This window comes from Mastacembelus armatus, chromosome 16, assembly GCF_900324485.2.
Source record: "Mastacembelus armatus chromosome 16, fMasArm1.2, whole genome shotgun sequence".
NCBI classification, from domain to species: domain Eukaryota; kingdom Metazoa; phylum Chordata; class Actinopteri; order Synbranchiformes; family Mastacembelidae; genus Mastacembelus; species Mastacembelus armatus.
This window is the reverse complement of record NC_046648.1, coordinates 17,931,781-17,992,728: the sequence shown is the minus strand read 5'-3', so window position 1 is coordinate 17,992,728 and position 60,948 is coordinate 17,931,781. Positions and strand designations below refer to the sequence as shown.

At 42.0% G+C, this 60,948-nt stretch overlaps 3 protein-coding genes across 10 annotated transcripts; 1 reads left to right on the top strand and 2 right to left on the bottom strand.

The window, feature by feature from the left end:
- Positions 1-4,032: 4,032 nt before the first annotated feature.
- On the bottom strand, positions 4,033-17,571 carry gsk3ab (glycogen synthase kinase 3 alpha b). The gene is made up of 11 exons (XM_026317663.1): positions 17,460-17,571; positions 17,171-17,356; positions 11,985-12,172; positions 11,793-11,876; positions 11,009-11,119; positions 8,783-8,913; positions 8,311-8,515; positions 8,026-8,121; positions 6,696-6,882; positions 6,457-6,534; positions 4,033-6,045 (listed from the first exon to the last, which is right to left on the bottom strand). The coding sequence occupies exons 2-11, from the start codon at positions 17,343-17,345 to the stop codon at positions 5,978-5,980; spliced, it is 1,323 nt and encodes a 440-aa protein (XP_026173448.1). The 5' UTR covers positions 17,346-17,356; positions 17,460-17,571; the 3' UTR covers positions 4,033-5,977.
- A 708-nt stretch (positions 17,572-18,279) lies between these two features.
- On the top strand, positions 18,280-23,803 carry znf526 (zinc finger protein 526). 2 transcript variants are annotated; one of them, XM_026317441.2, is made up of 8 exons: positions 18,280-18,473; positions 18,934-19,372; positions 19,675-19,844; positions 20,102-20,197; positions 20,293-21,077; positions 21,204-21,339; positions 21,432-23,033; positions 23,192-23,803. In XM_026317441.2, exons 2-8 carry the CDS (start codon positions 19,060-19,062, stop codon positions 23,375-23,377), a joined length of 3,288 nt encoding a protein of 1,095 aa, XP_026173226.2. In that variant the 5' UTR covers positions 18,280-18,473; positions 18,934-19,059; the 3' UTR covers positions 23,378-23,803. The 2 variants fall into 2 exon arrangements, with proteins under 2 accessions (XP_026173226.2, XP_033181504.1); XM_033325613.1 differs by having other exon boundaries at positions 18,934-19,381.
- Positions 23,804-23,977: 174 nt separating this feature from the next.
- cicb (capicua transcriptional repressor b) lies at positions 23,978-59,359 on the bottom strand. Of its 7 annotated transcripts, none has more exons than XM_026317418.1 (21): positions 58,945-59,359; positions 49,029-53,022; positions 36,906-37,055; positions 36,586-36,760; positions 35,874-35,985; positions 35,567-35,749; positions 35,280-35,412; positions 34,984-35,162; positions 34,686-34,824; positions 33,903-34,000; positions 32,765-33,776; positions 32,522-32,661; positions 32,196-32,356; positions 30,041-30,231; positions 28,108-28,554; positions 27,657-28,003; positions 27,385-27,536; positions 27,149-27,288; positions 26,615-26,749; positions 26,181-26,339; positions 23,978-26,087 (listed from the first exon to the last, which is right to left on the bottom strand). In XM_026317418.1, the coding sequence occupies exons 2-21, from the start codon at positions 52,885-52,887 to the stop codon at positions 25,798-25,800; spliced, it is 8,202 nt and encodes a 2,733-aa protein (XP_026173203.1). In that variant the 5' UTR covers positions 52,888-53,022; positions 58,945-59,359; the 3' UTR covers positions 23,978-25,797. The 7 variants fall into 7 exon arrangements, with proteins under 7 accessions (XP_026173203.1, XP_026173202.1, XP_026173200.1 ...); XM_026317417.1 differs by having other exon boundaries at positions 27,128-27,279; positions 58,945-59,358; XM_026317415.1 differs by having other exon boundaries at positions 27,128-27,288; positions 33,903-33,997; positions 58,945-59,358.
- Positions 59,360-60,948: the final 1,589 nt, after the last annotated feature.

Here is a 60,948-nt window from a genome sequence, read left to right as displayed (position 1 = left end):
CAACACTGAACTGTGGCAAATGTTTTGTATATAAACATTTATGCAATATATATTCATCTGTCATCTCAACTAGATTTGGATGCTGAGTAGACATTTAAATACAAGTTTGACTCGGAGACTGTGATGAACAGCACAGCAGTATAGTGTATTTCATTCTCAGCCTCATCCAAATTCATAGATGACACTTTCTCTTCTCCTCCGTATGGCTGGATTAATCCCCATTGACTCCCACTGTAAGTCCCCTAGGCAGCCACAAATTCACTGGTGCCTGCTTCTCAGCTGTAAATATTTGCTATGATTTCGATGGAAGTAAACTCAATATCTTCAATTGGAATATTATTCCCTGCTCACATCTTTTCAGTGCTCCCTCATCATGTCTTTGGTTTGCAGGACTAAGATGCAATGAAGGAGACTGAGATGTGTCTGGTGTGTTACTGACAAAAAATGAAATGTACTCTAAAACATGACTTTGCAATAAATAAATAAATAAATAAAACCCAAATGGTTTTAACTTTAACACTTTAAATAATTCAGTTTCCTGGATATTTCATAACTACTGACCTTTTCACCTTTGAACTCATGTCACCATAACTGCACTTGAAACCCCACAGAGGTTTATTGAATCAACACTACACTACACTTATCAGATTTACCCTCTTCAGAGTGAGGACAGGCAGCTGACTGGTGTCTCTCGATTCTGCTGCGTCAAGTATTATATACAGAGGTCAGTGGAAGTATAGAGTAGCCCACTTCACTTATTTCCCAGAATTACACAGTGCCCCAATGTGCCCCAGTGGCTGATTGGGAAGATGAGCAGCTCCTCCAGACTGCTTAATCTCACTCTGAGTGGTATTAAAAAGCCAGCCGGGCATTTAGCCAGAGGGGCCAGAGCCACCCAGGCTTCACAGACACTCTACAATCTACTGAAAACACTGCAGAATAACATTACTGAACTTTGACATATCACATCACCATGATGAAGATTTAGTAGACATGTTTTTCAGTGATAGTGACAGTTCACAGATTACAGCTTCCTGGAGAGGAGGGCTGTGTTGCTTTCTTCTTTAAAACTTGCAGCTGCTGGTGTGCTCAGGTGGGAATAATAATAATATTAATAATAATAATAACATAATGATAGTTTTGAAAACAACCTCACCAGTTTGGCTGTTCTGGAGCTTTTTTGGTCACATTATCAGCAACAGATGTTTCCCCTGCTGTTATGGATATGAAAGACACCCTCAGCTGGCAGTTTATTTGGTACACCATGCTAAAACTAATGCAGATTATTGCTATTCATGGTTTTTATTAAGTAACTGAACTTAAGTACTTACCATGTCAGTTAAACAGTGACTGCTATTAAACTATACCAGTAGTGCTGGAACCAGCTACTGGGGCCATAAACTGTCACATTATTATAGTTCTGTCATAAATGATTAAGAATATGTGAACCATTACAGAAAGGTGGTGTAAGAAATTATTATATTTCTAATAGCATATATACTGTAAGTCACCAACTATCACAGGATTTCTTCTGGCTACACATTCACATTACCCTTTCTAACATGAAAAAGTGCATGATTATTTCATAAAGGAAATTCTTTCTTCAAAATTATGCTTATGTTTATGAGTAGACACCAAGGTCTGAGCTAAGTCATACAAGTATAAAGTATTCATTTAGGTAAGCAGACGTTTTGGTGTAGGCTTAAAGTTGACTAAGAAATTTTAGTTCTACATAAGACAGCAAAGGATCTTCAATAGTCTACATGTATTTTCTACTGAACACAGATAAAGACTAAACAGGAATGTTCAGGGACACTCAGAAACTACATTAAATCCTGTTCTTCCTTTACAGCGGTGAACAAAAAGATTGTTGCTCTGAGAGAGCTGAATGAAAGAGACGAAGGTATTCAGCTGTATTTTGAGAAATGAACCGAAGGTTATTGAAGCCATGGAGCCCAATGAGACCAAGGTGATGATCAGATATTTTTAAAACTACATTGTGTCACTGAAAAGCACCGCCAACACAAAACAGTGAATGTCAGCATGAATCAGCCCTGAACCCTGCCCACCTTTCACACATCTGACTGGAAAAGGGCAAGATTTCATCAGTCAAGGTCCAAAATATTTTCACTGACATTTGCAATCACATGGCTGCCATAGCAACCATTCTAATTTCATCATTCTCCAACTTGTCCCTCCCAGAGTTCACTAATCCACCCAACTACACAAGATCTTCATTTCAATAATCCCTTCACAAACTGCTTTTATACAAAGCTAAAGCAAATCCTGTGATTCATATCTGATTCAAAAATCAAAAGGTACATTAGTTGTGTGTTTCTTCTCTTTCAGTACATTTAGTAACATATTTGTTAAAAAGCAATAGGTAATGTGTACATCAATAAAAGAGGGCTGGAAATGAAAGCACAAGTACAACAAGAAACAGCATTAAAAAAAAAAAAACAAACCTGATGGCTCAATGTGTTCTCACCCTCATCACATGCTTCTTAATATGTGATTGAAAAACCAATTTTAATGCAGGTGAAAATACATACATCAATCATGTTCATATTCTCAAGGAAGAGACCTCCTTTAGTCATATCCTCAACTGGTGTATGGAGCACAGGCACAAATGAGAATGGAAATGTAGACACACATGCAGGCCAGTGCACTGAAGAAACTTTAATTAAGACAAAGATAACTCAGACTTACAGATAGGCAACACATAAAGGTGGCAGGACCTTAGAATGATGTATAAGTGGTCAGGGAAGGTCAGGCGACCAAGGGGAAAGTTTGAATGCATCTGCTGGCAGAACAGAGAATGGCAGAAGACAGAGGAAAATGACCATAAACACAAGGCTAAGATAGAGACTATGACATGTTTCATTAGTGATGCATTCTGTAGTGGTGGCAAAAGTGCTTGGATCCTTTGCTCAAATAAAGCACCAATACCACTGTGTTTAGCGGTGCATCATGTGCTGCACAGAAGACTAAGTAACATTTTTAAGATTAATTCCATGTTACTAACATCTTTGTACACACAGGACAGGTGAGCAATCAAACATGTTCAAATGTCATTACCACTTGTCTTGCAACTGTGATCATGTAAACATGACTTAAGATTTCAGGTATAATTCAATCATGAATGTGAGACAGGAACAGTTTCATCACTTTATTAATGAGTTTAATTATTTATACCAACAAACAAAAACTGTCTCTCTCCCGCCATCCCTCTGTCTTCATCATCTCCTTTATCCAACCGTTCTGTTCCCAACAACATTTTCACCTCAGACAAGGGTAATTAAAAACGAAATGTGACCAATCAGAAGGTGGAAAAAGAAAAGTTAAAATAGTACATTTAGTCAGCTCTTCATTTAGGAAAGAGTACAATGTCCATGGTACAGACACAGACATGACGCACACATACACACGCACACAGACACAAACTCCCTGCAGCTGTGCTCAAAAAAAAAAAAAAAAAATCCATGTATCTGTGAAACCTACATACTGTCAACAAGTCAAACAGATTACACTCATACAACACACAGAAACTGAAAACAGGAGACAGTCAGACACAGGAGATGATACATGTCAACCGACATTTTTCCCTTTTCCTCCAAAGACACACAAACGAACATCCATGCACGCACGCACACAGAGCTCCCTCCCAACATCACAACCCCATAGATCCAGAGCCTTATAACATTCCCTTCACATTGAAGTTAAAACTGGAGTTAGACCTGTTGGCTAGCATGTGCACCTGGATACACACTGATTGGAAAGCACAATACAGCGCCTGGATCTGAGTACAGTATCTTGGATGTGAAATCGTCTTGCATGTGACACTGCTGGACTAAAATGTAAAAAGAAAACAAAAACAAACAAAAAAAAAATCAATTTTGCCACCCCAGTAAAGAACCCCACCCCCCCAAAAAACAAACAAAAAAAAAAACACAATAAATAAAACAATTATGACAACATCTATGAATGAGGACTAAGGGAAAATCGTGAAGAGAGAAATGGAGGGAGAGAGAATAAAAATGAAACATTTTATTCTGTTTTTCCCCTTGTGAACCAGGGACTTAAATGAAATTGTATTTACAGACTGTGACTGAGGATAAACAGTCCGGCTGCTGCTGCACCGGTCTACTTAAGAAAAAAAAAAATTACAAGAACAACAATATAATAATAATAATAAAAATAACAAAATAAAATAAAAGGTACTTAATATTTACAGTTTAGCAGTGAAAAAAAAGGAGGAAAGAGGGAAGCAGAAGGCAAAGGGGTCAGGATAATAAGGAATGGAAGGGGAGGCTCCAAAAGCTGTTGGGCTTCAGGGATTTGAGCATAATTTCTGGGCAGATTACAGACATCAGTGGAAGTAATATAGTGTGGTCAACTTGGACCGAACATGCGTGGTGAAGGAAAAAAATTAAAATTAAAATTAAAAAAAGAGTGGACTGTTGGGCTGCATGAATCATTCAAGAGTAGTTCCTAGCACCGTTGCAGGACATGATGATGATGATATGAGCATCCCAGACAGGCTTTTTGGGATTGGGCACAAAGGGCTTCAACAAATCTCTCTCACAAAGCAAAATGAATTTACAGAATCATCCTCCTGCACAAACAGTAACTGTGTATACTAGTTGAAATGACAATGACAAACTAGGTGAGCAGTGAAAGTGGCCAGTAGTCTCTCTGCACGTGATTTCATGCGTCGACATAATCAGTCTGATATGAAAATTAATATAGTAAAAGTGACATAATTATAATGTGACTATTCACCCTACAGTGCTAGGCAGCTGGGTTATGACATTTTAAACACTGAGGCTCCTGTATTAGTTGCAAATGAAATCCAACACCAACAGTTCCCTCACTGTGAAGTTACATTAACAGCTGGACAGTACCCATAACTCTCCCCTTTGCTTCCCCTCTACTCCCTTTAGGGATGTGCAATACTCCTTTGAGATTCAACATGAAACGCTTGGTTTCCAGCTTAACCAATAATAACATGAGCTTATACTGAAGAAAATAAAACGTGCACTCTGCTCCCACCCATTCACATAAAAGTCAGTTGAGGAGCTAATTTTAAAAAAGAAACAGTAAATACAGGCAGTGGTGCCCTCTATTGTTATAAAGTTTAAAACAACCTCATATCTAAAATAACATGGAAAAGGAAAAAAAAAAAAAAATCTGCCAAACTGGGATCTACAGAAGAATAAAATATTTTTTGAGTTATGACACAAAGTCTGAAGTTTTAGAATTAAAAAAATAATGGCCCTAATCCTCTTCTGGAACAAACTGGGAGGTTTAAAAAAAATATATCTTCACATTTCTTTACCACTGGCCTTGGTGAACTGACAACACTTGAGTAGAGATCATGGTAGAAAGTGACAGAACAGCCACATATCAACCCTATGGGTTGTACAATCAAACACTATATACAGTACAAGTGTGCCATTTTTGACCCAACTAAGGATGATTGTCAGTATTAGTCAGGCCTCACACAAGACCCTCATTCTCAACTCCGTAGCCAATCAGGACCCCATTTGATGGCACCATAGCCACATGTAAAATTTCCTGATGAGAATAAAATGAACATAAAAGGGATAAAAGTCAACTGTGATTATAATACAGAAACTCCACATAACATGTATACCCTGGACTTAAAACTGCAGCTTACATTAAGCCTGAGCACGGCTACCTAAATGTCCTTTAAAACAACGCACTCCCTCCTGAAGCTAGCAGCCACAGAAATCGGTTTCTATTGGGAATTGTTAACATTCAGGATAAATAGCAATGTTCAGTGTTGATGTGGATGTGTACAGTTTAGTTTTTTTTTTTTTTTTTCTATTTTAGGGGTTGGAGCCAGGAGGAAGGTTGAGAGAGAGTGAGAGAGAGAGAGAGAGAGAGTAGAGCAGAGAAGAGGAAAAGGAAAACGGTAAAGACAAAAAAGAAAGGATGACAGAGGGATGGACACTCAGGTACTGTTGCTGATGGATCCAGGTGTCGAGCCGGACTGTGCGGTACTGTCTGACACACTACCCTCTGCACAGGGAGAGAGAGAAGGGACAGACAAGTTAGCAGAAGTGTATTGTTTTTGGTCATATTTTTAATGAGAAATTCAAACTGACATTTAGTATTGAAGCTAAGGCTAGCTGGATTTTTAAAAAAAATGGATGCAGTTTGGGATTATTCATGTCAGTAATGCAAAATATATTCTCTCTCTCTATATATATATATAAATATAAATATATATACACACACATACACACACATATATACACACACACACTAAATTTTAAATTCAAAGTAATTGTAATCAGGTTATTGTTTAAAAACAGAGCAAAACAAAAAAAAGTCTAATAAATGAATTAATTTATGCAATTTATTAGTGTCTATTCTCAGGATAGTCTATCAAGGCAAACAAAAAGCATAAAAAACTGTTGCTGTACATACCATGTGTGGCAGGCGATGTCTGTGCACGAGCGTGAGGAGGAATGAGTGTGGAGTTCAACTGAGGCTGGATAGACAGCTCTGAGAGGGCATAAAAACAAGCAAATGTTTAATTACACTCACTAAAGGTGCATTGGCAGGAAAACCATTGAGGATCTAGGTCAAGGTCATATAAAAGCAATATATAATGGAGATAGAGGTTTAAAAATAAAAAAAATGTAAAAAAAGTGAGGCAAACTGACCAACAGGACTGAAGTTGAAGAGGAGCGGGAGTTCTCGTCCGCTGGGCAGGCGGGTGTTGGGCTGGCGTAGTTCATCAAAGAAGGCGTGTGCACATGCCTCCAAGGGAGAGAGCCTGGTCACTGGTGTGTATTCCAGCAGTCGAGAGCAGAGGGCAATGGCCTCTGGTGGGGTACGAGGCTTAAACACCTGACGGGAAAGAAATTCAGGCTTCCATGTTGATTTACTCCACAGAGAAACAGCCCTATCCGGAATTTAAGTTCATGTAAATCCAAAACCTTCCTGCACTAATATCAAGATTTCAAAAAATGTGTGCATTACATTGTTTAGACTGTAAAAAACAAAACATACAAGTCTATGCACATTGACAAAACTTTTATGGCACTTTGATGGTTATGTCTAGGGCTGCATCAAACAACTATTTTAATAATTGATTATCTGTCAATTATGTTTTCGATTAATTGCATTCTTACAAAAGAATATAGACGTCAGTTTTTCAATGTCTTATTGCTGAGTTTGCCACACGTAATGAAAAAATAAAACCAACTGTAATTACTTTTGTGTGATGCCATTTAAACAGAACTTAAATTTTATTGAATTTCCCACTTTCATGTAGTGATGCATTAACCCTAATGCAGCCACATGCTTTCAGACATGCACTTAAATATTGCTAGACATTGTTCTGGTGAGCTACAGGTAAAAACGCAATTGTCTGAGGAACATGGACCGGACATTAGGCGGACTGTTCCCCTAAGAGCTCCTCTGTAAAATGTCTGGGTAGTTATTGCAGCCCCAATTATTTCACATTTCCCTTTTCAGTAAAGGGGAAAAAAGATCAAAATCTCACACTGTTTGTGTGGTTAATGTCCATCCACCCTTGCATTGGGAATTTATTAGTGATACCACGTTACAACTAAAGGAGTTACAATTTAAGCCGTCTCAATAGTGCCACCATAAATCAGTCTGTGTGAAGGTGAGAAACTTCTGTTTTTATTGGAACTGTTTCAGAGAGGTGCTGATTCAACTGTATAATGACTTTGAAAGATGCCATTTCACTGTAATATGTAAACTGGCAGGTATTTCCACCACATTTATATCAAGGAGACAAGGCTAAATCAACATCTCTCTGTCTAATGCGGAACAGCTCAACTGGTGCACAAACTAGAGCATTTAAAATCAACACCTTCCTAAGAGTTTGAACAAAAACTAAACATTATCTCCTTCAAGAAGAGATGATTTAATGCAAGACTGTTCTGTCGGACTCCACTAGTTTTAACTAGATGTACCTGATAAAGTGCCAACCTAGTGTATATTTCATGCTCGGGTACATACCTTTGTCCAAGGGTGTGCTTTGATCTGTGGGAACTTGAACTCTGTGTAGTTAGGGTTCATCTCCCGGATCTGCTCCCTTGTTGGTGTCCCCAGTACCTGCCAAACAAGGATCAAATGTTAATATCCATTAACATAAATCACATTTAATGGTGTTTCCGATATGTCTGAATGCAAAGGTGGAGTCAGTGTGGATAGTTGTGTTTTAAAATACCTTCCCTAATTTTAGGGTGAAGTAGGATTTAATTAGTTGGCTTTTCTCCATTGTTTGTAGCACCCTTACTGTACCTTGATGATCTCTACAAGCTGGTCCACACCACTGTCCCCAGGGAAGATGGGCTGGCCTAGCAGCAGCTCAGCCAGCACACAGCCGGCTGACCAGATGTCAATGTTGGATGTGTAGTCGGTGGCACCAAAGATGAGCTCTGGGGCACGATAGTACCGTGAGCAGATATAGGATACATTGGGCTCCCCCCGAACTAGCTGCTTAGCACTAGAAAGTAGTAGATGTGAGACAAGACAGAAAAATAGACACTTTACAGTACAGTGACAGAACAACCTTTATATTTCTTAGTGTTTGTTTCACAAAAACACAGCATGTCAACAGCCCAGATAGAGAGATAAGATGATGTGACAGTTGCACAGGGATAGAAACTGAGAAAGTAAAGTCTCAACTGACATACACATGGAGACACAAAATTTACCACAATTGAAAGGATAATAGAGACAGACAGGTCCAGAAGCAGTGTCTGTTACTGACCTGCCAAAGTCGCAGAGTTTGAGGATGGCCGTCTCTGGGTCCACCAGGAGGTTCTGAGGCTTGATGTCTCTGTGACACACGCCCTGGGAATGGATATAAGCCAGACTGCGGAACAGCTGGTACATGTACACCTGAGGGGAGAAAGAGAAGGTTGGCATAATGCCTGACTGTTTAACAACAGAATCATACACGAGAAAAGCACAAGAGCATGTAAGGACAGCCAGGTTCACTAGTGTCATGTCTTTCCACTGTTCTTGTGTTCAGTCAAGTGATTCATGACTTGTGAAAACTGTAGGATGTATCTTGCGACAGCAGTTTGCAGGGTTCAAGTTTTGATTTCAGAGTTTTTAAGGCCTTGATAATACCACAGAGAATGCAATTGTATCAACAACTAGAAAAGCATCAAGAAAAACTAGCTCGGACACCAGGCGTTGTAAATTTTTACATTTTTTCAGTACTTCTCAGTAATATCATAGCAATAAAATTTAGGTAAACTGCCTCAGACAAGTGACAAAAATGTCAGAGGTAATTAGGATGATTAGTTCATTTAACAATCCCACTTTTGATTTATTAAAGTATAACATCTCCCAACAGCATGAAATCATATACAATACAATAAAGCTTTATAACTAAGATTACCGCCCACAGCAGTCAGAAGTACACATTTAGGAAGTCTAACAATTCATTTAAAGGTTTAAAATGTTTTTCAAGATTATTATATAGCAATATTATTCATTTGCCAAAGACAGGAGACACAAGTGTGTTTATCAGTCACTTCTACACGTGCCCCAATTGTGGTTCTTTTGGTGCACTGTGCGCCTGTTGATGGAAGCATCTGTGTGGTGTCTGACACAGCCTGTAGCAGCACATTTCTCCAAAAAAAAAAAAAAAAAAAAAAAAAAACCATACAAGGGAGGGAAAAAAACAAACAAAAAAAATAAAAACAATCCACCCTGATGTGATGTTGTTTAACCATCCCCATGATGCCATTCTCAAAAAAAACAAAAAAAAAAAAAAAAAAAAAAACCTCACAAAGTTAAGTGTGCACCCATTTCATGTGTCTGTGAATACAAATGATAAGCATCTTAATATGACAAATCACTGCCATCACCACAGTTATCGTCATTATTACCCACATGATGCAGCAACAGCAGGTTGACTGCAGATTACAAAATGATTACAGACAAGATGACTGCGGATGGTTAAAGAGGGCAGAGGGAGTGAAGAGGAGGGGAGGGTCAGTGAACAGGGAGACAATAGGAGACAAGGGGAAAAACACGAAAGAGACCCAGGGGACAGGAAGGGGGTGGGGATACAAGACTCCAGACATGCTGTGATGGAAGCGTGTCGCTGGAGGAAGGACAGAAGAGCGTGACAGAGGGAGCAATCAGTATGCATCTCAAAGCCACATGGGAGCAGCAGGCTGAGGTAGTGAAATGGGCCATGTGACAGATATAATGTCCTCTCTGCTGCTACAGACACGGTAAACACACAAACACTGTCCCTAAAATGAGCACCCTTTTAGACAGGGACCCAAGTGAAATGCAAACAGATTAATTCCCATAAGGCCATTTTCCCTTTCTGCTTTCATCATTCTTAAAAAGCAGACAGTCTATGGAAAACAAGCAGGGACATACCTGGTTGTTTACTACATTCACAGGAAATTAATGAATCACTTTCCACTACATTTCTGGACAAATATGCACAACAACTGATGATTCCAAGGAATAAGATGAAACGTAAATCCAATTAGAACTTAAAAATCTTTATAATTAAATATATACTGCAGTATACTTCAAACAATCCAACTTCTAAAACAGCACATTCGTTTATGTTCCTAGGGGTTTCCTAATAAATAGTACACAAAAACAATGCCATTAGACAGTGTGGGTGTTGGGGCTTCCAAAAAAACTAATAAATGCACCATTTTAAGTTAAAAATGAAATACATTTTGATAAATTCCTCATCATTGTATAACAATGTCCATTTAATTTGCATTGTAGGGTTGAAGATAAACAGAATGGAGTGAAAACATAACCTCTGCATGCATTGTGGACTAAACAACTTTGTTTTTTAGTCAGAGACAGGACAGTTGTAAGATTACAACTGCATTTTTCACTAGTGATATGTATAGACATGACTCCTTGTCCCTGAGTAACTGAATTTGAAAGCAGTGATAGGAAAATAGCCAGGAACGCTTTCAGATATGTCAGTGTGTCTACCCACCTTAACATAGATGATGGGGATGGTGGTCTTGGCCTTGTTAAAGTGCCGAGCGACCCTGTACACTGTCTCGGGGACGTAGTCCAGAACCAGATTCAAATACACCTCATCTTTCTGGAAAGGAGAAACAAAAGGAAAGGACTGGGAAGTCAGAGGTGGAAGTGAAATTGAAACCAGCCCAAATATAATGTTATGTCATAAAAAAACAAAGTCTAGCACTCCAAGCATAAGCTACAAGATAAAGTGTGGGATTACATATGGGATAGATGAATAGACAAAAATTAATCAATGAAGCTGTCAACAGTGATTAGCAATATCATTAAAGTAGGCATGTTCACATTATCACATAAAAACAAGGGTATTGTGCTGTGTGATGGTTGGTTCACTATTTACCATCTTGATCTGAGGAATTCAAGAAGACAAAAACTTTGTTTCAAGAGCACACAAGCCAGAAGTTAAAGACAAAAGATATCCTCGGTTGTCAGTGTGTCATCAGCTCTAGTATTAGTTGCTCAAGTTGTGAATGAAACCGTATGTATGCACCTTTGTTTCCTTTTAAGTTTGCATGCTATAGCTTGTGTTTTCTCAGATGCAGAACTACAGTAATAAGGTATGAAATGCTGGAAAACTAAAGAGTGTGTGAATTCATACAATAAGAGCCAGGTTTTACTTGTCCAAAACATGTCTATGAATCATCTTTGATGCATGCGCCATTAAATGTCTGGGTGTGGAGGCAGAGTAGTCTATCTGGAAACTTAATCCTACTAAAAGTCAGCACATAACACACCTTCTCTCCACTGGAGTAGAAGAAGTAACGTAGCCTCACAATGTTGCAGTGGTCCAGTTTCCTCATAATTTGCAGTTCTCTATTCTGCAATGACAAAAAGAGAAACACAAAATGTGGTTTGTTCAAAATAAAGACTTCAACAGCAAAGAGACACCACTAATTCAGGACAATTACTTTAGATCATATTCATACCTTAAACCTCTTGTCTTGGAGGACTTTCTTAATTGCCACCATCTCCTGGCTGTCGATGAGGCGAGCTTGGTAGACCACTCCAAAGGAGCCATTTCCTATAACCTTTATATCTGTGTAGGACACTTCCTGCGGGCGATCGGGGCCTTGGCCGGGCGTGGCTACTACTGTCGTCACTTTGCCACTATCTCCTGTGGATGAAAACAGAAATACAAGTGGCTTAGTGATCCTGAAATTATAGTTGTGCCCCTCTCAAAAAGTGGCTTCACACCAAAATTAGATGTCTAACATTTGAAAAAGACAACTACAATGAATACAGAAACAGGATAAAATGCACCACATGGTGCAATGATTGAGTGAAGTTTAGACACTTAATTACCTCCAGTTTAGCCTTTAAACCAATATCCCTGAGAAGCCAAACATCAATAAGCTCTCCCCATTCTCTAAATAGCTGTGACCTATGTGGTGGCTCTGCTGACACTCCACTGGCTAATGAGCTCCTGATACATCCCACAACACTTTCTCCTGAAACCCCTTTCATACTGAGGACATATGATGCAGGTCTATTAAAGGTCAACTTGAGTTTAAACTGTTTCTACAATTAACAAGGACAAACCTACAGTATATGATGCTGCTAAAATATGATAATACTAATGTTATTTACAAATAAAATTACAAATAAAATCACTGAGTTTTGCCTATAGATATTTTTTTGGAAAGTTGGCTAAATGTCGTTTAAACTTCAGAAAAAATAAACCCCATCCAGGATTGAAGTGAAACCCACGTTTAACCCAGCTGGAGCTGAGAGTCACATGGCCAGGTCAGGTGATGTGTGTTCACCCATTCGGATTGTAAGTTTAACCTGCGTCTCTATGTCATGCATAGAAGATTACAGTCTCAGTTCAAGATAAGCACCATTGCAGTTTCAATTACATCAATTTCCCCATACCAATAATATACACATCGACCTACTCTAAGGATGAGTTGATGTACGTAAGAGTCAATTAAGCAGATGAGAGCACTGACATGGGCCGGTTGATATGTAATTTCTGGATTGCAACCATCGATTATAATGTTGTGATCTAAACCTTTCACATAAGCCCTCCTCCCACTGAAACAAGTTACATTCACAAGAAAGTTGGATTTAATTGAGCAGATTGCAGGTGCTCATCAGGGAAAGCCATGAAAAAAAAAAAAAAAAGGATTATAGTAAAATGGCCACACTAATATATAGATGAGAGAATATGTGAGAGCTCTAGTCCTTACATTAGAATGGATTTTACAGGAAGGAAACAAAAAAGATGTCTTTTAAACTAGCCCAACAGTGTCAGTGTCAGGCTAATGTCTGACCTTGTGGAAATCAAGTAAAGCGAGATGCTCAAGGTCTAACAGTAACTGACAGCTCTAGTTAGGGTCAAGTAGCTGCTCAGTGTTTTATGCCTGTGCACGTTTTGGGTCAAGAATGATTTGACAAATCGGCATCAGATGCAATGACACTGGATGGGGAAGAACAGAGACAGAGAAGAGGCCCATTGCCAAAAGGCTTGTCAGAGCCTGTGCTAAAATTGCGTGGACAGTAGCACACCCAGAAGTGCTACCATTTCCTGGGCTTGCTCACTTCGCCTGCCTCAACAGGACCCCTCCTGATCTCTAGCTGGTCTCTTAATCTCAAAATGGAATCAGACGACAAAGCATTCAGGTCTTTCACTTTCCCATAACCTGACAACAAAAGGAAAACAAAGCTATTTGGCTTCATGAATGCTATTTTAGTCAGAATGACTACGGCCTCATAAAAAATTTTAATGCTTTACTTAATTCTAAATTAGATTAAAATCACCACCCGCTTTCTAAAATCACCACCGTTTTCTTCATGACATGTTATAACAACATATGCCTTTCTATTTTTGCAATTTTCCACCCAAAACTAGTGTATCCACATGACTGGCCTAGATCTGATCTACCCTCGGGTCAGCAGGAAATATTCGGATTTTGAGACCAGTCACTGCGTTGTTCCTGCACATTCCACTATTCCAACTCCACAACGCAATGTACCTCTGTATTTCCTTTTAGCATCACTTTCACACACACTTTAAACAAGTTAAGCCAGAGGGGAGTGCATTAATTATAGAGCAGCTGTGGCATGATCGTCACTTGAATAATGAATGCAAAGATGAGCACTCTGCCCAGCTGTCAGTGAATAGCTCTGGTTTCTGATATGTCAATGCAAGCCCGATGAGTAAGAGGAAAAAAGATGCCCAAAGTGACTTTTATCACACCCACACTCCTAAGCAATTAGTTGGGAGCTTGTTAAGTATAAAACCCATAAACACAGAAAATGATCAACATTTTCATGATAATTTTCTGGTAATATTTTAGCTTTCAATACCTATAGGAATTATAACAGCAGCTGGTCTAATTCTATATGATTAGGGACTTACATTGGGTGTGGCTTTATGTGGGTGTTACTTCATAGAGCTAAAGGTTTTCCCCCCTCCCCAGTAAAAGATGTTTCAACTGAATGGACGCCATTTTCAAATAATATATGCTGTAAATAACTATCAAGGGTCCATAGCTTATTGGAAAGCTACGTGGCATAACTGTTGCATGTTCATGTTTCATAGCACAAAGACTCAAGATGGCTCCACTACCATATACTGAGTCATCCTTTTCTCTCCTGTGAGTGACTCTTCAATCCAGGCTATCTATTGATGCAGAGTACTGATCCAATTTGGTGCTCTCTTATTCCTTAAATTGAAAAATATATATACCACACTTCATATAACTGAGATCATTTTGATGTAAGGTAACATTATGCCAGGAATAGCTGTGATTGCTTTGGTACTTAAACTCTGGATTTCAAAATAACATTAATGAAGAAAATGTATTTCATGTGGATTTGTCTGTGGATGTTGCTAACTACTTACTATGTTTATATGTGTAATATATCAAACTCTAGTCCATTTGAGGACAGAGAAAATTGGTATTTTAAATGTATTGTGGTGTGAGGGCATGTTATAATGACAAGTCTAAGTCAAACAGCTTACCGGTAATTCTTTTGAAATAATTAACTAGTAGTATATGCATATTAATACAGACAGGAGGGAGTTGGCCAACTTTGAAATTAACATGAGTAACATGCATAGCAAAAACTTTAATGTAGTCTCTCATATGTGAAGACACACTAAATCTCATTCCTAATAGCTCTGATCAGCCAAATAGTTATAGATTTTCTTCTGCCTCCTCTTTCAGTAAGTCTCAGATGGTCTCTGTCATCTCCTGCTCTCAGTGATTAGTTCAAATATTTTTTAATATCTCTAAAGATACCATTTATTTCTTCTCTTTGATATGTTCTCTGCTTCTTTTGATAACTAAAGGAGCATAAAGCAGTGATTCAATCGTGGCTTGTTAATTTGGCTTGATAAATCATTGATGAAATTACTATCACACGCTGCCATGTCCTCTGATAACACAAAACAGAAGCTGATGACAACATTTATATTACATGATTGACAGTATTCACAAAATCAAAGGGACAAAAGGCAGTAGAGGTAAAAGAAAGTAGCCTTCGTAACATTACTGCTAAAGAGCATAAAACTACACAGAAAAGGTCAGTTTTGCTGACATGCATTAAAAATATGTTAAGTTTTAGATGTATCTACACGAAAGAGCTTAGTTTTGGATATGAAATTAGCCTGTTAGTTTGGACAAAAGTTGAAAAGGTAGAGATGAACAGATGTTTTCAATGTTGATACACTCTGAAAAGCACTTTTGTTTGGATTTCTGCAGGGTCCAGGCACCTCTGACACAAGAACAACGCCTTCACAAAGTGTAGAAGATGCTGCTGATCAAGACTGAGGTTCTAAAAACTGAGCAGGTGAAAAAAGTCACCTTAAACTAAAAGCAATGAATTCAATGACAGAAATCACCTGATGAAGATCTGCCAGTTAGACAAGTGTAATAACTTCAGTAACGATCTATTACACAGCAAACTGCTTTAATATCTGACTTCTATTTATTTATTTTTGTTATTTATTTCATCTGTTGTAATAATCTGTGCTGTGATGCTATATAATTTTCCTTCTGCAGAATATTTTTGCTTTGCCATTATGGGTTATTAAGTGTAGACTGATGGGCAAAATAGCAAATTTATCTATTTAAATACACATCATGATAAAGTGTGTAAAAGGTGAAAAGGGGTCTGAATACTCCGAAGCGAATGCATGAGTTATTGTAATCACATCAACAAAGCCAAATACACAGGGATGCACAGACATCAAAGTGTTCAGGTCAACTATTTGCATGAGAGGACAATAATTACTTCTAACTTGTAGGAGATATAAATTAATCCATAACTTATCTTCCACTTGAGGGTGCTGACAAGTTCACAGCTAAAACACTAAACAGTTTCACTACACTAAGCTTGAATATTATCACTGATTTTAAAGAACCGGAGATGGATTTATATAAAGAACCAACTGTCTAAAGCCAAATACAGATGTTTTTATGTATACATTTAGTGCAGGCATCAATGTGAGCAGTTATATAACATTAAGGTAAGCTGGAAATTTATTGCTACATCAGCAGCTAGAAATCATTAATTCGGGAAATTTTCACTAAAAACAATTTCAGTCCACTCAGATTATTAGACAATGGATACTAAAGGGACCTCAGTTTGGCAAAGACTGACTGTGCAAGATCACACTGGACCGAGGACGACGCCTAAAAACTTAAATCCCATCATTTCAAGCCACTCTTTACAAACGTTAGCAAGCTAGTTAGCTTACACATCTGACTTTACTGACCAATATATGAGATCGTCGGCTAATACCATCTGTATCTTGAGCCACAGTGCGATAATAAAGCTTAGATAATGTTGTCGAAAAAAACTGACACGACGTTATTAACCATGAAAGATCAGCGGCTTAGGTCTAAGCTTGTGTCCAGCTGCTAATGATAATGTTAGCTAGACGATAAAAGCCCTTGATGGCAGTGGCTCCTTAATGGAAAAACATAGCTAACGTTAGCTGAACAGCTAGCTGAAGTTAGCTAACCAGCTAACAGCTTTATACCGGGGTTAGCTCCGACACTAAATACAAACCGACACATTTCTTTAAAAATAGCACACAGCCAGGGCTTTTGCAATATTATATAATTTTGGCTTATGATAGAAAAAATAAAATAATACTCACTAGGCAGCTTCAAATTCCCAAAGCTCGTCGAGCTGCTTCCACTGGCCTGCGAAGCCCCAGTTTTTCCTGCCGAGCTTCCACCGGCTATTGCTGATCCGGCACCGGCTGCAGCGGATCCGGGAGCTCCGGGAGGCTCAGCGAATGAGCTGGTCCTGGGCCGCCCGCTGCCGCTCATATTTGTGTGAACTAAAGCCGGGAAAAGGTTGAATGTTAATAGCAGCCAGTCCGGCGCGGATATAGGCTGTATATATGTATTTTAATATTCAACATGAACAAAAACTGGACTTACAGCGTTCTGTACAGGTTACCCGTCTCCCCCTTTCTTCCTCTGTAGAGCGGCGATGGTGGGGGGACTGCGAGTTGACGCACAGTAACGTAAAGCTCGCATGGGTTAATGGGAAATTGAGTTGTTGATGGCTTCGAAAACAGTTTTTTTTACTGCAATAATCTTCTCATCAGCAAAGCTACGGCCCCTGAAATATATGATCAGTAATAAAACACTTTCACTCTAATATTTGCTTTTCATAATCTTACAACATTTGTTAAAAGCATTTATACTACTGGTGTATGTTTTACTTCCTCATCTTGGAATTGTCAAGTATGCGGGATTTTTTGGAAAAATATACTCTATATGCATTTATTATGTCCAGGACGCTAAAATGGGAGAACGTCTTATTTTTTTTCCTCGACCACGGGACATACAAAAGTAAATTCTAACTAATGAATCTTTTTATTCTTGTGGCCAGATTTTCTATCCATGAGCGTAAATGCGCCTATTCCCGCTCTGGTTAATGGTTAAAAACTACATTTATATTTTGTACACTGCAAATAGTTAATTTGTGAATATGTAGAAAAACTGTTTTGTGTATATGTATGGAAGCTGGATGTTGGACACCTATAGCCAACATATTATTAACAGGGTTATTGTAAATCTAAATAATTCTGAGAAAAATACCCATATTATCCAAAAGGAAACACTCAGGATGTACAGGATATCGCAGTTCTCCAACATATCAAAAAACTACATTTCCTATCAGCATTATGATTGACAATCAGCCTGTCCAATCACAGAATCTGAAGTGTTGAAACTACCGCATTGGGCGGGGCTCTGTAGCACAAGAGTGGAGGATATCGGCGGGTAAACGTTTTATCACACGCTTTGAAATGTAATTTACCACAAAGCCTGATTCATTTTTTTGATTTCCACGCAACGGGTTGTGACGAGAGACGAAAAAAAGCGTTTACTAATGTGAACGAGGAGCGATGACCACAGGAGGGATCGTCCAACGAGAGTAAATGAGAGGTAAGTGGAAAGAAGGGCCCGCCGTGGTAGCCGGAGAGCTGCGGGGAAAAGTGGGTAGCGCCGCCTGACGGACCGCCCGACGAACCCGGGAGCCGCCGTCAGGAAACCGCGGTGTCGAGAAACAGGTCTGCAGTATCGGAGGGAGCGCCGCCAACAGCTCTCCATATGCCATCACACACTGTAAACAAAGATACGAATCACATTTGTGAGCAAAATCAGACATCGATTAGTTAGCTTATAGTGAGCTGCCGTACTGTTAGCAGCAGAGGGCCTTCGTTTGGCGAAGGGCTACAAATTGCGATGTTTATTCGCAGGATTGTCCCATAGTATCCCCGTGTCTTTTTATTGTAAGGACTGTGACAGATGTAACGTCACTGTGCCAAAAATATAACACATTAAACCATTTAACGGCTACTACATTCGTGTCTTTATATCTTTATTTTTTGTTTGTTTGCCACAGGTGTGATCTGCCTTCTGGATGAGAAAAGTAACATTAGTCTTGATTCACTGAACGCAAGTTTCACTCCTCCCCTTTCATGATACACTTGTAGCCTGCATAAGACGATACACACAATCCAGTACCAGCATGGCTGAGCGGCAGCAGGAGGAGGATGAAGGCTTGTATGTGGCGCACCAGTACATGTGCAGTGAGTGCCACCAGCTTTTCAACACCCTCGAGGATGTGCTGATCCACCAGCAGATCCATACTGGCCAAGAGGGGGAAGGAGATTGTGAAGGGGAGGCAGGAGAGGCCATGGCCATCCAGAGTGTCCCAGAGATGGGGCACAGCCAGCATTACCAGTGTCTGGAGTGTGGGACCATCCTTGTAAATCCAGAGGAGCTGCTGCAGCATCAGGAGATGCACATGAGAGAGGCTGGGATGGAGGTGGAACAACAAGGTGACGTTGGTATGTATGTGATGAGCAAGCGTGAGTGTGCTGAGATGTGAGTAATGCACTGTAGATTTGCTGTAATATATGCACGCCTGTGTAAATGTGCATAAGTGTTTTTATCAGAAAATGCATTGTAATATAACACTTTGGTATATGAACTGAAGCAAAGATTCCTCATGCAACCTGACTCATTTGTAAGGTTGCTGCCACAGAATATAATGTTTTTGTCATTTGCATAGCTAAGGATAAGAACATTGTGTATGTATGTTAACATTGTGTGTGTGTGTGTGTGTGTGACTGATTGCCAGAGCTGTGTGAGGTCCTGGAGACAGAGGAAGATGGGTCAGAAGCTCAGGTGTCGAGACCGGTTCAGTACCAGTGTCTTGACTGTCTGGCTCTGTTTGACTCAGCTGAGACCTGGTTGGAGCACCGGCGGACCCACAGCAGGAGCAGCACTCACAGTAACACAGAGACCACGGTAAGTCCTTAATGCTAATTTACAAGTCTTTTTGTAACTGTCTTAGTTCTTTATAATTTACTCAGGTACTTTGATTAGGGGTCATGGTCAATCAGCCTCTGATAATCTATTACTAATTGTCTATTGATAATCTGACACTATTACTATTTTAAATGAAAATACAAGTATCAAACATTGTTTAAACTCTGTAGGACTTTAACTGAATATAAACATTTGGTAACCTGTTTTTTTTTTTTTTTTGTTTGGCTGTGTAACAGGAGTATTTGCTACAGCCTGATGGCACCGTCACTCCAGTGAACAATATGCAGAGTTATGTGCTAAGTGAGCAGCAGGCTGGAGAGATCCTGGCACAGGTAAAGATTTAAACACCTCAACAGAAGCATGAAGGATTTTTGTGGTTTCACTGTCTTAAAGTTCTGTTTTGTATATTTTTGTGTGTATCTTCCAGGTACTTGCAATGCAGCAACAGCAGCAGCAGCAACAACAGAAGAAACATCAGTCTGTCTCTAAACCTGCCGCTCCCTCCCGCTCCTCTCTGTTGCCCCCTGTGACGCCGACCCCTGGCTCTGCCACCATGCACCTGCAGATTCTCACAGCTCAAGCCCTGGCAGACAACTCCACTGCTCCTGGTCAGCGTCGCTCCAAGCTGCCTCCTCTGTTGCCTGCTGTGGGTCGAGGCTGTTTGACAAAACCAGGTGTCGTGGAGAATGGGGTCCAGAGACTGGAGTTAAGGTTGGCCTCCAATGTCCAGGATGACACCCAGCAGCAACAAACAGAGGTGGTGGTAATCCACCCTTATGAGTGCTCAGAGTGCTCCCTGCTCTTCCAGACTCCAGAGGACTTCCTACAGCACCAGGGAGAGCACTTTCTTGGTCAGGACAAAGAGAGTGGAGAGTCAGGGGTTATGAGTGGTTTCGAGGAGGGGCACGGAAGGAAAGAAAGTACAGAGAAGGTTGAAGACATTGGTATTAGAATAGCAGAGAAGAAAGCAGCAGTTTGGGCAAAGACACAGCAGTGTGAGCTCTGCAACCGCACCTTTAGTTCCATGAATCGACTGGCTGCTCACAAACGTGTGCATGAACAGGGCACGCACGAATGTCCAGAGTGTGGCAAGGTGTTCAAGAAGGCAACATCGCTGCAGACGCACATGCGCAGTCACTCAGGTGTGGCCAGGTACCTGTGTGTGGACTGTGGCAATGGATTCACCACTGAGATGACTCTCATCATGCACAGGTTAAAAAAAAAAAAAAAAAAAAAAAGATGTCTCAGCAGCTGAGATGAGAAATGAGAAACCATCAAGTGTATATGAATTTCAGAGGTATTTTCTGTGTTTCGTCATCTTCTCCTGTTTTCTTACAGGAAGTCCCACACTGCAGACCCTCTTCACAAGTGTCAGTTTTGTAACAAAACCTTCACCAACATGACCAAGTACCTCTACCATCGTCGAACCCACCTCAACCGGGATTCGTTTAGCACATCTGCTCCTGTCTACATGGTAATACAATAAGTATATCTGTCTCCTGATTGTGTCCACAGCCTTAAACAGTGAGGCATTTCAGTTTGACTATTGCCCGTCATCTTCTCTAGGTCTCGGCTCCAAGACGAGCTTCTCTCTCTGCTCTGGAAATCCTGCAGAGAGCAAGAGAGAATAGGAATCCCCGCCTTGATGAGGACAATCTGCTGGCCCCTCTCACAGAAGAAGAGATGGAAAAATTGGGAGAAGAGCCAATGCAGTGCGGTTCTCTGAGTGAAGTGGATAAGCAGAAGGAGGATGGCAACAAGGAGATGTCTGCCCCACTTGAATGCAACACTGATGACTCCCAGCAGGTGCAGGATGCCATCAAGTCTGGCTTAGCTACAAATCCTGCACCCCTGGATCACCCTGGTGTAGGAACCACATCTAGCTCCACTGACTCAACAGAAGCTGCATCTTCAGACAAAGGGCCTTTTACTTGTCGTTCATGCTCTAAAACGTTTCCCTCCCAGATGCAGCTAGTTCACCATCGTCGCAAGTCCCATGTGACTGAGCGCAGCTTTGTCTGTGGCATCTGTGGAAAGTCTTTTAAGAAGCAGATCCACGTGCACAACCACATACGCACACATACAGGTGAGAGGCCTTTTCAGTGTTCTGACTGTGGCAAAACCTTCTCATCTGTAGCTAATCTGATGAGACACAACCTCATCCACTCTGGCCTGCGACCATACCGCTGCGATGTCTGTCACCGCTCCTTCTCCCAGTCCTCCAACCTCCGTCAGCACAGCCTGCTGCACTCCAGTGCCGCAACGCTCTGCTGCCCTGACTGCCCCGCCACCTTTCGCTGGCCCACCAAGTTAGCGACACACCGCTACACTCAACACCCAGGTGCTCCAGCCCCTTTTCCCTGTCCTCACTGTGACGCTGGCTTCTTGACCAGGAGGCAACGAGAGAGCCACTGTCTGGAGCAGCACCCCACCCTGGTGCAGGCTGCTACAGGAATAGAAGTGGGCAAAGAGCCAAACAACCATGCAGAGTTGGGCAAAGACCTGACTTCAGAGCTCTCTTCCTCAGCCACGGTAGAAACGGAATCAGGGGATTCAGCCAGTCTCGTGCGTGGGGGCCTGGATTGCAACATTTGTGGGAAGAAGCTCAATTCTCCTGCCAACCTGCGACTTCACAGACTAAGCCATTTTTCTATAGGCCCCGGGCGGCCACGGTGCACCCCAGGGAAGCGCCCTAAAGCCCACCAGTGCCCTGTTTGTGGCAAACTGTTTGTGTCTTCCTCTGGAGTTGCACTTCACCAGCGAGTCCACACTGGTGAGCGCCCCTTTCCCTGCCAAGTGTGCGGCAAGCGCTTCCGTCAGAACACACACCTGAGAGAGCACCTGCGCACACACTCAGGTGAGCGGCCGTTTCGCTGCGAAGTGTGCGGAAAGGGTTTCATCCAGAGTATGCATCTAGCTGAGCACCGTCGAACACACACAGGTGAACGGCCACACGTTTGCCCCCTGTGTGGCAAAGCCTTCAAGACCTTCTCGAACCTGAGGAACCACAAAAAGACCCATGTCAGGCAGCAGAAGCTGGATGAAGAGGCCGCCGCTCAAGCTGCAATGGAGACCAGCTCTGCTGTGGCAGTGGTGGATGCATCAGCAGTGGAGCTCGCTACCAGACAGCCACAACTCATCCAGATCCAAGCCTCAGATCTTCAGCAGGTCAGAATTGATCTCCATGGCACTTCACAAAAAAAAAAAAAAAACATAAAACTGCTATTTGAAGGCATTTTGTTAACACAAGCTGGACTGCATGGCAAATAAGCTCTATCCTGTCCTATTAACCATTACTTACTGTGGTTTCTCTTTCCTCTTCTCAGACACAGGGCACTCCAACTATCATGTGTAACGAGTTTGGGGAAACCATTGCCATCATTGAGACCAGTGAGGGGGGGGGCACTGCCTCTGGAGCAGGCTTTGGAGATCTATCACACAGCTTTGGAGAACGGCCTCACCATGGACACAGTTGCTGTGGATGGAGTGCAGCTCCTCTGAGAATGAGTTGAAGGCACCAGTCTTTTTGTCAAATTGATGAGTTCAGTAATGATCCTAAAGACTAACTAACTGATAACTACTGTGGGATCGACTATTCAATTTGTTGTAATGATTTATCAGAACCACATATTTATGTACTGAAAAAAGAATGCTAAAATGGAGAAATGCATATTAAGTTTAGACACAGACCAAAGTATGTTAACTTCCCTCGTTTACAAATATATGAGGGATCCGAATCAAATGTTTTGGGATGATGCATATGGAAGTGAAGGATGGGGAATTCACTATGAGTAAGGACCATTGGATGTGCCTCAGATAATGTTTGATTCAGTTCGTCATCAATGAGATGTGATTTTTCTTGTTTAAAGGGTTGTGCTGCTGAAGTTAAGTATTCTGTTGTAACTAAGTTAAAATCATTAAATGTTTTTTCAAGATGACCAACAGTGAGTGAAACTATCTGTCGTCACCTCTTAAACTGCGGAGATGATCCAACTTTAATCAGGTGTTACATTAAAAGGGCTGGGCTGAGCTGTGCTTGGCTTTACGTAACATTTTTGACTGGCTCCATAAATTGTATTTTCTGCTTAAGGAAAACCCAATTTTCACATTGCCAGCGTTAAAATCACTTTAATTGAACACCTATTTGCATACTTAAAGATACAGATACAAACTTAAATTATTCATATAAATTCCTCTCTTGAATACTGGAACAGCAAAACAAGAAGTATAACACAAAACATTAATAGCCATATTTATTGTTTTTTCCATGTCATGTTTTACCTTCAGTAATGGGTGTCTCCAAAGTCAACTTGTGTTCAATGACAGATTTTTTCTTAATAATATAATGAGTCTACTGACTCTACGGTAATTATTTACAACACAACCAAGTCTTGCGCAAAGACACAACCAGTATTATACCCTACCAGCTCTCTTTGATTCGTTACCCTCCCCTTACTTCCCCCAGTTTTCTCTCCACCTGTCTCAAAAGGAGGTGAGAGCAATAAAGTGACAAAGGGAGGAAGGAGGGAAGGAAAGAGGTGGAGGAAGGAGATGTACAAGTGTTGAGGCTATGGAATCAAAATTAGCGAGGGGCATAGAGGCATACAGGGTTGTCTTAAAAACATACGGGTTATTACTGTTGAAAGGATATAAAGGTCCAGGTTGTGTTTGTCTTCCTCTTTCAAATAAAACCCTAAAATTAACCACAATGCAGGTGAGAGGCTAGTTAGGTGAAGACTACAGTGGAGGAACCGTACAGGTGAGAAGCAGCACCTGCCTCCAAAATGATATATATATATATTTTTAAAAAAAAAATAGTACAAGAAAACATAAAGGAAACATCTGGCAGCAATGAGAGCAGAACAAAGGATCAGGGTTCACTGCAATGATATGAGGAGTAATTATAATAACCATAGGAATAGTACAACAACAAACTGAGTATGACTATGTTAAATACAAATCAAATTATTTTTAAAAAAGTTAATAAAACTGCTTGGCAATAGAGGATTAAGGCTGTAATAGCCTGACCTCTATAAGTAAGAGCCAGGATGTGCCCGATGACTCCGACCCACCTCCTTCCTTTGTGGTTAGTGAATGAGAGGCACAGGAATGCTTGGTTCCTACCTACTGGCATGTGCTAGAGTCAGTCGCAAGAAGGGAGGACCTGGAATGATGGCACTGCCAGAAGTCCACTTAAGTATCAGTCATTTTTTCAGTCAATCCCAGTAGACCTCCCCTGAAGGTCTACATATATGAGCAATAAAATGGAGAAAATTATCTTTCCAGGTCCAGAGCAGTGAGTTCTCTTTTCAAATTAAATCATATCCGGCTGTTAAGGGCCCAGCCCTTGAATGTCAGCAGAAACAAGACACAAGCTTACAATAGTTAACTCTATGTACAGTTTGTTCCTCAAGCAGATGTTTACTGCTTTTACTCCTCTAATCCTATTAAAAACAAATATCAAAACATATAACGTCCTCTGTTTTACTGCTGACCTTTCACAGTCAGAAAGGGTTGAGCAGGTCTCTCTATCCAAAATGAGAACCCTTTCTTCTTCAAGGCAAGTGAGTGCAGCTGTATACAATGGTCCTTCGTTCACTGGCATCAATGGGAGCTTTCTCCAAGATGGTTAATACAGAGTGCTAATTCAAGTGTGGGAATTCAGTTTGTAGGGTGTGTGTGCATGTGATAGTTTTTGTGCCACTGGTTTTTCGCGTCCTTTTTTGGTACAAGGGCAACAAATAAAAAGTCCCATAGAATCTCTCTCTCTCTCATAGGGTGCCTGTTCAGGACTGAAAGGAATCAGGATCTAACCAAAGGAGAGAAGAGTGTGGATTTAAAAAAAAAAAAAAAAAAAAAAGCATGTAGGGCTGGAAAGGTGCAACTTCAGCAGTCACTAACTTAACTGAGCAATCTAATTTTTCACCATCCCTCATCTTGAAGAGTCCTGTGAGTCTCGGCAATCCTCTGGGCTCGCTTCTGTCCCATGCTCCATTTCTTCATCCTGCAGGTCCCCGGCTCCTCTCCCAGGGCATTCTCCTGACTGAGAGCTAGAAGGTCCAGGAAGGGAGCTGGACGAGTCCGAGCCGACCAAACCGGATGCATCAGAGGGAGCAGCTGTCTGCATGATCTTCTGCCTGACCTCCCTGATCTTCAGCTGGAGACACACTTTTGTGGGAAATATGTCAGAGTATCTAGTCTGGAAGGCTGCAGTGGCCTGAGCTGGAAGCAGGATGACAAAGAGTGAATGTGTGCTAGTGGAAATTTATTTGGAAAAACACATCAATACGTATAGGGTGTGTGTCTGCATCTTACCTGATGGAAAGAAGCCCTGCTCCTGGAACAGCTGCATGACGAGCGCTCTCCTCTGGTCCAGTGTTCTTCTCAAGGAAGAGTATGGCACCTTGTCAAACTCCAGTTCTGCCAGGATGTCTTCACCGTCTGTAGCTGGGAGAGGGGGGGCACAGGTTGAATCTTCAAGAAAATGGTAACAATATTGAACAATTTCATTTACATCCCATCAGTCTAGGTCACATTTTCAAATTGGTCCAACATCAGTTTGCCACAAATTAAAAATCTTCCTTGCTTAATCGTAACATCTTGTACCATAACCAGAAGTATTTGTAGTAAATCTCTCTTACACTGCTAATACACACATTCTACCAGAAAAAAAAAATCAAAAAGAGAAGATCAAAGAAGATCTGAAAGTGTGAAAGTGTGTGTAGCATACTCTTCTGTTTTTCTGTTACCTGCTCTGTCAAAGGTGAAGATGTCTCCCTCACACTTGGCGGCACTTTTAGGCGTATTGGGCTCTGAGCTGCAGCTTGAGCGCCGCCGACTCTTTCTTTTAGGAGACACTTGATCGTCAGTGGCTGAGTCCAAATCTAGAAGCACATAAACAAGTAAACATATAAAATGAGCAGATCAAGTCTTCAGTATCATCATATTGTACAAACAGCCTTTGCCACACTGCCAATCCTATTTGAGACCACCATTTTAATGTTAACACTAATAACAGTCTGTACATACACGTCTAACAATGAAAAAAACAATAATGGCGGAGATAAAATTGACTTAGTAGTATTTAGTAGGGTCCATCACAAACATCTGTAAGGACTAATAATATTGTAGAGACAGATCTACCTGTGTTAAATGATAGCAGCTATGAGTTGTACGCCAAATGCATGACAGTTGTTCCAACTACAGATGGAAGTGTTAAAGCTTTTACGTAGTGCATCATAAAATGTTCTTTAAAAGGTGACCTGTAGAGTTCTTCCTCTTACGGCGATAGCTGCCTAGAATGGCGCGGGGTGAAGTGGCCAGACTCTGCAGGGTGGGTGAAGGCAAAACCTCCTCAGGCCGAAACTCTGGCAGCTCGGCAAAGCGCTCCTCGAAATACACGTCCGACAGCACCCTGCCAGACCAACACACACGCATACCACAAAATGCAGTGTATATACACTGTCACACAGAAATTTCTACAACCTTGTAGTAAAGATTCTCAAAGGTGTTAACTCACTTGTCCACAGAGTCAAAAGTTTTCTTTAAAGGTGGTGGGCGAGCTTTGACTTTCTTGGGTGTAGGTCCATCTTTGTCAGTCTGGGGGGGAGGCAGGACGGGTTCTGTTGGAGGGGGTGGAGGAGAGGAGGGCAGGGACTCCCTCCATCCAGCCTGCACAGAAAGTTTAGTTGAAGTATTTTTTTTTACAAGTCAGGGATGTCATGTGTCAACAACTGGCTAGTTCTTTCCTGACTTTGCTAGACCTGAAAGCCAACATGTGAGGCTCCTCACCTCTTTGGTGGTTGTAGTTTCCCTGTGCCTTGTATCAGAGGAGTCTGCTGCACTGGAGCCCTCTGGGGGTCTGTCAGATGATGGTGGGTCCTCAGCAGGATGTATTGAAGGAGATCCTGTATGCCCTGCTGGCTCAGGATCAAAGGAAAAGTGACTGTTGGCTGAAGCTTCTCTCTCTCGCTCCCTCTCCTTTTCCCGCTCTCGCTCCCTGTCTTTCTCCCGCTCTCTCTCCTTTCCTCTTCCTCCTCCTTCATAGCTGCCCACAGGGATGTTTGCCACTGTTGCCTTTACTTTCTGAGGGGTTCTGACAGGGAGCGGAGTTAATTTGGGTGTACCTGGTGTGCTGCCTGTAAGACAGAAATAAGAAAAATAACAAATGAAATAAGTCACTACACATTACAAACATGAAATGTCAGATAGTCTAAGACAAAAACAATGCATGCAGCCTCACCAGGTGTTTGGATCTGATGTGGAGGACTGCAGGGCCTTAAGGACACAGCAGAGCCACTGGGGGGTGCAACTGAGCAGCTACTGCTGGAGGTCTGCATCTGCCTCTCTAGCTGTCTGTCCGAATACGTCAGCAGTTCTGTCTGCCTTTCAGCCACCCTGTCAATTTGTCCATCTGCAGGTCTGTCTGCCTGCCTGTCTGGATGTGGGTGCACAACTGAGGAGGAGGTTGCTGTGTGTTTGGGCAGGATGTGAGGGGAAGAACTGGAAGGGCTAGAGACAGAGTAGACCACGCTGGGGGGTACTGCTGTCATGGAGACCACCCCTGTTGCCATGGTGACACTAGGTGAAGGAGGGTAGATAGCGGTGACTATTTGGCCCCCGGAGCCTGAGGCTGGGGCTGAGGTGGAGGGCTGTGGAGACTGAGCTGTGGCTAGGAGCGGTGGCTGACCTGGGTGAAGGAGACAGGAAGCCCAAGAGATTAAATACTCGTTTTCTATAATCCATACAACTTTTACATTCATTTCTATATTTCTTCTCAGGGGTTGATTAACATAATTTAATGTTTCTAGTCTCTTGCTTCCTGTTGGTTCCTGTCAATGTGGTGTGGATTTTAGCAGGCCAACTGTGAGAACCAAGTAGTGAGGGCCAAGTTGTGATCACTAAAGATTTTGTTAAAACAGACGTTGGTATTCAAGAGACAAAATTAGATATTGCAGTGCTCAGCAATCAAAGGTTCTTGTGTTGAGGTTGTGGTGATAATTTGCCAAAAATATATTAACATTACAAGACTAGAAATGTATTTGATAGGTTAGCTCTGCATAACTGCCACATTTCATGTATGGTTTAGGTCATGTATTGAACGTAAACAGTTTGGGTTTAACAGAAAATGTGATCCACTTAAATTAAGTGGATTGTAATATTTATCTGTTCACAAATGCAGTGTTGAGCTGGCACAGAATGAGACAATACAGTGTATAGTTGGGATTTACATGCTGCTCTTTATGTGGGTGTATTATTTAGCTGAATTTAGACTTTAGTGTCACTGTACGTATGAGAACATATGCGTCTATTGTTTGGAGACAGTTGCATTTATACCATAAGTGTCAACAGATAAGAATGTCAACATTCTGACCGGGTGGCGCTGTAACAACAAAATACTACTCGTGCCTCCCAACACAGCGTCACATCAACCAGTTGGCGTGCATGTGACGTGCAGCTCCACACACTTAGCAGTTGAGATTTGAGAGGTGTTCATGTCGGAATGTCTCCATCCATCAGTGACCTATGCTTACCCATAAAGCCCTTTGCTGCGCAGGTATGTGTCGACGCCTATACACAGCTGGGGACAAATCTATATTAAATTTTTTGTTTAAATCATATGTTAATTAACACAGAAACAGTGGACTCTCCAAGATAAATGTAACAGACACATTGGCTTATGTTATTGTGCACAGGCTTTAATTGCTTGGTTTCTGGGAAATCATGGTTTGTCTGTCAAAGCTGCCCCAATAAACGGCAAATATTGTTTTTAGTTTTTAAAATATGATAACCTTTAGCTTTCACCAGCCATCAGAGACTCACATAATTTCACCAATTGGATGTTTCTTCCCAAAATACACCATGGAAGTCAAAGTTAACATTTACATACACAAGCTTTAACCTTCCAACCGTAAAAATGCTCCAACAAGGGAAAGATGAATGGGACTTTTACTTCTGGAACCAGGGGCCTCTATCAGCCTTGGAATGACATAGTTATCTACAGAAGATTTATTTAATAAAACATTTTATTGACACTTATTAGTGGGTTGGTTATATTTGTTGGTTGGCTGTACACTGTTGTAGTATATATGCCCCCCTTTGTTAATATAGTTTACAAATAAAGAATTAGCATCTGAAGAACACTAACTATAAATTTGTCTCCCCACAATACAGACCTGCAATCAGCGGCTGAACAAGAGTCTGTCCAGGTGGCGCGAGGGCTGTGAACCCGAGTGTTGCTAGGGGTGAGGGAACATATGCAGAGCCAGGTACTGGCAGTGCTTGCTGCGTGGGGGAAGAGCCTGTTGTTGTGGAGACCAAAGGCAAAGTGGATGGGACCCCTGGAGTGGACTGGACATAGGTAATCCTGGATAAAAGAAACAGGAGAGGTGATTACCCCAGGAATAAAAATCAAAATGAAAAAGGCAAAGAAAGAAACACAGAGGGAGCAAAAACTAAATTGTTGTAACAAAAAAAAAATAAAGATGTAGTACTGGTGACAGAAAGTATTGAGGTACAATAATAAGGCAGAATAGGAACGATGGGAACATAGACATGATCAGAAAAAAAAAAAGAGGAAGACAAAAAGAGAAGTGCTGCAGCGAGGGTCAGAGGGTGAGTGTATATCAGAGCAAGCAGCACTGGATGACTAGTTCTAAATGTATGTATGTGTATGTGTATGTGTATGTGTGTGTGTGTGTGTGTGTGTGTGTGTGTGCTAGGAGCTGAGACGTAGTGTGGGGGCGGCAGGCAGAGGCAACTTGGGCCACCAGCAGCATGACTAACACATCCAGAATAGAGCTGCACTTCTACAGTTGCACCCCTGCTGGAGTTTTTGTCTCGCATATTGTCTGCTTGCTATGCTTTAATAAATCCAGACCACTGGACAATGCAGCTTTCTGATGGTTTGTGTTATTTAACTCACCGAAATATAACTTTACTCTAATGTCTAAACTAGAAAGAAGAGGTAATATATTTATTTGATAACACGTTTAACAGTAATCAGGAAAAGCTTCTGCATTAACTTAAGAGTGTTTTCTGTTCACCATGAACCACTCAGAACAGAACTTTCTAGTTTCAAGCCTCAATAAGAGTAAACTGGCCAATTTGGAAATGTCAGAATAGCCTTTTAACATCTGTCCAGTGGTTCTGATTGCTTTTTATTCTTGGACCACAGATCCACATACATACATGCATACTCACTTTGTCCAAGATGGTTACAGGGGACTTGTCTTAGGTTAAATCAGGTTAGGTTAGGTTTACACATTTCAGATTCTGAATCACTTCAGAATCTGGGTGACCTGCCTTCTCTCATTTAATAACTGTGTGAGTAGTACCTTCTGAAAAAAACTGTGCTTCAGCAAAGCTAGTCCATCTTTTTATGTTTATCCATGTACTGTAACTGTTTTCCAGATACATATTTAGAAGCATGCCTAACTCATTTTTGTTACATATATTATTAAATATATAAAATATTTACAATTTCTCATACATACAAAACTTACAATTATGAAAACGCCTCCGAGACCAAAGGTATTTCAGGATTGAAAGGGGTTTGTTGTTAACCTGTTTGTCAGAGCTGAGTCAAGCTTTACCAACATGCAATTTGTTTATAGCCCTTTTCAGACATCGGCTCTGTAACATTGCTAGCTTCATCTATCTGGTGATGAAATGCGTACCTTGTGGACTTTCAAACACAGATTTCCAATTATATAACTAGCCATGTTGACTTAGCCATCAGTGTTACAAAGAGAGCTGCAATGCTCAGGCATTAAGGGACCTCTAAATAGCTTTTTTCCCCTCATCACATTGCAGCACTCTGACTGGAAAACAGCAGTAAGTTGGCAGACACTGTCATCAAAGAAGACACTTTATGTTCAGGGTTTGATTGTTAACCATCTATAGCAGTGGACTTGTGCCTGCTTCAGTAACTCAAGTGGCAGATGTAAAATTTTACTCATTACATCAAATGACATCAAAACATGTTTTTTTAACATCAACTACTTTCAGATAAAATGAATCATCAAGGAAAACAAAACAGTGCTACAAATATTTTGACTTGAAATGTAAGGCTTACGAAGACATACATTCAATAGATGTATGCAACAACAGTCAGTCATCTAGATCATCATAGTGTTCTGCTTGGTCCTAAATAAGCAAATTAGTTTTTTTAAATATATTTTACACAGTATTCCTGTTGCTGTCCATCATGTTATTAAATCAGGAGTGAATGTCCTAGTGCAAAATGAAAGGCACATAAACAGTTGCTGACGACGTAGGTTCAAGAGGTATAGCATCCACTTTCAATGGATTCTGTGTGTTATTTCCTACCTGGTAGGTGCTGGTGGCAGTAGTACAGCCTGGGAGGGAGCTGATCCTGGAGCCACCACGGCAGCTGTGCCTACTGTCACAGGGAAAGGGCTGGCAGGGTGTACGGCTCCACCTTGAGGCAGCTGGGACTGGACCACAGGCATGGGAGCTATCTGGATGATCTAGAGAAGCATGCAAAGTGGAAGCCATAAAGAGATTTGTAGGACAAATACAAATTTATGAATGGGCAGCGAGTCAATTTATTTTTAAGAGGCTTTCCTGTCAGAGTGGGGGGGGGGGGAAAGTGAAACTGTCATGGCAGTGCCTCCAGGTAAGTGGTCACTGACCTTGCTTCCAGTCTGAGCACCATTTTGAACAGGAAGTGGTGGAGCCACAATGGGAAATTGCTGGGCAGGGGCTGGCGCAGTCCGTACTGTTGCCATGGGAACCAGCATTTTACCCCGGAGCACCGGAGATTGCGTTTGCACTAAGGAAAAGAGAGAGAGGAGAGTGAGCATTGTATTAGGCATCATTACAGATTATTATGTACTTAAGGCCTTATCATAATTGAAATAATCTAAAGCTCTCACCTCTAGTTCCTGGGCTGACCACTCCCACTGCTGGACTGGACGTATAGCCTGTTAGTGAATTTGTACACTGCTGCTTTCCATTAGCCAAGGACACATGTGCAGGTGGAGCTGTGGGCAGGTTGAAGATACTGGTTGGCTGACTGAGCTGTTGAGGTGGGCTCTTGGGGTTGGTGTTGGCAGGTAGGGTGGGCAGGATGTACTGAACTTGCGTGATAGCTTTGCCTCCAGGGGGTGCCAGGGAGGAAGCAGGAAGGAACTGGGGCTGAAGCAGGGGCAGAGGCAGGGGCCCATTGGTTTGGCTATGTGTTGCTGAAACAGTGGGGGAGGGAAGTGCCTGCTGTTGGGTGTGCTGAGGCTGGGGGGAGGGCGTGATGAGCTGTACAGCAGGTTGGGCAGACAGAGCTCCTCCTAACACCAAATTAGTCACTACACCACCTGGGCCCACACCTGCACCTACAGGATTAGGAGATGATGAAGAGTAGTACCCACCCCCTGTGGCTGTGGCCCCGCCTCCTGATCCTGAACCAATCAGAAGTTGCGGCTGTTGCTGGGGGGTTAGGGACTTCCTCTCTGGTGGAAGCGGGCTGGAAGAAGTGCCTCCATCTCTGGGTTTGCTGGCGATGGGGAGTGGTGTACTGATAACAGGACGCATTACATTGGTTACCACTGTAGAGGCCACCCTCACAGTGCCAACACCCATGAGTGGGTTTGCACCCACTGATGAGGATGGAGGCCCTCCAGCTGGAGTAGTGGAGATGACAGACTGGCCAGAAGAGAGGGAAAGAGCAAGATCTTGCACTCCTCCGCCTCCTCCATCTCCCACAAATGTGTCCTTATCCTCTCCCTCTCCTCTTTCCTTTCTCCTGTGATCTGAAAAGCCTACGCCTCCTGACCTTCCCTCATCATAACGTTTGCTAGTGGGGTAGGATGACAGTGAGACGCTCCTGCCATGAGGGGTATGTTGTGAGGAAGATGATGATGTGGAGGAGCAGATGACTGGAGCGAAAACTCTCTAAAATGGAATACAGGTGGACAGAAACATTTTTTGAGAAAAATGATAGCACAGAAAATAGCTGTTTGAATTACAAATCAATGTGTAAGTGATGCACTAAAAAGGTCATTAATAGTAGATAGTTACCTTTCGATCACTTTCGTCTCCAGAACCATTCTCACTATCGCTGTCAGTGACCCTCTCCTTACATTTGAGGTCTATGGAACTGCTAGGATAAGGGTCTTCTGTGAAAAGAAAAATACACTACACCAAAGGTTCTGTTCAATTCAATTTTATTTGTGTCATGCACATGTGTGCCCAGCTCTCATGGAATTAAAAGGCAAAACAAACACTGTTGCATCCATTTAACAATTGTGAAACTTAAAACAGGAGCTACACTTGCCATTCCTTGAACTCAAAATCCAGCTAAGTCAGGATGTAGTAATGCCAGAATAGCAGAACAGAAAAAAGAGGAAACATATCTTTTATTCTAACTAAGGAGAGTTTATGTATCATCTACCAGTGGTGATGCATTTGCAGCTATTCTGCAGTTTGCTGGTATGTTTATCACCGAGTAAAAGACACAGACAGTGTAAGAAAATTATTAAACCTGCAACTTGGAAACACAAGACAGAGGCTAATGTGATCAGTATTTCCCACTTGGGTACTTGTAATTACGGTTTAAACAATATGACATGACCATGGCATGCGTGTCTGAATCAGCTCTCAATGCCATCACATGTGCAAAACTGAAACATGGAAGTGGTCAACAACTGAAGAAGCAGGAACCAAAGTGACACAAAGGCACCACTGTTACATTAAATAATACTTCTGATGAAGAACCCCAGTGAGAATTCCACTGTGTACTAATACTTCAACATCACACATCTAACATATGGCTTCATGAGTAGAGCTGGCCCGATGACTCACCAATGACATCATCATCTCCCTCTTCCTCACAGATGACCATGCGCTCTTCGTCACTGGTCATATCCTCGCTGACCCCCCGCTGGGACTGTGACAAGGGTGGGGCATGACTTGAAAACTGACTGCCTCCATCCCCACACATCTGAAATTATGAAGTGAAACATCATTTAGGAGAGGTACATTTTAATGAGGTGACATAGCTGGAATGTACTATTGTCAATGTGTCAAGCATTGTGTATATGTTTTAGCTTAAGTGTGAGAAACAGTATTTTCAGATTTATGAGCTCTTCTCCCTTCTTACCTGTGCCAGTTCTGCCAGAGCCTGTGTATTACCCCTGTCACTCCGCTCCAAGGTGTGCACAGCACTTTGAGAGAAGGCTCGAGGACGGGTAAGCTGGCCCACATGACCTTCTCCTGTACTCCTCTCAGATGCACCCGCTAAACCTGGACCAACCCCCTTCAGTTCCACAGAGTGGGGCTCTATCAGCAGGCAAAAAGAAAACAGTTAAATGACTTGTGAGAATAAGAATACTGTAGAAAATACATACAAGTTTATGTATATGATGATGTATATCATCTGAACTAAGTGAGACCAACCCGTGGACTCTGACATGCTCCTCTCTCTGATGTCTTTGCCCCCTGGCAACCCACGACCTTCGGAGCTAGACTTCTTCCTGTCTTTGTTGCACCATTTCCAGTCTGGGTGAGCCTTAAAGTGGGCCTCTTTCACCTGAGAACATAAGAAGGGAAAATAAGGAAAGAAGTTGGTTAAAAAAAAAAGAATGAAGAAGCATTAATATATCACTATGATCAAATCTTGAGGGGGCTGGAGGGATTGTCTTGTCTTTTTTTTTTGTTTTTTTTTTTCACATGCATGTGCATACCTGGAAGGCCAAATCATGGTACTTTTGTTTCTCCTTTGGTCCCAGAGCATACCACCACTCCCCAAGAATTTTGCTGACCGTCCTGTTGTCCTGGTTTGGATGCCGCTGATGCACCAATGCCCGGTGGCGCTTACTGAAAATCATAAATGCATTCATTGGTCGCCGGATGTGGTCCTTCTCCCTCTAAAAGGATGAACAAAATAAAAAATAAAAAAAAAAGACATTATTACATTACATTACATATTATAGTAAAAACAGCATTGAGAATTTTGATGCTCTGGTATTTCAGCAGTATTGAAAATTGTACTTTTCCAGGGCTGCTCTTGTCTCCATCTTTGGGCAACGCGCTGAGGGACTGAGTGCGTCTTTTAACTGGTGATGTAGACATAGGTTGCTCTGGTACAACTCCTGGGAGGAAGCTGAAAAGAGACCAAAAAAAAAAAAAAAAAAAAAACAGCCCTGAATTTATGACCTTTATTAAGTATTTTACCAATTTTACCATAGGACAATATGCACATGCAGGCTTACATATAAAACTATTTTATCTTAATTATTTAAAAACCTAGTAGCTTTGAACTTCACATTGGGTATTATTAAACTTAAAGTTGCATGTCTGTCAGATGCAGACACAAAGCACAAGTAGTTCATCTCCCATGAGATACACCAGCAGATTCAGCAGATAGCTCACCCACTTCAATAGCTGATAGCCTGGCCACTGCCTTTCATATAGTGATAGAGCCCAGAGATGGAATGCTTTTGTTCCCATCTGCTTTGTTCTGGCATTGAGCTCTTCTGCCCAAAATTAGCGCAAGGATACAGAAAATATCACACTCCCTTACTGTATGTGTGGGTACACAGCACCACACAGAAAATTACTGTGAAGTCTTACTTGAGAGAATACACAACCAATTTTATATAGACACACTTAAAGGTATATGAGTAGTGTGTGTCTTTATGTATCTCTATAACGTCATAGATAAAATTACTATAGAACAATAACAAAACTAAATTGTGCGTACGGGTCATCCACGTCACTTTCTGTCTCACTATCTGGCCTCTCCTTCTCTGCATCTCCTTTCTCTTTCTCTGGAGGCGGTTCATCAGAAGAGGGGGGAGGACGGGATGGGGGACCTCGTTCTATAGTGGGAGGTGCCTCTGCAGGCTCCTGTGCCAGCGCTGCCACCCCATGACACTCTGAGGAAAAAAAAACAACAAAGAGTTGCACATTTGCTAATGGAAAAGTTAACATCATGTGTTATTTCAAACAGAATTACAATCCAAACTAAATAACACGAAAGACCTAAACAGCCATTAGGGCATCCATAAAGACATTCAATACCTGACTTCAGACTGGCTGCTTGGGGTTGGCTGACTGGGTGCTGGCCCTCTCCTGGCTGAGAAGAAGCATCTGACTGGGTGGGTGCCAGGAAAGGGACTAACGAATGCCAGGGGAAGACGGGAACTGACCGGGGCTCCACATTGGTCCACACTGTAGGTTAAAACAGTGTTATTAATTACCAACAACAACATAATATGATGTCCATAGATCCATATTATGATCCAATGCTCAGATATCATGTTCCAAAGAATCGAGTCTTCTTACACTGAAATTTGCAAGATTCTGTTTCCTTATTTGGGGAGTCAGAGCCCTCAGTACAACACTCCTACAAGAAATGCATTCCTAGTACACTCACCAAATCTAATAATTTCCTAAAACTGGTTTCCAATGTAATCATGCATAATTTTTGTGTTTTCAACTGATGCAAATAAATATACTAAAATCAGATACACAGTCCAGTGCTTAGGTCATGGCCATATGCACTGCTTGTTTGCACTGTCTAAAGCAGGGTGGGTAATACTTAATTAATAGATACTTTAAAAACTACTGAGAATACTAGTACTGCCAGAGCAGCACACCTCCAGCCACTTGACTGGTTAAATCACTCCAACAGCAGCAGATGTACCAAAGGACTCTCTGTTCTCAATAACAGACTGGACAGAGAACAGAAGCTAGTACACTCTGAACCCTCAGAAACAACCTCTTTCAATCCTTCAAATTCATGTTCTATCTGTTGTCAAATATAATTGACACAGGACCATATTACACTACAACTAAACAAGAATGAAATACTGCTGTGAGGCAAACTACCCTATTAAACATGATACCGCATTCTCATAACAAATAGCAAGGTAAATGACAGAGACTGACCAAACATGCTTAATCCTTGGCGGAGATACTGGGGATTCTCTGATGAGAACATGGTTGAATGAAATCCTTAATGTTTCTCCCCCCACCAAAAAAATGTATATATGAAAAGTCTTTTAAAATCTCCTTTCAACACACAACACGCAAAAATCCAGATAAGGAAACATTTTTAATCCCAAATCTCGTGCTGATATTGCCGGGAAGCTCACTGATGACGAGAAGTGCTCAATGGTGTCTGTATCCGTTTCATCCCTACAGGTTGCAGTCATCATTCACAATGATTACTGCATCAACCCCTACTTTCATGATTTGAAGATGAGGCATAGAAAGGTTTCCTTTTAATTCCCATGCGTGTAAAAATGAAATATCCCTGTCAAGTTGAGTTCATCTTTCCGTATCGCAGAATGCCGCAATCTAATAACGCACACGGAAAAAAAAAATCAAACATCTGTGGACAAAATGTACTAAAGAGGATTATATTAAAAACTTTAGTTAAATATGTAAGAACGCACCAATGTCTAAACGACCCACTGAAAAATGATCGAAAGCAAGGTTCCACCTCCCTTTGGTCTAATTACCCCCGATGCCCTCTTTCCCTGTTTGTTTACATTACTACAGCAGCTTGGCCATGAAGGGGTTAACAAGGCCTTAAACCCATCCACGGCCTGGATTAAAACATCCGCCCGGAAACTACGCAGTGTTTCTGGGCCATGTCAAATCTTGCGTCGTGCGATTGTACAGCTGCAGGCAAGTGGGCTCGGCAGGTATTAAGAAGCACATCGAGCCCTGAATCAAATGACTTAAGACTGCTATAAGGTGTATCGATTGCAAGGCTACACTGAAACACAAAAACTGGGGCGATCCAAACTGAGGTGATTTGTCTAACTGCAACTGTGCACGCTTTACTTGAACACCGACTAGTTTAATGTTTACTGATTCATACAACAAACCACAGAGACGCTAATTTAGCTGCCTTTTCCAACAACCGGAGCCTCAAGTGCACCGCTCCAAATTGGACCAACCTCTCGGGAACGCCCCTGGTCGTGCACCCGCCGCACAAACAGAGGCAAAAGAAACGCAATTGTTCTCATGTCTCAACTACAAAGGCGTATTCACACGGCTGTCTGCCAAAGTAATCCGATGAAGACTGTTTGACAAGTGCATCTCCTAAAACACTAACTTGTTTTTCCCCATTACTTGCCCCGAGAATTGCACCATGCACCTGTCTTTACCTGGTAATTCACTCAACACCTGCCAAAGTGCAAAATCACCTATGAAAGGCGAGTGTCCAACTTGGGTTTATCCCTGTTTACCACGCATAAGCAGATGCTGTTGGCAGTAAATCTGGTGCATTCATCCATCACCCAGCGCTTACAAGCCTGCTATCCATCAGTTTTATTATCAAGCGAGCGATCACACACAGTCGTTTCTACTACGAGCTAGTTCTTCGTTGATATCTGTACAATTTACCAACTCCTATTATACCTGACCGCAAACCTGGCGTTAGCTAACAACCGATGAGACTAACGTTACACCACAGTGGCAACAGCGACCACGGTGAGCACTCATGGTTCCAGTCAGCGCGGAGAAAAAGGGGAATGAATCGCAGTTGTGTTTTTCTTTCTCCTCCTTCTCGGCCAAACACTTAAGGCAGGAAGCGAGTAGCTGGCTAAAGAAGCCCGAATATAAGACCCGGACCCAACGGGGTGGGGGGCTTTAAGAAGAAGCGATACAGTATGTTGGGTTGTAGCCGTAGGTGAAATCCGTCCGTCTCCAGCGGGTTAGCTAGCCACTTCGTGCGGACGACATCGGCGCGCACAACGTCCAGTCCGTTTAATACTTCGTGTTACGGGCGTTGTTTTTGTCCAGAAAAGTCCTCGTATGGCATCTCCCCAGCTCCCAGCCCGAGTTTACTCCCTTATTTTTGTGTCGTTCTCTCTCTCTCGTAAGCCTTGGCCCTTTCTTTCTCTTTCCCTCCCTCTTCCTCTTGTTGTAAACTAGGCTGCTTGTCCCCCCCCCCCCCCCCGTACGCGTCCGCCTCCCCCTCCCCTTCGCGATCTGTCAACCTCGCCCAGCCTTGTCCCGCCTCACTCGCCCAATTCCGCTCGACTATTGGCCAAGACAGCCACCTGTCATCAGCCCGCCGCGAACTCTGATTGGTCAGTGTGTGCACTGGAATGCCAGTCATATGCAAATTTCAACCGGCTTCACTTCTCATTACAAAAAGTGAATTTATCTAAAACACAGAATAGTAATGCATAAAAAACGCCACGGAACTGTTTTGCACCCGTATGAAAGCGCTGGTTGGCGCTCAAGAAATGCCTGAGAAGTGTGTGATTTTGGGTTTCTTTCTGAATACCCACCCCTGTTACATGTCATTGGTGTAGGAGTCGTAGTAAACCTTGACTAATGTGTGAAAGCACGAATCAACAGGCGACCCTCAGATGTAGGCCATCCAACTGCCTAACAGAAAATAGACAAGATCCCGCCCTCTTACAAATGCATCGTTAAAGCCTTAATACTAAAGACCTTCCGAAGCAGGGAGGCGCGCTTGAGCACCGTTTACTTGTCACGCTGCTTTCGGACTTTGTAATCTGCAAAGGGAACAGATGTTGGTGAGGACTCTGAGGTCAAGATGACAATGTACAACTACAACCACTACGCCTCTATGAATATGTCATTCAACCTCGCATTAGTGTTTTTATAGTTTTTTCATGCAAACACAAATACTAACTACTTTAGAAGTCAGCCTGTATGGTGTGACAGCCTGTACAGCCTCATAGCCCCATACAGCCTGTATGCACGCCTGAGAAGGATTAGAAACCCTTTCTCTGGTAATGTTAGCAATAAAGCTAAAAGTAAGGAGGCAAATTATGTAATTTTCCACTACAACAGCCCCTTCAAATCCCCAAACATTTTCCATCTCTTCATCATGCAAATGTCCCTCATCCAGACTGAATCTGAAGTGATGTAAAATTTCACAGGCACAGAGAGAGGACAGAAAGAGAAAAAGAACAATAGGAGAAGAACTGAAAACAGGGGAGTGGGGATGGTTAGAAAGAGAGGGAAAATGGGTGGAACATCTATGAGTGGAGAGGACCAGAGGGTAAAAATAGACTGAGAGTCATTTTCAGCAGGAGAAGCAAGCAGGCAGGGAGGGAGGGAAGAGGACGAAGAGGAGGGTGGGTGGGCGTTTGGGTGGCTGGAGAGAAAACAACTTGTGAAAACAGAACTTCTCTTTAAAGGAGGAAGGGCGTGGGGGGCCAGAGATGGGGGAGACAGAGGGAGACAAAAGCAAAGCATTTAAAGGTATGTACGTGGTTGTGTTGGAACAACTCTATATAGACAGGAAGATGACCTGTATGTAATGATTTCTCAGCACACGCAGGAGTCAAGACATCATGCTCAGCCTGTCTCATATATCCCTAAGACAAGTACAATACCAGGATACACTTAATTACCACTACAAGCTAGTCACCTCATCAGGAGCTTGGGAACTGGCCAATAAGATTGTGAGAGCCACTGTCTGCTGCTGTCCTCAATAGTAAAAAAGTTAACCCTCTCAGTCCTGGGGTATACTTCTCCAAAAACCTAACCATCAGAATTTGGATTTAGGTGTGTAACTGCTTCAAAATGTGACTGGGAAAAAAGAAACAATATTCTGACATCTCAGACAAAAAAGAAGCATCTTTGTAATGGGCCTAAGCTCCAACCCAGTATGCTATTCTTCTCTCATTGTGACTTTATCGTCTCAGTCAGTTGCAATGAGTAAACCATCTTGCATCATGAAAACTATAGGAAGAGTGTCTGTTTCCCCTCTTCAGTCTGGGGTGATTCCGGACACAGTTAAACTATTAGGCAATAGAAAAAGAAGAAGACGAAGAAGAGAATAAGAGATTAAAGATTATCAACTGAGCAGAGCTCTCAACAAGTCAATCCAGCAAATACAATGTGTTAAAGGGGAGGGAGCTGAACAGCTTGGCTAAGTGAGTGAAAGGAAAAGAGAGTGAAAGAGGGCAGGGGTGGAGATGAGGGATTACTTCTCAGTGGTTACAACCCTGGGTAAACATTACAAGCCTTTAGTAATGAACTACATCTTACCAATTATTCAGAGTAGATTAATCGGTTTTCCCTTTAGCTTAGTTTGAACACGTCTGTATTCTTCTTTGATTCACAATAAAATACTGCAAATTTATTTGTGTAAAGCCATTTTTCCTCAATTCAGAGTCAGAGATCTACAGTTAAGAAAATCTGTTGACTGCCTGCATGTGAAGTTGAGCAGAGGAGGTGAGGCAGACATGGGATGGTAGGAAACCACAGAATTTTAGCGCTTAGTCATATGTAATAGAGATAAGCGGTGAAGACTGGCAAGAATAAGAGAGAAGGTGTGAAAAAAACACTAACGAGAAATTCCCCTCAGCTAAGCTTAACTATCTCTCACTGCTGCCATTCTGGCAGTGCAATATCTGTGTAGGTGTTCAGCAGCTTTCATTGGCTGTCTCCTCTTACAGACATCATACTCTTAATGTGCGTATGGATACATGTCTCTTCCTTGCCACTTACATCTGTCAAACACTACATGACCTCACACAAGAAACTTTTCCTCCTACGCTGGAACTGCACGGGTGGTGCACTGCCTTCGCTCACTCTCCCATCCATCCCTCTCATCCCTTAATTCATCTTCCACCCCTGTGCTCTGTCTCTCCCTCCCACAACCCACCATTTGCTCTGTCCAATTATAACTCGATCCACCAGTCCTTTGCAGTTACCATGGCAACAGCTATGTTGGGCGCAAGTCCCCATGTCAGCCATAGACACAAGTCTGTCACTGACCATCACCAGCTATTGCATCAAAATAAACTTAATCTTTTTTATACAGCTTCTTAACACCCAGAGATCACTTTGTGGGATTAATAAAGAACATTTTTTAAGTCATCGAACTTGCTCAAGGCTTTGTTGTACTTTTCAATGTTACTATTTTCTTTTAGATTATTTCGTTCAATGGTGCAAGAGGAAAACTCTATTAATGAAAAGAAACAATTTTTGAAAGAAGGACAGAGCAGTCATCACTAAATCATACTTTACACTCTATTACTATGCAAGCAGATGAATGAACTCTCTCTTCAGTGAATAATTACAATTAAAATACACGAAACACAAACTTTACACCAGTGTTTGGAGACCCAGATCCCTCCATCCACCGTGTGAAGAAAGTTGTAATGTATGATTTTGGCCATCTGGGGGCACTAGTAGCCTGCAGATAAATGGCTAGCACACAGGCAGTGCCAGAAAACCAGTGCAATGACTGTACAGCTAGAGATACAAGGTAAGCACAGGGGAAGTGCAATGGAAGAGAGAAAAGAAATTCCTAAGTCCTAAATTCCTACAAACTACTTACAAACTTTGGGATGTGATGGACACAAGAAAATCTCTGACAAATAATGAATGTGAGTTTGACATAAACCGTGAAGAAGCAGGAACAAATCTGAATCTCGTTCTAACTTTACATGCCTGCAGTCAAAATCTTGAAGCCACCTTCGACTAAGGAGTCCCATTGCACCAGTGCATTTTGAGAATCTCCCCAAAGTATACTTCACCCAATAGGAAATAGCATTGTCATTTCACATGAGTTTGTTGGTAACTCTTAAGGGTTTCGAATGTGCTTTGGTGCCAGTCTAGATGGCTGTGTGATCCAGATGTGGTTGTTGCCATGGCCAGGGAGGATATGCAGAGCTTTAAGCGTTACGTAAAGCAGGGGCGGGAGGGAGTGGGGATGTTATTCCCGGGTATCCGTATCCGGGTAGACCAGGATGAAGAGAGTGAAGTGGAGAGGAGGGGAAGCGAAGCCACTGCAATGCGATGATGCAAAGGGTTAAAACAAATGTGTGATAATTTTTAGAAAAGAAAAAACAGAAAACGAGATGCAGGAATGCGGGAAAGCAGAGAAAAAGATGTCTATAAGTGCAAGAAAACAGTGCAAAAAAAGTGTATTCACGTGTACTTGAGAGTATGACATGTTTACTCACTGTCGCACAGTGTGTGTGTGTTACAGCAGAGAAAGACAGCGATAGAGTGACGCACGCTTAGCAATATACAAAACCTAAATTGCAATTTTATGTACAATTATTTATATTTGTGAAAAAAAGCCATAAAATAGTGAAACGTATCTTGGAATGCTGACTGAAGTTCATATAAGGTGCTAAAAGTGCAATAAAAGATTTTTTGTTCAAGAAACAGTCTAATAATAATTACGCTCAAGGACATAATCATGCAGCACAGTATGTAAGATGCCAAGCAGTTTCACCTCATGGTCACAGAGAGAAGGATGGTGTTTCCACATGAAACCAGGACTTTGATACAAGAACACAAATATGCGGTACTCATTAAAGACTTATACGCGACAAAGTCATCCAGGTCCTCTCTTCTAAAAGGAGACCATGCACACCTTCCTCACTGATTTCAGAGCTAAGGTGATGAACGCTGTCGCCACACTCTGAATGTAAATAAGTGAAATACTTTCTAAATAAATGCTTATAATAGGAGTAGTAATTTTCTAAGTTACATTAAAACTGTATAACTGTGGAAGTAGCTGTTGCAAATGTGAGTGTGTAATTGATATGGAACACTTCAGTCACTGTTTAAATAATTCAGAGGAAACCCTCTGATTATCCAGGAACGTTTCAGTTTTCAGGGAATGTTGACTAAAACACCCAAAATGGAATAAAAATGAGCCAATGATGTGTTGGTTTGTAAACACATGTGAGCATGGTAAAGTTCCTCCTCTCTCAGTGGAAAGTGACACATGTACACGTGCCATAAACACACACTCACTTGTACAGTTATCTTTGTGAGGACACTGATTGACATCATGCACAGTCGGGGCTCCCTACTCTACCCTTAACGATCATAAATAAATACCTAACCCTTAGTCTAACACTAGCTTAAGCCTAATTCTAACCTTAACTCTTAACCTCAACTCATAACCCTCAAGCAGCACTTTGAAGGTGTATAAGAATGTAAGGATTGACTAAAATATCTTCACTCCCATGGTCCAAGACGCAAACCGGTCCTCACAATGTACAGCCACACAAGCAGACGCACAACAGAGCCAGACACACACTCACACACACACACACACACACACACACACACAGACACAGGGGCTGATATTTCTATTTGTGAATACGCTGTGTTATGTACAGGCTACATCAGTGTGATGTTTGCTTTGTTGCCATGGCAACAGACGTTTAGCACTCACACATCATATCCGGTACTCAATGATTGACGCTTGGTTACTCTGTCTCATACACACACTGCATGCAACACACACGTGACACCATAAAAACGGTCTCATCTTTCACCTTGTTGCTAACACTTTTCTGCCTATTCCTTCAACAGTTTTATTTTACAGGAAGTTTGTTGAGTGCTTAAAAATACACTTAATTTCCTTACTCATTAACACACGTTAAGTGGGAAAGCACAGAACATACAGAAAATATGCAGCTTGAAAAGCGTCTGAGTGTCAGTTGATGAGCTTTACAAAGCCCAGGACTGTTGTCTGACTTAATTAAGAAAAACGCAGCACCTCAGTGTGTCTATGTAGGACAATAATGTATGCAAAACACCAATTCACCAGCTATGTATTTCTCAATTATATATCATTCAACCTAATCTCTTTGTCTTCTCACACTTTGAATCTGCACTTTTATTTGTGATCTATAATGTGATTGAACTACAGTGATTTACTAAAATAATAAGTTAAATTTAGTTTTCAAATTGATTGATCTAACTGATCAGATTTTTGTCTCCTAATTTCACGTAAAAAAGGCCAATATAGCTTAAAGCTCTTCCTATCCATAAATGGGTGCAATGTGTCATACTAATACTGATAGTCAATGTGTATTAGAAATTATATTTATTGCCATTACAGAGAGATATACATATTTATTATGCAACTGCACTACAAGTGCCAACAATATTTCTGCAGAGGGTTTAGAGTACCAATTAATTTTTGTTTTAGTCGAACGACTTCCAGTGACCCTTGAGAATAAAAATTAGCCAAGATTTTTTAACGTATGTATTAATAATATATTCCGACACAAACGGTATTTAAGGTCATTTGAAAAACATTAAGTTTACTTTTAAAAATTAGCAGTTTACTGCTCAGTTCTCACAAGCTGATAAGAGACACTAACACCTACACAAACTTGCAAATCACAAACATACGAAACGTGTGACTGCACAAACACACACACACACACACACACACACACACACACACACACACGGTGTTTCCCTACTTTCTCTCATACATTACACTCTCCTACGACCATATGCAAAAGCTCAGACAGCCTTTCTAACTTTACTGAAAACACCTACATGTGCTCCTCACTCAAGGGTTTTAAAATAAATGCACATACACAGGCATGCATGCTCTCACACAAAGAGATGGCATTCATTCATTCAGCATCCTTTCAGCTGCAAAAAAAGGGGGTCTGAGGAGAGACCGTACACTCAAAATGACAGCACTCCCTTTCTTTTCCACTCCTGTGTCACACTCTTGAAGATCTGCACAGTAATTAGTACATAGACAATGAGGGCAGGAGACCCTGGTGAACTACACTAACTGACACGATATGTCCACATAACAGCATCGAGAAGAAGGCTCTTATTTTCAGATAATGATGAATAATGATCTCTCATACACTCATCACATATCGTACACATACACACACACACACACACACACACACACACACACTATAGTACATGATATTCCAACACAGGAGCATGTGAAACAAATTATTCACACAGCCACACACAATACTAAAACTTACAACATATATCCTTCATATAGTCCATACACACACACACACACACACACACAGAATCAACCCACCACAGTATTACTAGCCAACAATGCTGCCCACACCTCGTTTCACTATTTCGTTACATGAGTCACTAATAAATAAACACATGAGCACACACACAGCAAGAGTCAGTGGAAATTCGTATTAGTGAGTAAGAAGATAATAGTTGCTAGGGTCAGGAAGACATGGACATACACACACGCGCGCACACACACACACACACACACACACACACACACACACACACACATATCTTTTTCCAAAAATAAATGAAAGATTTACACTAAACTTATTTGTGTATTCTCCTCTTCTTCCTTCTATGTGTATTTTATCCACACTGTTGGCCTCTCTGAGGCACTCCTCATTCTCCAACTGATCTAATCCTTTTTTTTTTCCCCACTCTAAAACACAAAATCAAAAACAAGTTAGTGGAAACAGTCCATTACTAATCTACGTACTGTACAGCTATCCCACATGTTCCATACCCACTTTTGCTATCGTCTTAAAATGTAAATTTTATGTGCAGCACTGATTCAAAGCAGGGAAGAGACTTACTTCTTCACTCAGACTATTTTGTTTTAAGTTTTTTCATCTTAAACTTTTCCATTCCTTTCACTTATAAATACATCTGTCCTGTCTGTTTAGTGTAGGGTATTTTAAGGTATTTTTACTACCACTCAGCCACAAAGTTTCTGTCTGTAATAAGTTAGAAAATAAGAGACACTCTCCAATATCGACAATCGCTAATCCTCTATAACGTACAGTCTAATCCCTATGGAAAACACAAAAACACCAAAGCATGCATGCCCATGCATACATTTTCTCTTTTGCAGTTTCATTTTCACACACACATTCCAAAACACACACACATGAATACACATACATAATTTTGCATCCAGCAAGTGTTCCTTTTCTATTTTCATTTGAAATCCAAACCAGCAACAATTTAAATATTAGGTTAGTCATTTTGTTTTTTAAAAAAATTCAAACTTTGTGTGAAATATGACACAAGTGTCCTTCTCCAAACACCATTAGGTAAACCGAGCTCCATTCTTCTGAGATGGATAACACAGAATATTGTTACCTCACTAGCTGATGAATTAAGTTATTTTAGTGATTCCAGCAAGCCCAGTCTTGACCGGGTGAATAACAGGTGCATTTCCAGAGCGCTCGTGGGTCACGTGATCAGCTTCAGCATTTAGTTTAGTGCTATGCATTGACATGAGGATAGTGGACAGTCAAACAGGGGAAGCCATATGGGACAACAGCATGTTGGCTAACAGGAGCTTCTTTACTCGGCATCAACACACACAGGTTGTGGCATGTTCATGTGAATCTAACCCTCTCTTACACTGTGAGTGTTATCTGTAACATGTCATTACATAAAGTTGAAAAAAGCATTATAAAGCAGTTTAATATCTTTTTTGTTAAAAAAAAAACAACCATGATTAGTAAACAAATGTTAGAGTCAGATTAATGAATGAATGAAATACAATACAATATACTAAAGGCTTGTTGGGCATTAGTTAATATATAGAGAGAAGCAAATCACTAAGCAAGGTCCTTACTATTTACTATTTTATTTAAGAAGAAAAGGTCATTTTAAATTGAAACTTCAATACAACTCTCTCTTTTCTGTCTCTGCACTGGTCTATGTGTGTGTGTGTGTCTGCGTAGATACAAAAAAGGAAATTGTAAAGCTATATTTACACATAATTTGCCTACTATTCTTGGCATTTTAATACATATGCCCCTTGCAGCAGTTTCAGCTACTTTTAAAGTAAAATAATCATTTTTGAACCTGCAGAGTTTCCTTAGTCTGTTCTAAGTTGACGTGTGTATTGCTACACACTCACATTTATAATTTTACAAATTTACAAAATTAAATTGTAAAAACTAACTATAACCTACACAGAAAAACATGAGCCCCTAACCCTTCATGCCACATCTTCCTTTATGGTGAAATAGGAATAAAACAAAGAATAAATAGAGTGGAAAAATTCATTCATTTTTCATTTGCCATAGAGTTGCAATTTTATATGCATAAATGCAAATTCTGCATAATTATTCTTCACTTTGAAATAGATACACTATATGATACATTTTCTACACTCTGTCCCTGAATGGTAATGTATTGGAATGTAATCTGATTAATAAGATGCTATTCTTGGGTTTTTTTAAAAATTCATTTATTGTGGCTTGGCAATGACCAAGAATTTCTGAATGTATGGAGAATAGACCAATAAATATGGTTATCTATTTATTTTATAAGTTTTTTGTTTTTTTTGAATAGGTGTCTAATTGACAAACTGCATATAATTTCTCCATAGTCTCTAAAGTTTCTCCTCCACTGACCCTGCATACACACATATACAACAATTCTCACCTGTGCCAGGACGTCCCATTATGATCTCCTTTCGTGGGACGGGGTGAAGGCTTTCCGCTGGAAGGATCAGGGGAAGCAGTGCGGTGGGAGAGGGGTGACAGGGAACTGGCTGCTGGACCTCACTCCCAAACCCTGTCCCCCCATTCTCCTCTCGTTCCCCAGGGCTGTCTCTGCTACTTGGAGTGGGAGCTGTAACTGTTGTGCTGACGGTAACTGACAGGGCCTGCAGGGGTGTGGTAGGGGTGTCAGTGGTGGGCAGGGAGGAAGGTGTCGGGGACACAAGCACGAGAGTTTGGGCTTGACTTCGTAAGAGGACTGTGCCATTGGGTACTGAAGCTGCAGCAGCATTAATGGGAACTGGGACCTGGAGGCCAGAAATTGGCTGTGGGTTAAAGGATGTTATGCCAATGTCTTTAGATGATGTGTTATCTGCCCCTCCCTCATTTCCAACTCCTCCTCTTCCCATGGGGCATTCTGTAAATTTTGTCAGTGGGACTTCAGGATTCCTTACAATGACAGGGGAGTCTCGCAAGGCCTTTTGGGATACAGGGACCACACGACGAGGCCCTCCGTCGGGAGTGAGAGGTGAAGGAGGAGTTGGAGAAACCAGCAGGGGAGGAGGGGAGACAGCAGTGGAGGACGGGGGCCTACTGGAGGAGGGGGTGGTCACTCCCCTGGGTTGGGAGAAAGTGGGTGTGTGCGTGTGGGAATGTGAAATTGGTGTCTGGGGGGATAGCACCCTGAAAGAGTTGTTGAGTTCCCCCTGCTCCAGCTCTGTCTTGGGTGTGTAATCGTGATGGTGTGAAGGGAGGGGTGGTGGAGGAGGTGCGTCTGGCTTTCGTTTGCTGGGGCTCATAGGCACAGTAAAGGTCAGGTTGCTGTGGAAGTTGGGCTGGACGCCTGAAGTGTGTCTCTCCCTTTCTCCTCCTCCAGCTGGGGTTGTTGCCTTACTGCCCCCTCCCCCTCCCCCTCCTCCTCCTGTACCGCTGGGCTGCCTGTGCCTTCGGTGCTGCAAGACCGGGGAGGCTGTAATTGGGGAGAAGTTGGCCGGCCTGAAGCCAAAGAGCGGGGAGGGTGAGGGAGAGGGGGCAGGAGAGAAGGGCGACTGGTTGGAGATAGGAGAAAAAGAAGGGGTGCCAGAGCGGGAGCTTCCTAATGACACAAGCATAGTAGCGGCTTCACACTCATCAAAGTCAAAGCGTGACGACAGCTCATGGGGGAGGACAGAGGGTAAGACCAGGCGGGGTCTGGAGTCTCCTCTGCTACTGGTCTCACTGCTCTCTCTTGATGTGTCGTCCCACTCAAACTCACTGCTGGCTCTGCCTCGCAGGTCAGAGGGGGTGACTGTGCCTGAGCTGCTGCCTCCTCCTCTCTCCCCCCCTGCTGCCTCCATCTCTTTGGTTCTCATGGACAAGTGTCTAGAGCAGTATCCTCGACGCTGAGACTCCTTCATACAGCCCTCCCTGGAGCACAACCTCCTCCACTGTTTACCATTGAACTTCTTACGTATACCATTAGGGGTACATACCACATCACCCTTCTTATATTTCTGCTGAGCCAAAGAGAGGGGAGTCCTGGAGCGAGAGGAGGTAGAGGAGGACCCCCCTCCAGAAATGGAAGTAGGGGTCTGAGTGGGAGTGGTCTTGGCTGGAGGGAGGTTTGGAGTGGTGTTATTCATTTCAGACCCCAGTAAAACAGGGGAAGGAGATGGCTGAGGAGTAGCTAGGGTGGAGATGTGTGGTGGTCCTTGACTCCGTAGCACAGAGAGGTGGGGGGAGGAGGAGGAAGCATAACCACTGGACTTGGAAATTATGTTTCTGTGCTGAGAGGTCCCAGAATTTGGCTTGGGACCAATAGTAAGGCCCATGTTAAAACGAGATACCTCAACATCTTCTTCTGGAGTGTTTGGCTGCTTGTGTCTGTCAGAGATGTTTTCTCCACCTCCATGAACTGTGTTGACCACTACATTGGCAGTCACAGCAGTAGAGTGGGGAGGTGGATGTACATTTCCATAGGAATGCCCTCCTGCAACTCCTTCACGTGAAAAACCATGGCCCAACCTTGCACCCCCTCCCAGTACTCCCATTCCAATACTCAACTGGCATACTTCCCTCTCTACCTCCATCTCCTCCCGCCTCTCCCTCTCTTCCCTTTCCCTCTCCCGCTCTCTCTCCTTTGCCCTCCCACCATCCCAGTGTGAGAACTCCCAGGGAGGGGTGAGCAATCTCAGTCTCTGTCTGGACACCCATACAGCCTGACTGTTAGCTTTCATTTTCTCTGTCTCATCTCCTACTACTCCATCACTCAAAGTCTGTCTGTCTTCACTGAGAAGCACTTGGTAAGGAAATGACACACCAGGGTGGGGGTCCACCTGAGTGATAATCCCCTCTCTGTACAGCAGGGGAACACCCTCCTCTCCACCAAAGGGCACACACACTTGGGTCCCAAGAGCCACAGGTGCCATGCCAGGTGGGGGGGCATCCAAAATTAAATCCACTATGGTCTCAGCACCTGATGCCGATGTGATCATCATTCCACCACTGAAAGGGTAGTTAACAAGAGTCTCTGTTCCTTGGAGCTGGACTTCAACAGTACCTCCACTGACCCTACGCACCACACCTGGTCTGAACACAGGTAACAGGGGGCATAAGTCTCTCTCATTAATCCCTCTGTCCCCTGCAGCTCCAATCCCAACCTCCATGGTCCTTGTTATCTGGCGAGCCAGGACTCTCTGGTTCTTCATGCCTTTGGCCAGAGCTTCAAGCAGCCCCTCTGACACACTGGACTCTTTGGGATGCGAGTTGTGAATGGGAGTTGGCATCTGAGAGTTGCTTTGATGAAGGCTTGGTCCTGTTGCTTCCATTACGTCCAGGTCAGCCGAGTGCTCACTAGCTGTATCAGTGGACGATGAGCGCACTGAGTTAGGGGCCCCCTCTGACTCATTTTCACCAGGCTGCGACTCTTTTTCCTGGGAGTCTGCTGTCCTGATGGATCTATCTTCTATGGAGACAAAATAGTTTGCTTCTGTAGATTTACTGTCTACAGTTAGCACTGACGGCTGATTACCTGAGCAATTATTACTTTTACTATTACTGCTATTAACAAAAGTACTATGGCTCCCAGCACTACTGTTACTACTGTTAGTGATTTGGTTAACACCACTTGGAATATTACTATTAGTACTACTATTGATGATTTTATCAAGGCTATTATTAATACTGTTACTACTCTTAAAATTATTATTGGGTGTATTCATGCTATCACTAATTTTGCTGTTATTGCAGTAACTGTGTATGAGTGCAGGGCTGGAGGTAGGAATAATAGTCAGGGCACTTGTGTTGTGAGCAAAATGCTCATATGTATATTTCTTCTTGGGGACACGAGCTTTAAATGTGGCTGTTTTCCTGCTAGAGACTGAGCCTAGACTGGGGTTATGGTTGGTTGTCAGAGGGGGAGTAGCTGTGGAGAGTGGTGCTGAAGCAGAGGTAGGACAAACTACAGTATCAGTGGACACAGCACTATTCCCATTTGTGCCCAGTATCTTGTCATTTTCTGTCTTTTCTTCTGCTTTCCTTCCATCTTTCTCAGCTGACTCCACAGGTTTCCTCAGCTCAGTAGACTCCTCCCTCGTTTGGGTATTGCTGTTTGTGACTGGCTCTTTGTTAGAGTTGGTGGCTGTGGGCAGGGTCTGTTTGCGTGTGGAGGGAGTGTTGGGAGTGTGCTGTGTGGTTTTCACGAGTGTCTCCCTCTTGATTCTTTTGGGGTCTTTCTCTTGAAGGGGCTGTGAGCTCCCTCTCCTTTTCCCCCCTCTGCCCCTAGTCAACGGCGGAGAACGCCCTTTTTTCTTTAGTGGTCTCATCTCTTCTTCACTTTTCAAAAAGTGCTTGAGATTGTGTGGCGCTCCTCTTTTTTTGACTTTTAAGGCACTCCTTTTAATTTTTGTAGTTCTTCACTTTTCTCCCCCTTTCCCCCCTTCTGTCCTCTGTGTTGCAGTCTGGAAAGGAAGAGGCAGACACAGAAGACGAGTGGTCATTTATTATCTTCATAATCAAAAAATTGCTGAGAATAAAAGTGACGTCATACCTGGAGGTGTGCTAAACTGCACTGATTACCACATTTGCTTAGTATCTGATGTATGCTCTAATTCACCTCCATGTCTGCCTGATCAACATCAATACATTGTGCATGCAAGCATGTCTATGTGCTTGTCTATAAGTGCAGGTTTGTCTACTGGCAAAAAAACAAACAAAAAAAAAAAAAACACATCTTAATATTTAATATCCACCATTTTAAAACCTGACATCAACATTTTCAAAATGAACACTCAAAATAAAAGACATAATGGCTTTTCTTATGAGATCAAGTATGATCTAATCACAGTTAAATAATGAATAGATGTTTATGTTATGATAGTTATTGTGAATTGTTGATATATTTCCCAGGTAATCCTTGGAAAGCATGTCCAAGATTTAGGCTGTTAATCTTGCGTTAGTGTGTTATCAAATAAAGTACGAAAGAAAGGTAAACATTCAAGGTCATTAGCTTTCATTTGTGTCATACAATACTTCGGAATCTAAATGTCGCCTTTAATGAGGCCTACATTTTAAAAAAAATTTTAAATGAATGTAGGGACAGCAATGCTTTCTCTTCATCTCACTAACACACACACACACACACACTTGAGTCTCATACTACAGGTCGCCTGATCTCTCCACTGTACCCCCTCCAGCTATTTCGACATGCGACAGTGTAGCTTTCTCACGCTATGCGTTATAGACTTGATGCTCTGTGTTCAACTTGAGATCACAACAGCAGCAACACAGCATTTAATTTGACTTCCATTGGGAGGAAAAGGGTTGGGTGAGGTCAGCTTACAACATGAGTGAGAGAGACCAGGAAAGAAAAAGAGAGAGAGGTAGGAGTATGCGGCTGTTTGGCTGTTTGTTCAAATTGGCTGTTCTTGTGTAGTCACTGGGAATTTCCATAGCCACTCTAGCATTTGCTGGCCCTGTCTCACTCTTTCTTGATGTCTCAGTCTTTCCTGGTCATCTTTTGTCATTGTCTCATTCACACATACTACATACTACATAAATGACAATATACTGGAATAATCTGCCATGGTAAGATATGCCCAAAATGAGAAAAACTAAAAAGCTGGAACGCTCACCGATGCAAGATTACAGGCTAAATAAAGACACACACAACCACACACACAAGTACACACGAGTACCCACACGAGTACATGTGTGCTTCCCCTAATTAAGCTCAACAAAACATAACATGTAAGTGCCTGCATTCCTAAAAATAAAGACAAAAATGCACAAATTCATACAATACACATGCTCACACTTCCTGCCCAAGACACTGGAAAAGTTCATCCCACACATAACATGACCTTGTTGTTAACTGCTTGTTTGCCATAGCAAACACTACACAACACGAATCCGTATCACACCACTTCCACTTCCTGCAGTTCAGAAAAGCATCTCTTCCTGGCCCCGAATGACTAATAAACAACCCAAGTTCTTCACACACACTCACCACTGCCTCTCTATTTTGACCTTTGCCCTCACAGAATATTTGTTGTGTAAACAGGCAAACAGGCTTTCTTTTTCATTACTGAATCACAATATCATTTCTCATTATTTTCAGTCATTGATTATTATTATTATATTGTATGTTACTGATTGGCAAGGCATAGTAATTATTTTATACCAACTGACAATTTTCATTGTAAATTCTGCTATAGCAACATGTATGTAGTTTCACATTTAGAGTTTACCCATTGCACTGTAAGTCTGACACTTCCTGCAGATGCAGACATTTAAAAATCAGTACACTGTTGATATCTGTGCTTATTTCTTTACTGCAGAACTGTTTCTAAGTATCTGAAACAGAGAAACAGAAGGTGACAAGCACTTTGTTTCCTTTCTGAAATCAACACGAGGTAGTTTGGTCTTCAAAAGTTTTCCTGCGAAATTAGTCACACAATTAATTCTAAATGTCAATCCAACATATACTAACAAGAAAACTATATTTTGAAACAAATGCTGCTCAAGATCAACTGGCAGACCATACTGTATATTATTCTTCAAAACAAAATAGGAAGAATACAAAGTCAGACTGCATATACAGTACTAATTACAATGCTCATTCTTATGTAAATATATGATTATAATAGTAATTTTTTTGTAAATCATCCATCATCCAGAGAAAGCAAAGGAAGGAAGAAAGAAAACTGAGTGCAGGAATGTGCCTCCTTATAGTACCGGGCCAAGTACCCCTTCATTAGAGTAGAAGCTGAGGCCTGGACTGGGAGTGTTGGTCCTGTTGAGCTACTGTGGTGCACTGAAAAAGACAGGAAGGAGTCAGGACCACTTGGCTGACGGACAGGTTGACTAAATGACTCACAAGGATCTGATCTTAGCTTAGAAAAATGTGTTTGGTCATGGTCAAGGCCTCCTGAAATGCTGTAAGCTTGGGCTGGCAAGCCAGTGGCATGCATGTGTGTATTCACATGTGGTAACATTGAAGGTACTAGACGACACAGCAGCAAGTAGATAACAGAGTTTCAGAATTAGACATTGACCTATCTTTATAGTTTTGGTGCAAGTTGGAAACCAAAAAGCCTCATTTGAGATTTGACTGTGAAAACTATCCCAACTCTCCAGCTACATGTGCCCATTTGCAAATCCATCTTTGAAAACACATACAACACACATACATACATTATGTGGGCATGCAGTAATTTTATCTCTAGGATGTTATCTGAAATTCTATCAAGTCTGTCAGACACCACATATGTCACAATAAATTACATAAAAATATATATATTTATTCTTGAAGCATATGTAATTTCATTCCTGCTTTATAATAAATAGCTGAGGAGTTTTATATTTCCCATAGCCGTGATTAAAAATGCAGTAAACAGTGTGCATTTGACAAACTTCCCCTAAATTGAAAAAAAAACTGCAGCCCCTAACCTCGTAGTGTTTTTTAACTACAATGTAGGATGCCCAATGTAAATAAAAATCTTTGAAAAAAAAAAAAAAGTGGGAACAAAACATAAAGGAAATTGTTGAAAAATCCTGACTGTCCTCTGGGCTGAATTCAGACTAAGCGAAGAGGAACTCATAATTTAGGTAATTCAAGACATCTACACCTTCCAGCGTTAAAGCAGGCTGAGAGTGAGATATTTGCTGGTCAGGTCTAAAGCTACTGTAAATCCTGAAGAGACAGCTAATCGACGGCTATCGTCTCCATGGCATTGGACTAAACTCCTCCTTATTAAATAGCGAAAAGATGCTGCTTTCACCCAATAAACATAGAGAAGCACACAATGTAATCCCCCTACACAGCATAGCAACATCAAACTTTACACAGACACTAAACACTCTCCATGGAATTTACAGCACAGTCATGCTTAAACTGTTAAAATCTCCCCTGGACCTATATATTGCCTTACACTCACACAGTCATTGTGTCATATAAACACACATGAGCAGTATATCACACTCTGGTCAGTATAAGTTTAGAATATCTCTGTAAACACACAGAAATAAATAAAATGATTTTTATATTCTTCAAAATGGAGATTAAAAATATACATTTCCACACAAAAGAGCACCTTGCTGGTGATTTCACTGCAGGTTGGACAAGAGTCCACGTATGCGCCTAACACATGCACACACACACACAGATCTGTCATTCATATGGAAATCTTTTCTCCACTAGACTAGAAGAAGTTGTACAGTATTTATTACTGGACCACACAACTCTAATAAATCTCCACCTGGATGCCAGTGTATTCAGACAGTTGGCGAGAATTTCACCTGTGTCCCACCACAACATGGTACAGAATGCATCCGTGTGCAAGAGAGACATAGGGGTGATTGAGCTGCTTATAGTAAGTAAAGTATATGACCCTATATTACTGTCTTCAAATTATGTCTAGCTTGTTCAATGCTGCATTTTCACTATATGTCAGTGTGTACGTAGTTACCAGGCACACTGCAGCTCATCCCTCTCCTAAAAGCATTTTATGGGTGTCTGTATGGGCGCAGGGCTGCAGTGATGAGGACAAGGATGGAGAGAACGTACGCTGGTAGAGGAAGACAGTAGTACAGCCGTGACAGTCAAGCCTGCCATGTCCCTCATACACTCCAGCATGGCAGAGTTTGCCCTTAAATGGGTCACCAGGGAACACAATCACACATGAAACAGCAAATAAGAAAGGAAAAAAGAACATGCTCTATGTTGCACACACACACACACACACACACACACGCACACTTTGTTTTTCGCTCTCATGCATGAGTGGGATGTTATCGTACAGGCAGCATGAGACAAGTAAAAGAAAAGATTTGTTAGGGCATTTTAGGTAAAGCAAAAGGACAAGCGGTGAAGTGTGTATGTGTAAAGCATGCAAGAGTGTGTGTGTACGCGCTTCTTATGGAGAACATCCATTGTGACGTAGTAGGAATACTGGCAGCTGTTTAGTGGATGGCTGTAGATATTAACAATATCAATAACAAAGAAACACTGAGATCTGGAATTTGTGCATTCTGGTCCCATATTGATCACAAGGCTGTAGGATAGATCAGAGGTGACTGTTCCTGTTTGGGACCAAATGGCAGAACTGCCAATGCCACATCAATGACCAACTGTTCTACAGGCTATGCAAAGATGCCTACACCATCAGGGATTTCTCTTCTGCGTAAACAAGTGCATTAATGAAGATATGAGAAATGCCTGCCACTGTGTAAAAACAGATGAGAACACTTTACCTTCAAATGCAAAAAAAAACAAAAACAAAAAAAAAACAAAAAAACAAGCATTTAATTCATATCACTTAAAATATATACCCGCGGACAAATATGACTAAACTATTAAAAACTGCAGAGTCAGTGATGTCAATGGTGCATCTAGAGTGATTGCAGGATTGCAGTGCAGAAAAGTGGAGTGTCGGCGAGGGAAAAGCCGAGAAAACAACGAATGCATTCCCAGCTTCTTTGCGCTGATCTCTGCGAGTACTACGAGAGGCGCTACACAATGTCAAAGGAGTATTATGACTCGAGGCAGTCAGTCGGTTTGCTCTGCCGTACGGTCCTCGGTAACAAACACAAACAACCGGTTTTTAAGTGACGTTTTATTTTCCCAAGTAGACGGGCCTAATTCCTCCTCATACAACGACGTTTGGCATGCAAATATTCACTACAACGCCTAGAGTACACTCCAGAGAAGCTTCCTTAACGGAGCCTGCATGGTGACACTGTGGTTATGTGATTTTTAAAAACTTGGAAAAAGCAGGAATCTTCCCGTGTTGTTGTTTCGCTCTAGTAAGCAGCTCAGTAACGTTAGTAGTAGTGGTGCTTGTAGTAGACGTACTACGCAACGGAAGCAGACTACTAGTACCCACAAAATGACACCGTCCGCCAGACCACAAGGAAACGGGATGGTATATGCTATATTTCTTCTTGGTCCATTTTGTAAACATCAAAATAAGCTTGCGTGACTATTAGTAAACATTTGGGCTGCACTGCTGCAAATAGGTCGATTGTTTTTACTACGCCAGTGCTGCTCAGCGTAAAACACGAGAACTAAGCCCAAGGAAAAGTACTCAACATTCACCACAATACCGCTAAAGCAACCGCAGGGAGCTAATTTGTGTCTTGGTCCTCCGTGGGACTGCGGTAAAACATTTAAGAAAGTTTTTAAGCGGTTACACCGCCCCCTCCCTTCTTTCGGCTCTTACTCGGTTCGCAAGCGGTGTCATTCTGTTTCTTCGGACGGTATCGGAACAACCAACCGATCGTTGGCAGTTGAGCCTCCTCTTGTGCTATCTCGCTTCTCCTGAAAATGGAAAATTCATGTAATTTTAGCTTCACTGCCTTTTCTTAACTTCGTTTCAACTCACCCAAACAGAGATTTCCACTCGCCAGAGAAAAAAATTATGCTCTTATTTTGCTGATGGGGAGGCTCGCACAACTCTCAGTAATATCCCTTGGCTGTCGGCTTTGACGACTGTGCGATCTGGATTCACACTTTACTTTTCCTCCGCAAAACATGTCTTTCCCCCACAGAAACTCAAACAAGGATACAAAAAACTATCGGTCTTCTTTTCCACTACAGTCACAAAATGGTGAATGAACCACTAACAGCTGGGCGAGCTGACCAATCAGAGGTCGCTGACAGGTACAGTAGCCAATCAGCATCGGCGCCACAACACAGAGGGCGTGGTAGGCTGTCAAAGTCCTGTTGAGTGACGGAGCGATCCTGCCAATGGTGGAGAAGATGCTTAGCCAGACCGGTGTCCTGTCCCAAACTTTACAGTATCCAATAAGAGCTTTGGGAACCATAGGAACAGCATGAGGGAGGGCCGAGAGGAGGGAGAAAATAACTGAGAGCCAATAGAAAGGCACAAATGCCCCCTCCTCCTCTGAAAAGGAGTATGTTTACCATAATTGACAGCATAAGTGCCATCCCTGAGCAGATCTGCCTGTTCAGATAGAAGTTGGTGCAGTAGGATGAAAACACCAAGACATGGTTATTTGTGTTCTATGGCCCAGCCTCCAAAATGTTGCATCTATTGATTTGTATTATTTCTTAGCTAAAAAGAGTGACAATATTAACAAAAAAGAAAAATAAGCATGAATGCATAAATAAAAAGTTTCTTTCGGAGACAGACAACTCTCGTGTGGTGCAGCCGACGCATCGCTGCCCCTTGCAATCCGCTCTCCCTCTCCGTTTTCTCTCAGCAACAGACGTTCACTTTCACCGCTTGCATCCAATCACAGCGCAGCATCCCGCTAGCTCTGACGTCGGTAATCTCTCCGCTCCGCCCACTCCACTGAAAGTGAACGGGACCCGTATCAGCTGACGTCACTTCATCGGCAGGTGATTGGCTAGGCGGGGAACGTCTCGCGGCCAATGATCGCATGTGGCGGTGATGTCATCACAAGTGTTGCCACCAGCTGGACCGAGGGGGCGTGGCCTGGCGTAAACTCGGCTAACCCCGTGTTTGTAAGTTGCAGGCAGTGGTGGAGACGAGCCGGTGTGTTGAGTACCGAGTGAAAGATGTCTGAGAGATGGCACGTGCATGAGAGGGGCACCCTGCACGTGTGTGAGAGGGGTATCCTGGATGTGAAACCACTTTTGATAAATGACATCTGCAATTGTGACCTTCAACCTCTGCACAGTAGAAGAGAAAACTACATTACCTTTAGAGAGACATAGGTCCATAATAGTAAACATTACATAATCCCTTGCTCTGTGCGTAGTAGAAGACAAGACTCCTGCTGAGACAGCCAGCCATGCCGGATCATACAGGAACAGCGCCTCCTGTTGGTGTTGGTGTTGGTGATGTATGACGCTGATCTCTCACTCAAGCACACTGATGGGAGAGGTGTGTAGACCTAAAAACAAAAGAAAGTTCTGATTGGCTGAAACGAGCTGTATATTTTATAAGAGATGCGTAGGACCTAAGTTTGTGCACGTGTGTGTGTGTGTGTAGAGAGAAAGGCCGAGAGAGAGAAATGACAGAGGGTACATTGTTTAAATGCGGTTGTATAAGGACATCTAGTGGTTATTGTTTAGTAAGGCAAGTGAAAATATTTAGTCTGAAAACATTTCAACATCACTTTAACAGTTTATTTTGTTTCTTGTTAGTTGTGTACAGATGAGACTGATGTGGCTTTAGATTGTGGGAGAGATCTTTAGCATGCCCTTCTGATTTCTGAGTTGCTCAAAAAATGTTATTTTACAAACATAAAACCAATTTTGAAACAAAACTGTCTAATTTTCCGTGTTTTTTTCACCCCTTTTGCATGCAGCCTCACCGACCACCACACCTCATTAGCAAGTCTCCCATGTCAGATTCCCCCAGCTCTGCTCTCCCCCTTCACCATAGGATCCTGGGATC

Excerpts from the sequence above, each read along its gene's own strand:
- cicb (XM_026317413.1), bottom strand. The coding sequence starts at position 52,887 with ATGAGACCACTAAAGAAAAAAGGGCGTTCTCCGCCGTTGACTAGGGGC. Across the intron at positions 34,001-34,685 it reads GGGAGATGATGATGTCATTG|AAGACCCTTATCCTAGCAGT; the intron begins GTGAGTCATCGG and ends TTCTTTTCACAG. Across the intron at positions 27,537-27,656 it reads AAACTACAACCACCAAAGAG|GCTGGATGGAGGGAGTCCCT; the intron begins GTGAGGAGCCTC and ends CTTTCTGTGCAG.
- gsk3ab (XM_026317663.1), bottom strand. The coding sequence starts at position 17,345 with ATGAGCGGCAGCGGGCGGCCCAGGACCAGCTCATTCGCTGAGCCTCCC. Across the intron at positions 11,877-11,984 it reads TCCAAGACAAGAGGTTTAAG|AATAGAGAACTGCAAATTAT; the intron begins GTATGAATATGA and ends TTGTCATTGCAG. Across the intron at positions 11,120-11,792 it reads TCTACTCCAGTGGAGAGAAG|AAAGATGAGGTGTATTTGAA; the intron begins GTGTGTTATGTG and ends TCTCCTTTCCAG.
- znf526 (XM_033325613.1), top strand. The coding sequence starts at position 19,060 with ATGGCTGAGCGGCAGCAGGAGGAGGATGAAGGCTTGTATGTGGCGCAC. Across the intron at positions 19,845-20,101 it reads ACAGTAACACAGAGACCACG|GAGTATTTGCTACAGCCTGA; the intron begins GTAAGTCCTTAA and ends GCTGTGTAACAG. Across the intron at positions 21,340-21,431 it reads CATCTGCTCCTGTCTACATG|GTCTCGGCTCCAAGACGAGC; the intron begins GTAATACAATAA and ends CATCTTCTCTAG.